This window comes from Phragmites australis, chromosome 21, assembly GCF_958298935.1.
Source record: "Phragmites australis chromosome 21, lpPhrAust1.1, whole genome shotgun sequence".
Taxonomy (NCBI): domain Eukaryota; kingdom Viridiplantae; phylum Streptophyta; class Magnoliopsida; order Poales; family Poaceae; genus Phragmites; species Phragmites australis.
Window position 1 is genome coordinate 5,296,508 of NC_084941.1, and position 67,032 is coordinate 5,363,539.

The following is a 67,032-nucleotide window of genomic DNA, read 5'->3' on the forward strand; positions in this document are numbered from 1 at the left end:
AAAAACCTGATCAAGAGATCAGAAAAAGACTCTCTAGGGCGGTTGATCAACACAATCGGTGGCGCTACCCCCGATGGAGATCATAGAGATCGATCTTTCCGGGGGCGCGTGGTGCGAAAGCTGGTGGCGGTTAGGGTTTATGGTCTAGAATTAGAACCTAAATTCGTGATACCATGAAAGAGTATGAGGATTGGTTAGTGTGATCATCGTTTTGCATTGATTCTCGATGACTAAATATATAAAGTATAGATAGTATGAATATCAAGAACACTAGAGATAAAATAAAATCCAATCATATTCTGTCATAATAACCAGATCATTATATATCCTATACCAGATACTCTAACCAGATCCTACCTGCTTTGGAACACAATCTAACGGCATCAAAATTTCCGGACCTGTAATATTTGGCATTTGCACAGGATACGCTGGTCTCGAGGAAATACGTCGGTCGGAGCAGGGAGGGCATACCGCCACATGCGTCAACGATCGACCGGCCGAACTGCCGAAGCACACCACCCGACCACCGTCGCTGAGTTGACCCGGCAAGGCCAGCACATGAAGCGCATGCAACTCCAAGCCTCTCGCCCGAAACAAGTGGGCTATTCATTCCGGTGCCACCTTTGTTCAATCGAGTCCATGGCGTCGCTACTGTGCACGCATCGCCGGCGCCAGGGATCAACGCCTGTGCCTGCGAAGCCGTGACGTCACGCTGCCGGAGCTAGCTTCTCCTCTAGGGCGGACACGTTCCACGCATCTTGTCCCCGTCGCGCGCATCCTTGGCTCCTGGCCAGCCACCGCCGCGCACGCGGATCAGACCCGCTGGACTTGCTCGCGCCGCGGCACTCTGGGGCTGCGCACTCGAGCATCATGTGCAGAAGGCGCCGCGACCAGACCAGGACATGGAGGGCGTCCGGGGCTGCGTTTTGATGGCACTGAGCCGGCGAGACCCTGCAGCTGCGTCGAGTATTGCCGCTTTGTCGGTGCTGGCAAGCGCGTCGTCTCCCTGCGGTATCTGGCCTGTCGTCTGCTGCAATGGCGGCGCTCTCCCGCGACGCGCCGTCGCTCCCGTCGGCTGCAAGAACAAAGCGATCGAAACTCTAAAGACTCGAGTCATTATCCATGAAATGGTAGAACCAGAAAGAATTAGGCCAGCGTGCACCGACCTCTGCATGATCCACAGAGGTGGCCACGGACCCGCGGCGTCGGCGGCAACAGCGTTGACGATCGCGTCGCGGAGACGATGCCGGAGTTACGTCGTGGTGATGTAGTGATATTCAGAAGTGGTATTATATACTACTATTTGTCGCGGCTGTGAGAGCTTGACCTGTGGTTGTTTGACCTTCACCTCCTTAACTCAGCCAACATTATGCTTCTCCCAAAAAAAGGTGGGGGCTGAGACCAACATTATGCCAATTAGCCTGATTCATTCTGTCACCAAATTAGTCTCCAAAATTTTTGGCTCTCCCAGACTTGCGTCCTTCCTCATTCTTGGTCTCTGATTGTTAGGGGTGCAGCCAGACTCCATCATAGTCGCACTCCATCCCTCCTCTTCAAATTGGACATTACAAAAGCCATTGATTCGATACGGTGGGATTAATTACCTCTTTGACCTTCTCTCCAACCTAGGTTTCCCGCAGAGGTGGAGAGACCTGCTTTCAAACCTTCTCGCCACCTCCACTTCGAGATTCATCTTGAATGGGATCTCGAGAGCTCTCATATCACATGGGAGGGGGCTGAGACAGGGGACCTTCTATCCCCCATCTTGCTCATACTAGCCATTGACCCTTTATAACGCTTGCTCTCCTTGACTTCCCGGGAGGGCCTTCTTGGTGGGGCTCAGAGGGCGCTTCCACTATGACAAGATGTGTGTTTCTATGTATGCCGACGTCACGTGGTATTCGTTGCCCTGCCATCCCATGACGTGACCATGCTCACACGCATCTTACACCATTTTGGGAAGGCTTCTGGTCTAGAGACCAACTTTGCCAAGACATCGGTCTCGCCAATCGATTGTGATGACATTGACCTGCCTTCGGTCCTCTCTGGACTACCAGTCTATTATTTCCAACCTCCCGATTATCTACCTTGGGTTGACTCTTACTCTCGGTCACCTGAAGGCTACAACCTTTCAGCCGATGGCGGATAAGGTGGTGGGAAAGATGACTTCTTGGAATGGGTGGAACATGTCGCCTTCAGAGCATCTTGTGCTCGTTAAAGCTGTGATGACATCCCAGCCTATTCATTTCCTAGCTGCAATCAAAGCTCCAACCCAATTTTGCACCAAATCGATAAAGAAGGAGGCAATTTATGTGGACGGGCTGCATGCCTATCATGAGCGGTAAATGTAAGGTCAGATGGAAGCGGGTTTACAGACCTAAAGTGCTTGAAAGACTCGGGGTTCTTGATCTTGAGTCCTTTGGTAAGGCGTTGAGGCAGCATTGGCTCTGGCACAAATGGATTTCACTGCAAAAGGCTTGGATTGGAACAGATGTGTCATGTGATACTTCTGATCGACTCCTCTTCATGGCTGCAACATCCATCTCAATTGGCAATGTGAAAAGATGTACTTTTGGCACTCTCTTTGGGCAAGGGGTCTCAGGCTCAAAGACTGCACCCCTCTCCTCTTTGCAGTTTCTGCTGCTAGGAGGTGTTCTCTAAAGGAGATGTTAGCACAAAGACAGTGGATTTTTGACATGGCCTCAATCCATCAAATTTTACAGGAACATATTTCCTAATTTATTTAGCTTTGGAAGGCCACCAAGGAGATCAGCCTACACCCTGATGTCCACAACTCCATAACTTGGAGGTTGTTAGGTCAGGGTGTCTATACTGCTCGACCTGCTTACTCCTTGATGTTTAAAGGATCATTTCGCACGAGCTTCTCAAAGCTCATTTGGAAGACATGGGTGTCACCGAAATATAAGTTCTTCGCCTGGCTCGCAGTCTAGGACAGACTATAGACCGCGTATCGCATCGCCCGCAGAGAGTGGCCTTGCAATCCTGGCTGCACTTTATGGAAGCACTCCCACGGAGACTTACCTTCATTTACTAGCAGAGTGCCCCTTTTTCAGAAAAGCTTGGCGAAGGCTGGCAAGGAAGCTGAGATAGCCAAGCATCCTACCCAAGACTTGGTTAAATAGTACCTCAGTCCTTGCCTGGTGGTCCACTATGTCAAATTGCATCCCCTCATTAAGGAACACGTTGAGGACGCTCACAATGCTTGTCTCGTGGCAGATCTGGAAGGAGAGAAACAGACGCACCTTCGAGGGCACGAAGAAATCGGTTGCTAAGACCTTGACCATTATCCTCGAAGAGGTTGACATCTGCGTTTTTCTTGGAGCGCACCACTTAGGGTGTTTCATGTCATGGGAATAGTCCCTTGTTCATTGGCTTTTTTCCTTTTGGGTTTTTCTAGGTATGGGGCTGCCATGTGTTAGTCCCGTCTGGTTGTTTCTGTAATTGAGCTTGTCAAACTTTCTCTTTTTAATATAATTGGACAGCTCTTCAACCGGTTACATTTTTAAAAAAAAATCTATTACAGATGACGACATCATAGGAGAGTAAAGCGAGTGTGCGTGTTCCAAACAATGTTGCATGCGTGCGTGCGTGCGTACGTTACGCGTCCGACCACGTGACGGACCAGATTCCCGTCGACAGGCTCGGGCCGGCCAGACATATATAGCATTTCACTAAACTGCCTTGAACAACGAACCATCAAGAATGTATGCAGCATAACCACTGCATTCGGCGCATGCAGCTACAGCAATGTTAACTGCCTTGAACAACACACCATCAGGAGTGAGATCAATCCACCACTGATCCAGCCATCAACGGAAAGCATGGAATCCACGCCAAAAAAAATAGGAAAGTTTATGAAGAAACCATAGGTTCAGCACAAAAACAAAAACAAAGCAGCCATCAGGTAACGCCTCAAACAAAAACTGAACACCTCAGCATTCAGATTCAGCATCAGGCAACGCCTCAAACAAAAATGAACACCACTAATCAGTAATCACACAGGAACAGCCAACTTTCCTCAGATTACCAGAGAAAAACAACACATTCAGAGTTACAGTATAGGTCGTTTGTATGCGAACGACCGACTCACTAGCAAGACACGGACGCGACCTTACCGATCCAAGATTAGACCCTCAGATGTGCACCTACATTTAAAACCTCCAATATAGATCAAAAAGAAGACCCGGTTATAAAAAAAAAACAATCCACATCGTTTAACCCGTACCAAGTTCATCTTCGGGACCGAAAACCAGCATGATCATTTGATCACCACCAAGTCAACCAACAACGATAAACTCAGCAAAATGACAGCTAGAATCAGATTCGCAAGAACCCCGCCAAAACTATGTCTGCTACCGATTTCAGTTTACCGCCGGAGACACATTTGCTGACAAAGGTAACACCAAAACCATGAACAGTACATTCTTCAGTACTTACTCTCTGGTCTCTGCAGTCTGCACACTCATGTCCAAATCATTTGGACGACCACCTCTTGGCTCTTCAGTGGATCCGCCGCCCGAGGCCGCAAACCGGACACGCGCCATTCGCGGCGAGGCACTCCTTACAGAGGCAGCTGTGATGCCTCGGCTGAGCCACCATGGTCCCCGTCCTGACACCGCAAAACGGGCACAGCTCGGGCTGGGGCAGGGAATGAACCTCTGTCGGGGGAGGGCCGAGTTGCGAGTCGCTGGAGGTAACCACGGTGTGACTAGCCGAGGCCGGGACCAAGGGCTGCGCCGCCGCAGCCGCTGGGAGGGGAGCGTCGAGCTTGTCCGGCAGCTGGGCAGGCTGAGGCTGTAGATGGGGATGAGAAGTCGAGGATTCTTGGGATTGGATCTTTGGCGAACTGACTGCAAGAATGAAACGAAAACTTGAAGCCACCAATCAAGCGATCCAAGAACTACAGAAACAGGTCGAATTTTGTTGAGCCCCGACCTGGATTGTTCGAAGAGGCAGACGCGGACGACCCGGCGGCTACTACTGCCGCTGCTATCGCCAGATTCTCTTGCTGACGCGCTGCAACCGGGGCTAGGTTGATCTGAAGCTGGGGCACGTACCCAGGAGCGAGTAGCGCCTGGTTGTCGGAGTGGACGAGCGCGTCTCCCATCAACCCATGTGAATATGTGATTGATTCTGCTGCGACGGTTGAACCTTCTCCTCCTCTGCTGCCACAGGCTGTGGCTGCGGCGGCGTACCTCTCTGCCTCTCCCATGCTGAAGCAGCTGCAAAGCAAGCCAAGAACTGGATCAATAACACATGTACCAAACAACCGTATCTAGAACCCGCGCCACGGATGACCGTATCAAGAAACAGCGCAACCCAGGACCGTATCAGGAACAACACGCGCATCAGGAACACCTCAAGAACCGTAAGGAGAGGAATCAAGGACAAGGTGCGCACACTTTACTCACCTCCGGTGAGCAGAGTCAGGGAAGTGTCCACGGAGGAGACGACGCCGACGCCATCAGTTGTCCCTGCGACGTCGTCCATGTCGCTCTGGCTGGCTGCAAGAGACCAAGAAATTATAATCCAATACCACAAGAACCGTAAGGAGAGGAAATCAAGAACAACGCGCGCTCGATTTTCTCGGGCGCCCACCTGGCCACCTCCGCTGACGCTGAGCATGACGGCGTCCCTGGAGGGGAGGTCGGCGTCAGAATCCCGGGACTTCTTCGTCCTGGCACCCTGCTGTGACGTCTCTCCGGCCTTCCGATTGCCTTTGTCGCCGTCGCCCATCTCGCCCCGGTGACCGCCTCTCACCGAACGATCGAGCCTACGGGACGGGGCTGAACAATCGATCGAACACCTTCTCTGCTTCTCGGAAGACCCTCTCTTCTTACTTCCCAAGAATCGAGGCGAACGGCACCCTGAGGAGGCGGTGCTCAAGGAAGGAAGGGAACGTGTGGAAGAAAGCTACTAGAACGAGAAGGACTGGGACTGGGGAGGAGTGGGACGGCGCGACGAGGAAGACGAGGCTATATATGAGGGCGAGGACGGCACTGGGCTTGCCGCTTGCGCTGACCCATGGGCCAGGAGGAGACATGGGTGGCAATGCTTAGCCGACGTCTGATCCATGGGCCAGGAGCCCAGGTGGTAGCCCGTTTATACATGAAAGTTCCCGCCCAAGACAATTCGTGGGTTGCGCTTAGGCACGACAGTTCTCGAATTGTCGAAAGACTGTATTGGGCTATGGCACCTGAGATTTGGTCTTAATCAACATGGAGATGGCCGTGTAGCCATGAAGGCCTCAATACCTTTTGGGATCACTAGTGTGATAGTTATTGTGACAATTCATCATATATGTGAGCGAAAAAAAAATCAAATTAAGGCTCTGATACATATAATGTGGTCTGTGTTCTTACATATGTTGCATGCCATTTCGTGTTTGGCCGCCCCTGAAGATTGATTGCTGCTTATACTATAAAAAAACCTGACTATCGATAATGACATGTTACCATCGTAATATAACGATATTTTTATCATAAAATAATAATAGCGATGTATTTTTAATATCACATGCTTCGTCATAGAATCTGCATCATAGAATGTACTTAATGACGAAGTCCATAAAATCGTCATAGAACGTCTTATATTTTATGATGATTATACTATCAGTATGGAAGACAGACTATTCAGTGATATTTTTATTTGTCATGCAATGTGAGATTAAATATCATTATTGGCCCATATTTTGTCACTAAAATTCCTACAGCCATTGCTTGTTCGTGACGAAAAAGAAAATCGTCATACATCTCATTAGAAAATTAACAATATAGAAATATATTACAAAACAATCTGAACACTTTGACCATCTCATTACATCAAGTCACAAATTTTTTCACAAAAGTATAGACAACACAAGTCAAATTATCTCCAGCACAGGTGCAAAATATAATCATGTCTACATCTTGCCATACATGCAGTTATCACAGATTTCAAAAGGTAGCTTGTACAATGTTCTTCTGAAAATATGATTACATGAACCATGTATTCATCAAAAACCTTAAAAGCTAACTCGTATCATATACTATTAGAAAGAAGATTAACACGAACCTATGTTTGACGACTAACCCATGAGCGCAAAAGAATCTCATCAATTTTCTATTGCTTGCCTATGAGAAGTGTCATCTGATCTTCATACTTTTTGTATGACTCTTTGCTTCCTCAACTTGCTTCTTCAATCCTTCTAGAACTTTGCAGATTTAAGTACTGACTTTTAGATATATTTTTATCGTCTCTTACTTCCATCCTTTCTGCATTTGAGTGACATCAAAATATAGTGAGCAGAGCACACACTTTATCTGTTCTACAATTGCTTAATACATATTAACACAGAATATATTATTAATGGCAAATGAAGGAAGAGTCTAAAGCTATACATGGAAAGTGTAATTGATATTATCATTATAGTCAACTATTTACTTTGAATGTTTGCCTGTATGAACAAGAAAAGGGACAATTCATAACATTATATTAATATAATCTGACCAAAGAACAATTGAAATTCAAAAATTGCAGCATAGGAGCCTGAACAATAATGCATGTGCACCACTAGTAATTTCAATATAGGTTCAGACTCTGCTGAATATTTCTACGATTCACACAACTTATAGAAACAAATATTCTTTATTCACAAGAAGGATATAAGCTACCTACAAAACTATTCAGTTTTATTATCAGTCGTTCTATTTTGACATGACATGCCTAGTCTATGAACATAAGCAACTCACGAGAATATACACATGCAAACAACCTCTTCGCACAACTTCTTTGCAGAACTTTGCAGATTTACAAATCCAAAGTTAACACTTCTAGGACTGGACCTGCAATTATACATTATACTTATAGTGGTCCAATGTATTTCCCTTACATCTGAAAGAGATGACAAGCCTTGCAAATTTATGTAGATGTGCTTAATTAAACTAGAAATTCCTCCTTCTACTTGTAAAAAACAATTAAAGCACAAACATGAATTGAGAATATACCAGGGCAATCGAAGACAAGATAGTCATCATCCAAATAGTTCTCTAGCTGTTCATTCAACCAATCTTCCAAATTGTCTTCAAGGTGCTTGAGCCTTTGTTAAGGAAACAACACTCGACAATATAAGATCCTAACAAAATAAATCATATGCCCAGAAGAAATATTAATATCCTTCGTGAATTACATTGCCATGACTTAGGTAGTTTAATTCTTGGACAATGCAGCCTATAACATTTATTGTCATATCAAGGAATATCTAATGATCGCATTTCCACAATTTACACTTCTTCTGTTCTAACTTCCTAGAAAAGGAACGCCTTTAAAACCTATATGCACTAAACCTTGAGCCTCAAGATTGTCATAGAACAATTTACATTTGTAAAATATACTATGAGACCAGTTTCTGCCCCCAGCAGACAGATGTTGCATGCCCAACCTAACGACCCACTAATCAGTAGTAATAAGGAACAAGATTGAACTGCCAGCGACAAATTGCACATAATGTGTAGCAGGGGGTTAGTTCAGAACTACATAGCTTGGGAGACATCAATAAACAAATACAGTTTAAAACAACTAGATACTCCATGCAATAGATAAGGCCACCGTTTGGTCCCATCCCAAGCTCCTCCATAACATCATCCAATGATATGAGCTCCCTAATATATACAAATATACCAAAAAGCCAATTAAGAACCATGTCTAAATTTGCACACACAAAGCATAAAAAACATCTTTACCCATATCTATAGGATAGTTGAAGTGCTCTGCAGCTGGATCGAGATTGACTACATGAATCGTACAAACTAGAGCAGTAAGTCGATTGTAGCATCAATAACGGATTAGACCAAACCATTCTCAGCATCTCCGCAATGAAACCTTAACCAATGTGCAACAGGTATGCACACTTATAGTAAACTTTTGCTAGTTCTCTTACATGTATATGTGTACCCATCCCACGAATCATGAAAAAAATTGAAAGTGAACTAAACCACAACAATAGAGCAAATGAAATCACGTCATGTAGGAAATGACCCCCACTGGAGCAGCACTAAACTACATCCAATCATAACATACATAAATTAAAACACAGTAGCACAAGCAGCACCATCATAGCCCAAATTGATCAGATGAACAAACTAATTCACACAGAACCCTAATTAGCGTTGGCCGCCAGTGATCAAACCAAGCATCTCGTGACCATGACAACCCCTTCGAGAAGTAGACGCAAAAGGAAGTGAGTGAGGAGTCGGGGACCCTCACCTTACCGCTCCCCGCAGGGTCAATGACGAACTATGTGTAGCCCATGGCGGGGGAGCGAGCGACTTGGAGAGGGGTTTGGAGTAGGGTTTAGAGAGGGGGAGCAAGTGACTCGGGGAGGGGTTTGGAGTAGGGTTTAGAGAGGGGGAGGCAGGTATGTGGATCAGAGGAGGAGGGGTTGGGGGTGGTGGGGTTGGTTAGAAGGTAGAGGAGATGGCGGCGATGAGGTAGGCGGTGCACCAGACGATAGTTAGTGTCTGACGATGTTGGAGGTCGTGGTTGCCTAGCCTGCTTGTTTTTTAGAGAATTGCCTAGTCTGTTTGGGTGACAGCAGGAGGTAGAGGGACACCAAAGGTGTGTCGACGTCGCCAGCAACGACGATGGAGGTCGCTAGAGATGATAGATCTGAGCGGCGAAGTTTGGGAGTCATGACTAGTGGGGATGCGTGGGGATAACAAAGGAAAATTGGAGATTCACAAGAGTGAGTGAGTGAGTGAGAGAGAGAGAGAGAGAGAGAGAGAGAGAGAGAGAGAGAGAGAGAGAAGTAAAAATGTGAGGAGAAACACCATGGATGTCTCAGGATATTCATTTTAGTTTTGGGCTCCCTCGCGCCCACGCGCCCATATTTTGCTTTCCGGCTAGAATTTTTTTAGGCCCAATATTTTGTGATAAAACAAATTTCGTCGTTGAGGTGTACTAGGCATCTCCTAATTTTTTTTTATGATGACATATAGTAACGTCAAAAAATAGTAGACATTCATGACAACGGATATTTAGTTTTAGGTCTTTGAGTTTTAGAAGGGCATCATTCAGAACTTCTACTGGAAAACTGACGACTGCTACTCATTGTCTGGGTAATATATCCTCTTTTGCCCGCATTGAACAAAGCTACACACCACCTCCATGTCACCAGTAGAAGAAACCAGGGTTCTAAATAGCTAGCCTCTCGGCCACGCTGTCACTTGGGTGTCAATGAAATCGAGAGGGAGAGCTCACCTTGGATATCGAGGACGCGACGAACATACTTGGTCAACCTTAGAGTGGACGTTGTGGGTGGTCAAACTTGCGCCTGCTTCTCCCTCGCCGTTCCTTGAGCCACACCTCCTGCCATTCCTTGAGCCCGAGGTTGTGACATCCAATCGTCATGGTCGCCGAACCAATCAGACGGGACTTTAGGAGAAGACGTGGACGATGAGCACGATGACGACGACGAGCGTGTAGTGGCGACTGGATCTCAGCGTGAGAGGTGGACGTGTGCGTGATTTGGGTGGTTGTGGCAACATAGAGGAGAGGGATCATTTGACATAACTGCACATGTGACGTCGCCGCTAACTCGTAGGCCAACTCTCATTAGGCCTTACATGTCAGCGGCAACGTCGCGCCATGTAGTTACGTCAAATGAACTGGCTCCGATGTGTGGAGGGTTGGGGAGGGTAATGGCGCGAGGGACGAGGCGGGAGTGCATAACGATCAAATATAGTAAAAAATACATTGTAGTATAGGACCTAGTTTTTAAGACGCTACCAAGAGCATGTTTTTGTTTTTAAGAACGTGTAATGCACATATTCCATTAAGATGGAGACTTTTTCAAGTACAAGGAAAAAAACGACCACAGAAGCTAATGGTACGCTCACGGAAGGCTAGACGACCTACGACCTAGGAAACTACACATGGCCTATTCATTGAAGAAAAAAGTCTGACCAAACAACAAGCCCTGCCTTATCCCACACGAGGGCTTCCTCCGTTCCTCGGCGATGAATTGCACCAGACCTGACGGCGGGGTTGTCAAGCTGCAGAACACCCGGCCATTCCGCTCATTCCAGATATGCACAGGATTACCATTGTATCGAAGCTACAGTGCCGCGGCTTGGGGACCTCCTTTCCTGATCCCTAGCCACCAATCCACGAAGACGCTCGAGCGTGGCTGGAGTGAATCGTTGCAGCCGAGCACGTCAGAGAAGCCAAAGCCAAGTCTCATGACTAAAGACGCTCGAGCGTGGCTTTGGCATATAGGACGCAATTCTGTGGCTCCACCGACACCAACTATACCGTTATCTTCTAGAAGACCTAGGCGTCGTCCAAATGCATGCTTTTTGTTTGGCTGGCCAATCAAAACAGGATATGGATCGTAGATCGGCTCTCTAAGTGGGGATGGCCTTCAAACACCATCTATGGTCTTTGTCGGTGAATCCCGAAGACTTGCCATCATCTTCTGGCGGATTGCAGATACACCTGACGAGTATATATAGCCAAATCGCCGCATGGCTTGCTCAAGCCGCCATCAACCCGGCCCAATGGCCGCATTCGGACTCGGTCCATGAATAGTGGACTACCATGATTAATATCCATCAGACTCCGCGGAAAGTAATAAGATCGCTTATATGCTCATTTCCTGAGAGATATAGAAGAAACGGAATTGACACATCTTTGACCATCAAGAGCAGGCCACCGGAAAAAATCATTCAAATTATTAAGGATGAAGCCGCTCTTTGAGTTTTTTTGGGCGCGCGTCACCTTAGGCGCCTTATAGCGTAAGAATAGGCCTTCATCATCGGGTTGCGGATTTGCCGGGCTCCCCGACCTTGTTTTTGCTATTTTTTGGCTTTTGTAACTCTATTCGTCCGTCGGGCTTTGTTCTAATTAATACAACGGACAAACCTTTTGCTGGTATCATTAAAAAAAAACTAGGAGATGGTCGAGGAGTTCCGGTTGGTGGGAGCATAAGGCACAGGGACCATGGCTCGGTAACCCGTGACGTTGAAGGCGTTCCGAGGTCCAACAACGACCGTGAATCACCATGTGAAGAGGCGGCAGTTATTCAGTGCTCGTACCTTCCACGCCTGCCTTGCCTTGCGATGGCGATTTGTCCAATGAAGAAAGCCCGGTATGCGGAGCTAGCCGAATACGGACCCTGTTGGCGCATGGATGATCCTGAATTCCTGATTGCAAGGGTTTGGAATATGGTACAAGGAAAAAATGCAAATACGTGTCGATTCCTAGGCCTCAATTCTCTGAGAATTTTTATGGCAAGAGGTTCTTAGGCTGCCCATATGAGCACGTGAGTATTGCAATTTGGTTGATATCCTTTGTAGTATCTACTAGTTATTGGGTCCGTTTATGTATGGATATCAGTTAGGAGCTGCGGGAGGTGGCCGATATACATGGCGCGTAACATGCTAAGTAAGTGGATGTGCGAGTCAGAGGCGAGTGGAATACGTACGAGTGGAGTAGTAGAGATTGAGTAGCATGAGGTGAGTAATTTTTACAAAATAATTTATAAAATTAGAGGTAGAACGTCCTTCTTGATACGAAAATTACTATATATTTTAAAATAGTAGAGATGTGAAAGCCGGATAGGTGCAGTTTTATCTCACTGCATTGTGGCGTCTTGTTTTCATCCATTTGAGCACGTCAGCTTGAGGCCCATTTGTACCGAGCGGCCCAGCCCATCTGCGACAGCCATTGGACCTTGTGAGTATTCAGTTACGGGCCACCTGTCAGCTGGCCGCCAAAGCCCTCGACGACGCACAAGATTCTGCCGTCCGCCCGTGTTGCGCCCAATTCAGAATCTTGCCGAAAACCCTCGATCGCTGGCATGCCGACGTTGGATTCCGCCTCGGCCATCGTCGGGGGCAACGTGACCGGGCGCCGCCTGCTCCACGTCGATCGCTACTCGCAGAGAAAGGAGCTCCCCAATGGCCAGTGCGTCAAGTCTCCTACTTTCAGGGTCGGGGATTGCTCCTGGTGCATCTGCTACTTCCCCAATGGCGCCCGTTCCTCTTGCGCCGACTACATATCAATCTTCATTGCTCTCGAAGCCAGAGTCGCCGAGCCTGTCAAGGCACGAGCAAGGTTTAGTTTGCTCGATCCGGCGGCGAAACCGGTGCCAGGTCACTCCGTATACACGGACGAAAGAGAGTACTCTGAAGTGTGTGCGGCCGGGACGGTTGCGACGTTTTCATCAAGGAGGAGTTTCTGGAGGCGTCGGAGCATCTAGTGGCCGGCCGCTTCACAATCAGTTGTGATGTCTCCGTTTGCAACACATTCCGCACGGAGAACAGAGCAACTCCGCCGTCTGACCTGCAACGTCATTTCGGTGACCTCCTCGTGGACAAAGAGGGCGCCGATGTCACGTTCCAAGTCGCCGGTGAGACGTTCAGCGCCCACAGATGTGTTCTTGCAGCTCGGTCGCCGGTCTTCAAGGCCGAGCTCTTTGACGCGACAAGAGAGGGCACTGCCACAGGGCTTCGCATGCGGATTGATAATATGGAGGCTCAGGTGTTCAAGATCCTGCTACATTTCATATACACCGATTCCGGCCGGGTTTCCTGGCCCTGCAGCCGCTGCCCGCCGTCCCCGGTGAACCGGAATAGTAAGTAGCGCTCCACCAGGCCGAAAGCTCCAGCGTACTGCAAGAAACCAAGAAACGGAGAGAGGGTTGACCACCCTCCTGTCCGTGGAATCTATGTCATTTTACAGCTTCGTTTTCTGTCTTAGATAACGTCCACATCAAGCGGAGAGAAAATTGTCTCGTCGTAGCCTGTAGCCCTGCACGGCTGCACCCACGACTGAGGTGGGACTCTATTGCTCTGTCCTGACTGTGAACAGTAGCATGCATTACCAAATTCCTACTCCTACGTCAACAGCCTTGCATCTCCATGATTTCATTTGACCATGTTGAAGATACAAAACCTTTTTTCATCGAGGGAAGAAGATTATGTTCATCTAAGCCTACCTATAGGCAAATTGACAGGCGATACATGATCAAGGTGGCCTAGGACACGAAGATGGAAGAGAAGTTGGGCCTAGCATCGCCTGCTACAGTTCGGCCTCCGGTTTCATTTTGGGATTGCTCAGCTCAACACTTGCATGTAAACGTTGCTCGGTTCAGGGACAAGAACTGTCCTGCAGGGGCGGAATTTTTTATTTCCTTTGGAGAATTGGTCGCCAGGCAGGTCAGGCTCGTTCCTGTAAGGGCAGCTCGTACGTAGGGCAGATGATCTTTACAGAGTAGTAGTTGTCACGGACAAGAATTTCCTTCCCATTTTTACCAAGTGAACAGCACCACGGCTTGTGGTTCAGAAATCAGAATTCTAAAGATTCCCCGCAGCGAAGCAGGTGGACAGGGCAAGAAGAAGAAATTACTCCGTACTTGTTACTACTGTAAAAGAGGCAACCACCGCTTGTCGCTGTCAAAGAGAAGGCAGATCGATGACGCCCTCCGCCCCATCTTGGCTTCCTCCCGCATCCAATCGCTCCACTGGTCGCTTGCACCCATCCCTCTCCAGGCTCCAGCCCTGATCAAGGTTCGCCTTACCGATCGGAGCTCGGTTACTGAGCTCCGGCGGTAACCGAAAATTCGCGGTTACCGTGGTAACCGGTCGAAAATTCAGATAAAATTTATTTAACAAAATTTGAAATTTGAAAAAAAAAATCACGATGACCGGTTACCGAGCGGTTTTTGCGATTTATCGAGCGGTTTTCTCGAATTTTTCACATTGTCGGTAACCGCTCGGTTTTCCCGATTTATCGAGTGGTTTTCTCGATTTTTAGTGAAGTTCAACAAAAAATCCAAAAATTATTTCAATCTTGTAAAATCAATAACTAATTCATCTGAGCTTCAAATCAAGTGAAACAAATTTTATTGGTTTCCTTGTAACATGATCTACATGATAAAAGTATTTATACTTATAAAAAAGTTCAAAATTTTCTGTGAGAAATTGTATTTGTTAAACCAAGTTAAATGCATGGTTTACTCTTTGCTAATCCAAAAAACATGAAACTAATTTTGTTAGTCTTCTTACATGATCCTATGTCTTTTAAAAATACATGAACTCATGAATTAGTTATTGTAACATGCATGATTATGTAAATATGTTGCGACTAGATTAATTCATAACTAACCCATCACACCTCAAAAAATAGTAAAGCCACTTTCATTAGCTTATTTATACTATGATTTATGTAGAAAAAATAATAGTAGACATGAACAAGTTAATTACAGTATTGTTTCTTAATATATTCACTTTATGCTTATGAACTTTGTAAAAACCATAGAGAAATTAATAAACTCTAAATAAAGTGAAACCAATTTTAAAGATTCTTTTAAAATATGTTTTAAAAAAAATATGTATTTACATGTTAAATTTTTCCTTAACATGAGTTAATAACTGAGCCGTACGCTTCAATTTTTTTATTTTTTTCAAACTTCCTCCCTATAGAATATAGTACAAACGATATTATTTTTGAAAAAAAATTCACAAAAAATCTTAGAATTGTGTCTAGATTTTCTTAAGATTTTTTTTGAATTTATTTATATTTTTTTCGAATTTTTTAAATTCAAATTCAGTTACCGTTCGGTTTCTGAAACCGAACCAGACAAGAAGGTCGGTTATCACGATTTTTGAGCGGTTACCGTCGGTTATCACGATTTTTGAGCCGGTTATCACGATTTTTGAGTGGTTACCGTCGGTTTTTTAACCGTGGCCCTGACCCTCCCTCCCACTACCACGGGAGACTTTCTAGTTTTTACAGTGCTCTTATAAAGCAATGACCATGCCACCATTCGGTAAAATTTCATACGGCCAAATGGCCAATGACACCGCCAAATATTGCAACATCAACAGTTCATACAAAGAATGGAGATAATCCGCATGACCGTCTAGTATGAAAAAAAACAACTAAGTGTCACCAATGATGGGCTAAGAACTACACTGTCAAAAGATTGGGAAAAAACCTATCTACTTTGGTCAACATGTAGTTTGTCTATGCTCCTTTCATCAATTGGACACGAGAGGCCATTAAATTGCTGACCTAACCAAGTCCCGCTAAAATCAGGGGGGATCTCTGCCAGGTTAAGAACCAAGGATTCTCACAGGAATTATAGACGAATTGCTTTGTTTCCTACAAAATCGCTACATTCCAAACCGCACTGCATTTTGATCTTATCTGCCACCATGAAGTCCCACTGCAGCCAGAGCGCTCAAAAATTGCAATAACCAGCGAGGTTCATGACGCACAACAATAGATTTGTGTCTATTTAGAGAAAAGGTTACTCTGTTGAAGTTTCACCATATTATCGCATCACGGATTCTTTAACATAACATTGATCACCAGTACTGCAAAAAAAACATGTGTAGAGCTCAGAGTTATATATCAGGCTTGCAAGTGGCGAAGACATGAGAAAACTGAAACGCACCAGAGCTAGAAGACTCACAAATATTTAAGGCATATGTTAAGGAAGCGAGCATGTTGCTGGCTCTGAGATATGGTAACAGAACCTTCAATAATCTGGTCTTTGTTTAGTTCTATAGGTTCGAATAAGTACAGTAGGGTCTGGAAAAAGAGAGAGAGAAGAAATCCCAATCAATATTGTGGATTTTAACAATGCGAACCTGCAGAAATGTCAAACTAACCATACACCAGACAAAAAAGAAAATCAATATGGTACAGTGGAAAACAATCACCTGCTGCCAGTGAGTAGGGGCATCCTCTGGTGCAGTTGAAAGAACAATAGAGACATCTGGTTTTTTCTTTTTACTGCTTGGGCTGGCATTTTGGGTGTTCCCATCCAATGATTGGCTTGCTTGCTTCTTGGATTTCTGGCGAACTGGTCCGTTAAACTCAACATCGAACCAAAACGCGAAACCATGCAACGGAGCTAAACAAAATAACACAAGACACAAAGAAAAAGCTTTTATTTTCCCATCTACACATACGATATAAAACACAATCTTGACAAAGATCAAGCACAATTCAACATAACTTTCAGTGACCATTCACTAGGCAAAAGTTAAAGGCAATGTGAGTAACCAAAAGATATTGATATAGGGAAACAGCTGAGCAAGACATGACTGCAGAAGAAGAACCAACAATAAAACTGTATATAAATAGTGGTTTAGATAATGACAGTGGCAGCAAAAGTGCAGTTGTTCCCATTAGGTGGTATCAATGAACTTAACTGTCCTTATATCAGAGCAAACTAACTAGCAAGAATGTGAGTATTGTATTCTGCAACAGTAGGTAAAATATAACTCCCATCCGGCCAGTCATTGTATTCGGACACAAAAGTATGAGATAAGCCAGGTCAAATATATCTCCATGATAGGCTGAAAAGACTAGGTGGATTCAGTGTCATCTAATTATAAGGCACGTTTACGGATTCCATGTTAGTTTCTCTCTATTGCCCTTGTTTGTTGCATTCTATCTCAAGCATTAAACCATTATTTCCTATCTTTCCATATAACTTGATGGAAGGGCAGCTTATTCATTCTCTGCTACGTGCTGGAATTACTGTTCGCGCGCACTGTAGAACCGGGGGGTTACTGTAGCGCCGTGCTGCTTCGCCTTCGTGTGCTGTACCAGTACGTTACTGTAGCATCACGTTAGAGGTAAGATTAGATATCAGATAAGATCAGTTGAGATAAAATTTGTTAGTTTAGATTATTAAGACTGGCTCCTATATAAAGGAGGGTACAACATCCATTGTAATGAATTAATCTAGTCTCCCCTAATATTCTATCTCCCTAATCTATGATCTAATCCCTTCTCTAGTAGACGACGCCGCCTGACTATCTTCCCGATGGGTTTACCCTAACATTCTCTTTTTTTGGTTTCTTCAATCTTAGAACTTTTTAAATCTTTCTGCTTGGTCAAAATGCCTCTTATAAAAGGGATAAGAGAGTATAAGCAATCCCCTCAGAAGCAAGGGGGAAAAAACTGATTTTACGAAAAATGACTAGAATTGGCCAAAATTTGAACAGTCCACTAAAGTAGGCTCGTACAACCAGCTGGCTACCTTGAGGCTGCTAAAACTTATCGCCTAGCGTACACAATGTTGCAAGCAAGAAATAAGCCCCTAACTGTGGCAAGAATCCAAGTAACGCTTCACCCGTACGCCTTATGAACTGGGTTAGGAAAGCTGGAGTAGTTTCGATAGAAACATCATGCGGTCTTATCTAAGAAGTATGTTCAATAGGACAGACGAAGCCCCAGATTAAAAAAATAGGCAAAAGGTATGATTATGAGTTTATGACAGGTCATCTCAATATACAGGCTTTATTGGTCAAATTATCAGCCAAGAAAACCAGCTGTGCAAATCTAGTAGATGGAATCATGATCTACTTCCACCATATGTACCTGTTTCACATGTAAAAAGAACAAACTAGTACAACTTACCATGCAACATTGATGTAAATTTAAATGCAGCAGTGATGGTTTCAAGCTCCGGAGCTTGTATGGTATAACAATCCACCTGTGCCACCTGCTCCAGGAACCCAAGTAAGTTGTGCTTCAGACAAAAAGACACGCTCACTTTACACTTGGGAGCTATACAACATAGGACTGAAGAAACTAGAACTATATGAGGCCTGAGAGCGATCTGTGCATAAAATGCATGTCAAGTAGACAAGAATATGCGCTTCTGTCAGAACAATTGGGACTCACCACAGTTGGCCATGTCAAGACATTCTCGCCGCTAATTGTCTCCACGGATGGCTCCATGAACGCACATTGTTTTGCAAGAGGCATCATAGAGGACACTGTTCAATCAAAACAACAATAACAGGTTACTCTGAGAATGAGAAATACTGCACCTGGAGCTATTATGCATATGGCAAGCAAATAACTAAGTCTCTTCGTATTTTTGGAAGCTACACTGGTTAAAGATAGGGAGGGACAGAGGGGGGCATGGGACAATTCAACTCACTTTTTATGCCATATACATCTCGCCAGAAGTAAATACTATCATGATATCTCTGAGAATTTGTAATAGGTGCCATGTAAAGCTGCAAAAAAAAATGCCTTGTATGTCAGCCGGAAAATTGTTCAGACCTACCTCAACTAGTTAATCATTAGAAAATATTTTTCTCGAACTCGTACCGATGCATGAGATGGAAGAATAAGACCTCCTGGCTTAAGCCATTTATCTCTAGCAAAAATTACGCTCCCCAGCATACTCTGCATGAATAGGACTAGATTTCAAAAGATGAATAGCACTGATGTAAAGTGAGCATGGAATTAGCCCAAGTGTCCTAATAATAGAGATGTTAATAGATACCTCATATAGAAGCATGTAGCCCATCCATTCAGATATGATGACATCAACTTTTTCTTCAATATTGACATCCTGCGTTTGAATATTCAAATATAGTCATGTTACATATCACAGCTAACACCTTAAAGAAGAACTTCAAGGATCGTGATAAAACCACAATAATATATAATTTCAAGGATGATGATTAATGGCGATGATATCAGCAGAATGAGAAAATAATTTAAAACATCACATGAAAGTACAATAAAGATTTGGGTATATGCAAATGGTGCACAATAGCAGAAACTAGATAAGAACATGTACCTCAATGCGGCCATGCAAAACCACAACTTTGTCAGACAGCTCATTCTCTCTGACAATCTCCGCAGCCTGAAAATGTGTAGTTGAAAAGAATATTCAGAATCAACATTATAACTTACAGACGCTAATAATAAATACAGAAAAGTAAAACTACATACAATATATTAGCAAAACTGGAAAAGAGATTTCAAGAACAAACATATTATTTAGCAGATGTAGTAGTAACAGAAGACAGTATTTATCTGATCACAAGGGCAAATTCTCCGTATTGCAGTACACTAACAACGTCAGAAGGGTGCGGCACCCTTTCTACTGGGATGACCAAGCAACGCAAAAAAGCTGCCGCCCTAACAAAACTGGAAAAGAGATTTCAAGAACAAACATATTATTTAGCAGATGTAGTAGTAACAGAAGACAGTATTTATCTGATCACAAGGGCAAATTCTCCATATTGTAGTACACTAATAACGTCAGAAGGGTGCGGCACCCTTCCTACTGGGATGACCAAGCAACGCGAAAAAGCTGCCACCCTAACCCCTAAGTGCAACCATTTTTAGTTGTTACGAGTTGATAAGTAGGCACAAAGGAGGGCTGGGAGGATGGACCTTTTCAATGCAAGGTTTATTCTCCAATTTGACAATGTAAGTTAATATATCAGTGAAGCAAAAAATTACTGCCGCTCAGCAAAAATATGATTGTAAAATTGGCACAACTGGAAGGGAACAGAGGGAGTGCGAAGGATCTACCTGTAATGCAATGTCACTTGCATCGACTGCATAAACCTGAGAACATAATAAACTCATTCAAGGAGATGAATTATAAATGAATGAAAAAAAGAGAGAAAATCTTTCATCTGTATCAAGAAATAAATTACCACATATAGATAACCTAAGAACAATTTACGGCACTCATGAAAAGGAGAACTCTGTAGTATTACACAACATACTACATGTGTTCTAACAAAAGATAAAGTCCAATTTCTCTGCAACAAATAGAAATACGCTTCAAAACACAAAAAAGATTAAAAATGGGTGCTGCTGGTATTTGGTAAACTAGAAGTACATGAGATGTTCTGGTACAGATCAAAGGATCAATGCATTCATGCATCTTTATGTAAGATCTGAAACGAGAAAAGGCTCAATTTCTCAAGCCAAGCAACCAACTATTACTACCACAGGTCACTTCCAGCATGCAATATAATTATATCAAAGTTCATCACATTTAATTGGCATACAACTTAAAAGTGACAGAACTTGACAGAACACTGAGTATACAGAGGATGTCTAGGGCTTGTTTGGCAGAGCTCCAGCTCCAAGAATTCTTGGAGCAGGATATTTCTAGCTCTAGAAATTGATTAAGGGTATACTGGAGATATTTAAGTGAGTCATCTTGTTTACATTCTAGACTGAAAATAGATACTTAAACCACTTTATATTAACTTATAAACACCAGAACTGAGGTAAAGCTGGGAGCTAGAGCCCTGCCAAACAAGGTCTTAGTTTCCTTAACAGTGGCACTGGAAACATCGTAGTCCACCCCCTTGAGTCATAATGTAATTTAGGGAAAATACTGTTTTTACCACTGGGTTCTCTCACTGAGATGCGGCCCCTCCCACCTATCAGTCTCCATGTGTGTGATAGAGAGTGCAACTATAATTTACGTGTCAAGAACCTATATAATCTCAAATTCTTGGTTAGGCATATGTTTTTCAAATTAACAGGAAAGAACTAAAGATGCAAATAACTGAATCTGAATTCATTATCATACAAATGATCAATGTCTGCCTGCTAAGTATCAATTTACCAAGATATTGTTTCTTTGGGGGGGGGACAAAGTTTTATGTGGAAGTATGGTGCAGGCGCAAAGGCGACAAATATTAAGAATGCAATAAACATCTATAGAATAAGCGGGGGATACAATGAAAATCCATCAGCTTTAACTCATAATATCAACAGCAATACATAAGTGCACAGTTAATAAGTAACAAATTACCCGAGTGGCACCAGCAAAAGCACAAAATATGGAAAGAACACCAGTGCCACAGCCCACATCCAAAACAACCTGAAAGTTGTCATTGACAAATCGCAAGAGTGAAGTGAGCAGAACAGAAAACTGTATCTTGCCAAGAATATCATTTAGTCCAGAAAACATATGAATTGATAGATGACCCTTACCTTGCCTGAAATTAGATCTTGGTGATGCATGATAGCATTTCTGTAGGTACTAGTCCGCACATGATCCTGAAATCAGCAACCTAAAAATCAGTACCATGTGATGTTCCATTATCTCGATACCTGTTTCTTTCTCTATTTTTCTTAAAAATATTTCAAAACAGAACAATCCGTAGACACTTGAAGCCACCAATACAACATAAATCACAAATAGGAATACAAAAGAGCACCAGTGCATAAGGAGAGGCATCATTTCACATTAGGCTTTGTATGAAAGATAAGCATAGCACACAATGTGTGCACTCGGTGTGAGACATGCTAGCTACGGTCCATGCTCTACCAATCAAGCTCACATTTGAACAGATTGTCAGATACCACTGCAGCAGAATTTTCCAGGTGTGAACTGCACAATGGTAGTGTGGTTCCCATGACCATATTTCATATGCCACAACTATGCAGATTAATATGCTAGTTCAACCAACGCAAACAACGGGTCCCACACACCAACATTAGTTCAACAACAACGATCCCCCCAATCCGATCCACAAATTGCGGCACTTGCTAAACAAAATAAAACCCTAACCCCAACGACCAGACAGCCAACACAGCCGCCCAATTCTCCTCCAGGAGGAAGCTAGAAACATAGGTAGATAGCGTGGTGCGACCTTGAGCATCTCCTCGTGGACGCCGATGTGGGAGTATGCCTTGAAGTAGGCCACGTCGTAGTCGGTCCACGGCGGGGCCGCTGGGTGCGGCTGCGCCCCAGAAGCCGCCTGTCCTGGCGGAGACCCCCTGCCGCCGCCGCCGCGCCGCGGCCTGCGAGGCCGCGGCAGGAGGCCATTACCGTCCGCTCCGCCGGCGAGCATGAGGGGGAAAGGTTTTTTTTTTTCGCGAACGGAATGAAAATATATTAGAAGGAAAACACATTGCATCCCCATATTACACCAAAGACCCTATGAGAAAATAAATTACAACGAAGTCCTTCGGGGTCTTTTTCTCCGGTTGCCGTCGCCGAGCAAGATCGCCGGAAACGGAACCAACTCCACTGCTGTGTTGACAATGAGCTCCAAACATTGGTAAAAGCCGCATGAGCCAACGCCTTGGACACTCCACGACGCATCTGGACCACTGAACGTGCCACGGCCGTCGCCTCGCCAAGCACAGCCTGGAAGAGAGAAACGCCGGCGCCGACGACCAACTCGCCGGGCCGGAAACAGAACGCGAACATGAGGGAAACGCTGAGCTTCATCCCAATCGCAAGATACAGCAAGACAAAACTCAGTCGAACTTCACCGGAGATGGAATCGGCACCGCCAAAATCACCAAAGAAACCGAGGAGACTCAGGGAGCAAAACACATATACACAAACACACAAGCAACCAGCCCTTCTGCCGCTCTCGCCAAGGACATCGTCGGAGAAGGCAACGTCATGAGGCTAGTATCGGCGCCGAGGAGCATGAGGGGGAAATGTATTTGTGTTGCGTCGCGAGTGACGAGGCGAGTGAGTGGAGGAGGCGACTAGCGTAGAATTTGGGCGGTTTGGTTTTGGCCCACCCCTGCTACAATCCAAATAGACTCTTAGACTCCTTGTTGGGCTTGGGCAGACCCAGTTCCGGTGCTCCGATGATCCACTGAACAAAACTGGCCCGGCCTATCTCTGCACTTGGGTAAACCAGTGCCAAGTGGGCGAAGGCGGTGGGCGGCGGTCGGTTGCGGGCGGAGTCAACCGGCGGTGGGCGGTGGTCGGTTGCGGGTGGAGTCAACCGGTGGTGGGACGAAGATAGCTAGGACCAAAACTGTATATGGAAAAAGTCAAGCAGGTCTCGAGACATGAAGGACGGGGGTGGGGATGCGGAGTATCACCTTAGTGATAGTGGTAAGTAATTATCCGTAACTCTATGAAGACATATGAATATGGGGTTCGTGGAGTACCTCTTTAGCTTCTCCATCAAAATGAACTATGAAAAGAGTTACTCCATTAAATTGGCTAATTCATGAATTAGTAGAGCTGAGGTGTTTGGAAGGGCTCCGTCAAAATCCACGATGGAGTTTGGAGCTAAAGCCCTCCTAAACCCCCCCCCCCCCTTAAATCATTGTTGTGCGCCGATGCCTATGAAATCCTTTTGTCTCAGACTTTCAAACAAAGCACAGGAGGTACTTCGAAGAGTTAAATATGGAATACGAATATGATAACATATTTTGCATTACTAGACCGCACCCTTTCTACTTCAGAACTGTGACGCTGCGACAGGAATGAATAAATACAAGGTGCACTATTATATGTTCAGAAATTCATTACCCTCCTTTTTAAATAATGGAATAGAGTTGATTATGTTTCAGCCTCTACATCCGATGATGTATGCAACCAATACTTGTTACAAATTTGTAGTCATTTGATATAAAAAAATGCTAACAAAAGATCAAGTTCTTCCTTTAACAAACAAAGAAGATAACGCCATCCACCAATTCGGCTGCTAAACCTCCATCAGTCCATCTATGTTTTGCAAAGATATCCATTGTGGTGGCCTCAATGATAGCGGAATAATCACACGATGTATTGATCTGTACAGCAATGGGTTACATATATAGGCCGGAGGCCCAGACATGAAAGAGTCTGGGCATGATAAGCTAACAATCCTAACCGAGTACAATAAGAAGTCTACACTCCCTCGCAGTCAGAGCGTTGTGATTAGCCACTGGCATGGATGTTCAGACTGGAACGGAACTCGGTGAAGACAAAGATGGTAAACCCTTGGTGAAGATATCCGCGTACTATAACGTTGTCGGCACATGAAGAACATGCACGGCACCAGCGAAAACCTTGTCACGGATGAAGTGTAGATCAGTCTCAATGTGTTTGGTGCACTAATGTTGCACCGGGTTTGTTGAGAGATAAACAGCACTGACGTTGTCACAGTAGACAAGAGTAGCACGCTACACCGGATAGTGAAGCTCTCCAAGCAACTGGTGCAACCAACAAGTCTTAGCAATAGCATTAGTAACAGCCCGATACTCAGCCTCAGCACTAGAGTGCGAGACAATGTGCTAACGTTTGGATGACCATGAGATGAGGTTATCACCCAGGAACACACCATAACCAGAAGTAGAGTGACGAGTATCCAAACATCTAGCCCAATCAGCATCGGAGTATGTAATGAGATCAACCGTGGAGGTGCGATGTAGTTGAAGGCCATAATCAAGAGTGCCTCGGATATAGCGGAGAACCCTCTTGACAAGAGCAAGATGAGGCTCTCGGGGATCATGCATATGTAGACAAACCTGCTGCACTACATAAGCAATATCCGGGTGAGTGAATGTGAGTAGCAAGGCATCGACGAGGTCACGATAATGGGTGGCATCAGAAATAGGTGCACCATCTAAAGGAAGCTTGGCACGAGTGTCCATGAGTGTTGCAAGGTATCAAGCATATACTGCCGCTGAGAAAGGAACAAGCCACCATCACGTCGAGTCACGGAAACCCCCAAGAAGTGATGTAAACTGCCAAGATCCTTCATGGAGAATTCTGTAGTGAGGGTTGAAATTACCTGACGAAGGAGAGCATTAGAGGAGGTTGTGAACACAATGTCATCGATGTAGAGCAGCAAGTATATTGTGCCAGTGCCACGCCGGTAGACGAACAAGGAGGTGTCTGACTTGGCACCAACAAAGCCAAGAGAGAGAATGTGAGAAGCAAAGCAATTGAACCATGCACGAGGAGCTTGCTTCAAACCATACAATGACTTGTTAAGGCGACATACATGATTAAGCTATGACGGATCAACAAAGCCAGATAGCTGCTTATAGTAAACTATCTCAGATAACATGCCATGAAGGAAGACATTTTTCACGTTCAATTGATGAATAGGCCAATCCTGTGAGAGAGCCATTGTTAGAACTGTTCGAATGGTGTCAAGCTTCACGATAGGACTAAATGTCTCATCAAAATCCACACTAGGTCCCTATATAAAGTTGTGGAGGACCCAACAGGCCTTGTAAATATCAAGAGCACTATCTCGAAGAAACTTATGGCGGAAGATCCACTTTCCGATCACAATATTAGCGCCAGACGGACATGGCACAAGATCCCATGTGTGATTAACCTAAAGGGCAGTGAACTCCTCAGTCATGGCCTCACACTAGTTGGGGTTCATCAAAGCACCCCTGTATGTCTTCGGCAGCGAACTGAGGGAGACGACATGAAGATTCATGTGCGTAACTGACTGGCGAAAGCCCGTTTTACCTCACGTGACCATGGTGTGAGCATTGGTCACGGGGATAATAGGGACGGCGGAGGCCGAAAGAGGCACCGCGGAGGGTGCGCATGGCGGTGTGGAGGTCATCACGGATGACGCGGATGGGGACACCTGCACTGTGGGCATGTAAGACATTGTAGAGGGCGCTGATGTACACACATTTTGTGGAGACCCTAGCGGTGAGAAGCTCAATGGAGAGGCACGCAGGGGAAACCCGAGTGGCAAAAGGCCGGGCAGGGAACCACATGCACGCGAAGAACCACGGGCACGCACGGAGAGGCCCGGTGTTGGTGGCAACAATTCGTGGCAAGCCGATGGGGGGCAATAGCACCAGATGTGGTAGTGATGTCATGGACCACGCCAGCTCCGTTGGCAACTACCTATGGCAAGGCGCCAGCAGGGGCAGCGGGGTTAGCACGGTGAGGACCAACAACAGTACATGTAGAAAAACAAGTGCCAATCGGGAGAGGTGCACAATCTAACTCCAAGAGAAAATCAAAGTTGGATGAAGGAGGTGGCGAAGCAAGTTCAACGAAGGGAAAGGAAGCTTCATCGAACGTGACATGATAGGAGATGATTATGCGGTTTATGGACAAGTCAAGACACCGGTAACCCTTGTGGTCGGATGGATAGCCGGTGGCGGATAGGTTAGGGTAACATTTGCACCCAAAGACACGGAGATGGGAGTAAGGGGGCTGAACACCAAATAAGGCAAAGAAAGGCGAGGAAAGCCCTAGTGTTTTGTGGGGTGAAGGTTAAGAAGATACATGGAGAGGGTAGAGCTGCCTGGAGCTATTGCACCTGACGATCACATTCTTGGTTTGAAGGTCCTTCACAGAAAGGCCATAGCAGTCAAATTTGATAGAACAATTATTATCAATAGTGAACTGACAAACATAAATTAAATTCTTAACAATGTGAGGAGAGAAAAGAACATGTCGTAGGTGGAGGGGACCGCGGGCAGCAGGCAAAGACACATATCCGGTGGATGTAATAGGTAGCAAAGACTCATTACCGACAATGATATTAGAAGGACAGGAAGGCGAGGGAGGGTGGGAAACATTTAGATTACCGAAGTTCGATGTCATATGCAAAGTAGCACCCTAATCCATGTATCAATCCATGCTTGGCGGTGGCGTCAGCGATATAGTGTTGAAAGCATTCACCAGGGCCTACTGATCCTACTACAGGGCAGGCTGCACCATGTACTGGAGAGGCATGTTAGGGACGCCAGCATGACCCTGTGGCATCCCGCCAGCGTACGCAGCCAACGCATTAGGGGCATGACGAGGGTCGACTGGACCAGGCCAAACATGGAAGGTCACGGTCGACAGGTTGTACATTGGTGGCCAAGCAGGAGTGTCGCTGCCTGAACCGCCATCGGTGCCACCACTGTTGTCGGAACCACCTGAGGTGCCATCGTTGCGGCAATGGTGATAGTTGTTGTTAGTGCCACCGGTACTGCGAGAAGAGGACGCATCGCCACCACCTCCTATGGGGGCCGGCGCGCCAGAAGATTTGCTGCCACTATTATCATTACCGGCAGGAGGGCGAGGGGCAGGGGGTAGTGGCAACAAGGATAGTCGACGAGGCAGTTGGCTCGGACGTCATGGTGAGCTCCTCCAACATGAGGTCAAAACAAACCTCAACAAAGGATGGGAATGGCTTTTGACGCTTGAGGAGGGTGCCCATGTAGGAAAACTTATCGTTGAGGCTGCAGAGAACAAAGAGAACAAAAGTGCGGTCTTGAACCGGCTCGCCTAGGTCACCAAGTGCATCAGCCAAACCCTTGAGCTTGCGACTGTAGTCGAAGATCAACAGGTCACCTTGCACAAACATGCGGAACTCAGTGTCGAGGTAGAGGTCACAAGTTTCCTTATTCCCAAGGAACTGTTGCTCAAGGCCCAACCACACGGTGCGTGCAGTGGGGGTGGCGGTCAGGACAACCTAGAGCAACTCGGGGGTGATCATGCTGTAGAGCCAAGAGAGCATAGTGCAGTCCATTTACTTCCAAGCAACGTCATCGGAGTCGTCAGAGTTAGAGAGAATGTGATCGGCAAGATCGTACTTGCTGAGCGCGTTGAGGAAGAGACCTTGCCACTTGCTATAGTGTGGGGAGACTATGGCGGGCCTCCTCATCTTCGGTAGAGGGGGCCATAAGGGAGAGGGGGCAGTTGTCACGCACAAAGGAGAGGCATCACGGAGGATACGACGACGGTTAGGGTTTCACACTACGGAAGAAGGCCGATGGTGGGGTGACATCGCACGCGTGAGAGCTCATCAATGGGAAGGAGGAGAGGCACCATGGAAGGGAGCTGACGGTGGAGGGATGGTCGTGCCATGGAGGAGATGGTAGCTGCAGCTAGGGTTTGTGGAGGCAGAAGCTAGGTCGAAGGAGCGAACCACAATGATACCATGATAGCAGAATAATCACGCAATGTATTGATTAGCACACCAATGGGTTACATATATAGGTCGGAGGCCCAGACAGGAAAGAGTGTGGCCATGATAAGCTAACAATCCTAACTGAGTACAATAAGAAGTCTAACACTCAATAAGGCGACATGCGGTGTGTGAGGACCTACATCTTGCACCATCTACAAGGTCTGCATTCTCAACGAGCTGCGTATTGGGAACCTGTTGCTAGAAAACTGCCCTGGTACAATTCCACAAGGAATTGGCAGCAAGAAGTTGTGTTCTGTAATGGCAATCTGCACTTTCTCCAAATTGACGGGGACATCATCGTAAAAGCAAATTTAGAATCCGAAGAAGACCACTACACATCATGCACCGGCCAGTTCTTTTTTGTGAATTCATGATAGGGTCAGCAACCAGAAATTAAAGAAATAGTCTTGTCAAAATCTAAGAACTTACTAAGAGGAACAATTTCTTCAAAGGCCATGTCAGTTGTCAAGTAGTTCAACTTGGTTTCACCATAGTAACTCTGGTTGCTTTTATCCACATCAGTTTGAGCAAGAACAATAAGCCCTGTAGACCCCTCATTCCAGAGTAATTGAACAGTGGAGCAGTGAAAAAAGCTCCTACGAGCAATAGCTTGATTTTGTGCATCCTTGTTGCAAGAGAAAATATAAACACAAGCGAGAACACCCTACTTGAAATCCAAAATAAAAAAAAGGTAAGATCGCTAAGTGATGAGGACATCACTCCTTCGGATACACACAAGGTGAACTCGTTCCTCACTATTTATACTTTCTTGGTAAAGAATAGGTTGTTACTAAGTTTTTATGATGTTTTATTGTTCAGGAGTATGGAAGAAGCACCAATCTATTCAGATTCAAAGTCGAGCTCTAGTCGGACTCCAAATTCAGTTCGGAGTTTCATGACATCACATTAATAAAACAGGCATAGCTTTCACATACGAAATTCAATTGAGGCATTCTTGGACTTGCTGGAAAGCTTATGACAAGAGATTTCCAATGGATCTGATCTCATCCTTAGATTCCTTATAGATTAAGTAGAGTTGATAAAATAATATGTTGCATCATCGTTGCGGGCCTTGTCGGGTCTTATAAGCGTGTTAGGGTCGAAGTCCAGGTTGTGTATGCCTCTCTCCATGACCGTACAATCCTAGGTTGACCTCCTCACATCCCTTCTATATATATACAGTAGTCATCATAGTTTAGGCTCGGTTTTTTCTTAGATTATTCTATTTTAGACAGTTTCACCGTATATCGGTTTGTGGAACCCCAACTCGTGTTCTTCATTGGTAATTAGCAATATTTAGATTACATCTACCATATTCTTTCTTGTGTTCTTGATTCGCTTGTAGGAAAAATCTTCTTGGTGAGGTCAACTGCATTTTAGCATGGTTGATAACCACAGAGTAGTTGTGTAGTGGTTACAAGGATTCTCGATCTGTTTTGATCAGAATCTTTACGAGGGTTGTACGGCTGTGGGGAGAGACATACACAACTTGGACTTCGACCCCGACACACTTATAAGACCTAACAAGGCCCATAACGGTGGTGCAACACCTTATTTCATCGACACTTAATCTATAAGAAATCTAAGGGTGAGACTAGATCCATTGGAAAGGGCTCATCATTATCTTTCTATCAAGTCAAAGAACGTCGCAATTGGACTCGTATGCGAAAGTTATGCCTGTTTTATTGATATGCTGTCTTGAAACTCTGAACTGAATTTGGAGTCTGACTAGAGCTCGACTTTGAGTCCGAGTAGACTTGGCCTTCGAGGGTGAGGTTCAGGTGAACTTGTGGTGCTTCTTCCATATTCCTAAACAACAAAATATTGTAAAAACTTAGTAGCATCCTATTCTTTACCAAGAAAGTATGAATAACGAGGAACGAGTTCACCTTGTGTGTATTTGAAGGAGTGATGTCATCATCACTAAGGTTCTGAAGTTAGTTTGTGGAAACACAATCAAACTAAGTTAAAATATGGACCTTTGCCTCTGGTACAAATCCAGCAACATGAGATCCTGACGCAGTTGCTAGCTCCATTGCAGCTATGCCAAGCATTCTTATCCCAGACAAAATCCCTTTTGTGAAATCTTTTGGATCAAGGAATTGTATCTCATTAGGCATCATCCGGCAAGCAACTGACTCATCTACAGAAAACTGAACCATTGTCCTACAAGTTCAATCAACATGTCATGTACCATAAGAACTGAAATGCAACTCATGGTACCCCCATCTCAAATTGAGGTTAAATCCAATTTATAGATAAAAGTTCTCCCAGACTGCTTCCATTTAAAAAACAAAAAAATAAACTCATGTGTGCAGATATTGAAGATTCCATATAGAACGACAGCAGAAAAGTAATACTACTAGAACAGTGATAAAAAAGCTTATTTAGTAGCCAATGAAATTACTAAGATTTAGGTGCTAGAAAATATCTCTTCAGTTGAGTGACAACATTATTTTTTTACTGATGTTCCTATGATCAGATTGCCAGTTCGCCACTAGTAAAGGATTTCAAGAGAAAATGTGATGGGTGTTGTTAACAAGAAAATGCCTATCACTCCTTCCGACAAAGTGTTTACCTGCTAAATGAGTGATATGACACTACATGCAATTATACATCTAGGTATACATTAACAGATACACAAGCATAATTTAATTTAATTATGTATTTATTTGGCATGGTTCTACATGCATAATTAAGCATCAAAGTTCAAGCAGCATAACTTTATCAGTGTCACCAGAGCTCAAGTAACATGAACCACATGGCCTTGGACATGCTCTTCTGGTAGTGTTGGTAGAGGACGGTGGCCATGTTGACGTGCTAGACCGTGACATTCTTCTCATGCGGTGAGGACAACTTCTGGAAGGCCTGCAGGTAGGCCACGTGGGTGACAGCACGGCGGCGAGGAGGCTCGGGAGCTCGAAGCACCGTGGCCATGAAGCAGGTGCTGTCGGCGAAGAAGGAGGTGGCACTGCATGCTTTCTTGGGGAGCCTCTGCGGCGGGCTAGAGCTCGGTGGGTAGGGCGGGCCGAACCACACCGTGAAACCGTTAGGCTCGCGCATTGTGGTTGGCGCATTGTGGATGGGGCAATGGACAACGCGAGAGATTACAAGGAACACGCATCGAGAAGAGAGAAAGGGTAGGGGAGGATATCTAGGTTCTCGGGGGAGGGGACGACGAAGCAATGGCCGAGCACGTGATGAGTCCTCCGCGAGCGGTGGCAAGATCGTGAGCATGGTGACGACGGTGTGGGTGGAGGGGTTGGGGATGGCGCCTAGTGGATGCAGGTGTTGTATATGGCAGTGCTTTTGTCACAGTAGCTGACAAGCTGCAACGATCACCACCGCAACACCACGCCCACGCCCCTGCAGCCATAGCCCCATGCCAGCCGCGCAGGGGCGGGTGGATGGCTTCGCCGATGTCCAGGGGTGTTGCGAGAAGACAGGGCCGAGGGCGGCTGGATCTAGGGACACTACAGCCTTCGAGGTAATGGCTGCCGCAGAGGATGGTGGGGGCGCCATCGGGGTGGTCGTCGGAGGGGTCAGGGCTGTGATGGTGGCCGACATCGCGGAGGTGAGGGTTAGGGTTTGGAGTGTTGGGTTCAAATTTGGGGACGAGTTTGGAGAATTCACAAAAAAAAAGAGGCAATGTGGGTGGGCCTAATATTTTGTGACAAAACAGATTTCGTCATTGAGGTATACTAAGCATTGCCTAACTTTTTTTTTTGTGACGATGACATATAGTAATATCACAAAACAGTGAACATTTGATGACGATGATAATAGTTTATTATAGACACACCTGACGAAACTATCTCACTGCGGACTCATGATGAAATTTCTTAAATCATCACAAATAACCCCCATTTTGTGATATTTTCATATTTTATCACAACTATTTTTGTCGTATATGCTCGAATTTCTTGTAGTGACCATACTAGCCTTGGATGTCATTGTACAACAGAATTCACTTCAATATTCATGGTTGGTTTCACCGCTCCGCGTTTTTTTTTATTTGGGCAAGGTTAGATTAATCACGAGGCCCTCCATTCTCTCTGGTTCAACATGAGGAGATTCTACTATTTACTACTGAATAACCCATATATTATTGACACATTAATGATATATCGTAGAACAGATATTTATTCAGTGATAAATAATAGATTGTTCCTTCGACATGGCCCTAGCCAAGGTGACTTGCGTAACTGATTCAGCGATATGACCTAAATCAGAGGCGACCATGGGTCATGCTGTTAGCGCAAAAGTTAATAAAGTTTCCCTTTTTCGAAAAAAATAGGTCATGCTGTCCGTGTGGCACTGTGACATGGCTGAGGTAGGCTCTCTCGCCATCAAAGGCACCTCCAACAGTTATAGCTAACTGCTAGCTATAACGTGGCACCAAAGTTCTTTAGGTGTTCTTGTCCCACCAAAATTAGTGATGCACGAGGAAAAGCCGTGACATGTTCGTGTCTTCGTGATGCCCAGCCATGCAAGGGACCTTTGGCCACACATCTTGGGAGCAAAACGACAATTGGCGCAGACTGATTTACTGCAACTAGCGAACGAGAAAAGCAGCACTAATATAGCAGTCAATGATCCGGATTAAAGATTTAATTGGTATAGCAGTCAATGATCCGGATTAAAGATTTGGTTAGATACATTCTCGAGAAAAAATATCTTCTTAACTGAAACAAAATAGATGCGTTGTGATCATGAATTGACTCGCAAGCCGTCTACTCCAGTCTACTAGGAGCACGGCAGTTTTGCTGCAATCTTCGCTTCGTCCATTCTGAATCGTGCGCGCTTGTTGCAACACACCGGGCGCAAGTAACCGTAGGCCTGTGGGCTGTCTGCCTGCATTCGCTCGCAGGCCCGAGACAAGGTTCGCAGCACGCGCACTCCTCCTCCCCGCAACGTCGCTCCGTGCGTGCACGTTTCGCTGTGGGCACTGCCAGGCGAGGACTCACCCGCCGAGCGCGCTGGCGACGGCCGGCCGGCTCACAAGGTCCCCGCGCCCCTCCGCGACGTAGGACGTGCTGCTCGATCCCGGAGCCGGAAGCCCGCGCACGTTCAGTTCGCCTCTGGCGCTGGAGGGCTGGAGGCCTCGCGCCCTCATGTCGGAGGAAGGAAAGGAAAGAACGCAGGAGACAGCCGGAATGTGGCGGCGCTCCGGCGAGGCACGGCGAGCCATTAGACTATCTTCAACTATATTTCTTTTATTTTGTTCCCTTCTCGATTCTCCTTTCCGTTCTCATTCACTTTATATTTTCTCATCTTCAATAGTTTTTTTTCGAAGGAATTCGTGAAGGGAAAGTAAAGATAATCCCAGAGGCGGACCGACCTATAGGGCATGATAGGGCCACCGCCCTACCTCTTCGGTTCTTCGGTTGGCTGTCACGTAGGCTGCCGGAGGAAGAAGATGAAGGTTGAAGGGGATCGAATCAATTTGGGCCGGCTAGTTCCAACTCCATAATCCATTCGGCACTTCGGCCCACAGGACACAAGTCCAAATCGAATTAAACGCTCCTCTCACCTCGCAGGCTCGCCTGGCCTGTTCCTGCGGGCTGCAGCCATTCCCCACGCCCACGCGGACACGGAGAGAGGGCAGAGCGAGCAGCCGAGCACCCTACCTGGCGTCCTGGCCGCTGGCAGTGCTGTGCGCGGTGCGCCACCGCTCAGGGAGAGGGAGCCCACCAAACTGCCGATTGCCGAAGCCGTGCCGTGCGCCCGTGCGCCTCCTCGACTCCTCATCGGCGGATCTGGGGGCTGGGGCGGTCTGGGGCTACCGGCGTCTGGGCGGTTCGGCTGCGCGCCTGCGCCGCTGCGGGTGGTTCCGCCTTCGCGGCTTGCCGGCTTTGCCGTCGCCGCCAGCCCGCCATTGCCGATTCCTATTGAGGGATTTCATCCAAACATTAGAGATGATGTTAAGAGGGCTTATTTGTTGAAGGGCCCGACACAACCTTTTGGCCATGATTTTCCTCGCAAGTTATGTGATAGTAGGGTATTTTTAGAAAGTTGGTTAAGGCAAAATGATTGGCTAGAGTACAGTGTGGCAAAGGATGCAACATATTGTTTCTATTGCTTTCTTTTTAAGCAGGGGCCCTTAGAGCAACAATTTGGTCATGATGTTTTCACCAAAGCAGGGTATAGGAATTGGAAGAATACTTATCATGGACTTCCTCTTCCTATTGGTGGGCCAACTAGTTGTCATAATAGAGCAAGGACAGCATGTGAAGATTTTAAGAATCGAAGGGCAAGTATCACACATAGGGTTGAGACTAATAGTGTTGATGCTGAAATGAAATATGAAGTTCGTCTGACAGCTTCTTTAGATGTTGCAAGCTTTCTCATTGCGCAAGGTCATCCATTTCGTGGACATGATGAATCTCCCTCCTCCTTAAATAGAGGGAATTTCTTAGAGATGCTTGAGTGGTACAAAAAGAGGAATGAGAGTGTAAAGGTTGCATTTGAGGAGTTGTGTCCATTAAATGCCCAAATGACTTCTCACAAGATTCAAAAGGATCTTACTGAAAGTTTTGCGATAGAGATTAGGGAAGTGATAAAGGAAGAGATTGGTGATAAATATTTCTCAGTTCTAATTGATGAATCTCGTGATATCTCAATAGCAGAGCAGATGGTTGTGATTGTGAGGTTAGTTATTATTTATTTATGTATTCTATAAATTATCTGGGTCTTGCAACAAGTTAGTCACCTAATTGCATCATGTGTCTTGTAGGTTCGTGAACAATAAAGGAATGGTTGTGGAAAGGTTTTTGGGTCTCAAATATGTGGAGGATACAACATCAAATGCATTAAAGAAAGCTTTGCTTGAGATGCTTGCTGACTATGGTTTATCTGTTGCTAAACTTCGAGGGCAATGTAGGATTCTGTGGTCAGAGTGTTGTCCATGATTCATGAGGATGAGCGTAATCCTGGTCGAGCAGCTGGTTTGGTACGCAAAATGGAGAGCTTTTCCTTTGTTTTAAATATGAAATTGATGTTGCAAGTTCTTCGCATTACAAATGAGTTGTCTCTCTTACTACAAAGAAAGGATCAAAATATTGTTCAGTCTATGTCATTACTAGTTGATGTCAAGACACGTTTGGTCACCTTGCGAAATGAAGGTTGGGAGCCATTATTTAAAGAAGTCAAATCTTTTTGTGTTGCCAAAAAGATTCCGCTACCAAATATGAACAAGCCCATACCAAGATGGGGTCGCTCAAGGCTTGATGGAGACTTGATAACTCAAGAGCATCATTATCGTGTTGATACTTTCTTTGCTGCTCTTGATGCTATTATCACGGAGATGGATCATCGCTTTAATGAGGTATCATCAGAGTTACTTGTTTTCTTATCCTGTCTTCATCCAAGAGACTCATTCTCTAAGTTTGATGTTGATAAGATTGTTCGTCTGACGGAGATCTATGATCATGATTTCTCAATTGTTGAGCGTTCGCTTATAAGGGATCAACTTGAGACCTTCATTCTTCACGTGCGAAGAGTTGATGATTTCAAAGCTTGTCATGATCTTGGAAGCTTAGCCATGAAATTGATAGAAACTGAAAAACATCTTGCTTTTCCTCTAGTCTATCGCATCATAGAGTTAGCATTGCTCCTTCCAGTGGCAACGGCATCGGTTGAAAGATCTTTCTCGGCTATGAATATAATCAAGACAGATTTACGTAATAGGATATCCGATGAGTGGCTCAATGATTTGATTTTGTGCTACATTGAGAAGAATATTTTTAGAGGACTTGATTCGGATAAAATTAAGAAGACATTTCAAGTTATGAAAGATCAAAAAATGAGCTTACCTAAACCTCCTAAAAGACCTAGACATTCTTAGTGTTTTATGAGTGGTATGTCTTCTCGTAATATTATCTACATTTTTGCAATATATGATCACTTAATTATCACTCACTAATTGAATAATTTTTGAATTTGACAGGTTTGTACTATATCTTTTGATGTATGTTGATTTATATGGTTTAAGAATCGTTGTTTACTCGACTACTTGTATACAAGAGGTACCATCTTGATTCTTCTTCTATACCATTTATACTCTATTTTGATGTTGCTTCGATTTAAATATGATATGTGTATACGATTTAATTTTTATTGGTTAAATTTTCCGTATGATTCTGCCCTACCTATAATTTTTAGCTAGGTCCGCCACTGGATAATCCCGTCTTGAAGGGAATCACCTTGAAAATCACTTCGTGACGGAAACTGTGAAAAAAATTATTGAAACGCTGAAGAAAACGAAAATCCTTTCGTGAAGAGATTCTAGGCACTGATAGAAAATCGTTAGAGATGGTTTTACAAGTTAGAAACAACGTTCGGAATAACGACCACCCCTGGGCCACTCGATAAGAATCGTACGGTACCGGCTGACACGGCTGCATGTTATCAGGGCGGTTGAATGTTCTGAACCAAATTACAGCGTCCTCACATCGCACTTCAGCCAAAAAGAATGAAACCGAGGAACTATGTCTCGGCAATTACAGAAACTGAGGATTAAGGAGTTTGCCTGGTGACCATATTATATACGTGACCGATTCTGATCAAGATAGGAAAGATGCCCTCTAGTCGGTGAACAAACTGAAGGATGAAACAATGTTACATGCAAGTGCACTTCACTGCAGACTCAACCAATTATGATGCTTGGATCTGGAATCAGGACAGTACTGCAAACACTGGCTCATATTCTACTTTTTGAGATGTCTGATGTCACTTGTTCTTTACTAGAGGTTGCTCTTTCTCCTAAACATCACTGGATGCTCGCGTTCATTTGACCCATGGATGAATGGAATGCAGAAGAATGAAAAGTTTGACGGCACACCTAAACATCGCTTCTTTTTGACAAGAGGTTGCTCTTTTTTCCTTTTAGAAATGCCTGGTGGGTCTTGGCAAATATTCATCGACAATGGGTTTGCCACACGTCAGACCAAAAGCGGCAAAGTGCAGGCCTGTATCATAACCTCATTTTTTTAAAGCATCGAAACAACTCGTAGACGCAAGCACACATTCACACCACCGTATACACGTACTCACACAACGACTACTGAACACTAAAGATGCGAAGCTTAAAGATAGATGAAGTCACCACAGGTATCTCACTATCGACGAGTATGTTACGTACCACTGGAAAAAGATTCTGAACAAATCTATGATCTGATCCCTCGTGGGTAGGGAATATAATCACCCCCACTAACCCAAGGGATTGACTCAACCATCAATATTAAAACTAAACTTGAAAAATCACAGGACAGCTAATACCAAATGGCTTTGTTGACCAAGATCACCTTTCTGACGGGGTTCTGCATAAGTTCCACGTATGTCAGGTCAACATCTGGCATGAAAAATGGGGACAAAGGATGGTTATGATATATCCTTAAATTAAGTTCAGATTAGCAGAAAGCGAGCAGTTTTACACATCAGATTAGTCTCATTCAACAACATACACAAGTCCGAGCCCATCACCTGGGCCACCATGTTCTTGAACCATGAATCTGGCTGAACAAATGTTTTTCAGTGTATTTTTAAGATTCTGAATGATGCTAAGCACAACGTTGGGGCCCAGGTACAAGTGAAAAGCACACTACCAACATGGACTTGTGGAGCCACAACTAAAAAGATCTTAAGCCGAAAGGTTCAGCAGAATAGTATTCTTTTGTTTTTGCTCTGATCAACAATGTAGCGTTAAGGTATAGTAAACTACTCCAAACAATTTCAAGCTCTAATTGAAAGAAACTCTAGAGCTAACAAGACAAGCATGGCGTTATTGCCGTTATGAAGCAGCCAAAATGCCGGATAGTCAACTTCTCACATCAAGGATGAACAAGGCCTTCCCCATGAAAACAAAAAAGAAGGGATGAACAAGGCCATATAAAATTGAAAAAGTATAATTAACGCATTATGAGAACTGAAGATTAAAACATTTGTACATTTCCTTCCCCCTGTGTCAGTAAGTATTGTTTGATTCTGAACCTAATTACGCGAACACGTGACGGTGGGTACACAGCGCAAAGCATCATTTTTTTTCTGTTACTATTCTGTTCCATAGTTAGCATCAGATTCATCAAATCCACATCTTCACCAGACCATTGATCTTGCTATGTAGACTTGCCATGTGCACAATTTTCTAGATTGGTCGAGATTCCTAACAACATTCTTCACAAAAACGTGACTCAAACATTCGTGAAAGGGAGACATGTACCGGAACCAAATGTATACCGGTAGTTTGCTTTGAACCAACCACGTGTTTATTTTACTTTCCTCTCCATTCTCCACGAATCCAATTCCTGAAATGGGAAAAGGAATCAGTTATGCACTACGTGCCACAAACTATTTAGAGTTCATTATAAGTAGCGAAACCTACATGCTCATCATCAGCACTTTCTAAAGCTAACTATAAGCATGTCATCAACTGCCTCATCAACACTTTATGGTAAGCAATAGAAAGTGCAATAGGAAAGGAAAGCATCGGTACCTCATTAGCTGGGTTGAAAGCTCCAGAAAGTATGCCTTGCTTTTGATCCTGATGAGGCGACGGTGAGTGTGCAGCATAAAGTGCTGATTCAGTTACACCACATTGTTCCTTGGAATAAAGTTGCCTTTCAGGTAGCTTCACCTTATAAAAACCCACATATGGCTCAGACTTGGAGCAGGCACCAACTTCTCATAGGCAAAGAGACTCCCACTACACAAGCAGAATAGCAAACAGAGCTTCTCCAAACAATGGAGAGTTTCGCCCAGAAGCATGTTGTTGGAATTCCTTTGGCTTCGTTTGCATATGCCGATGAGAAAACACAAGGAAAACCTTCCTGTTCGTCCTTGATTTCTAAGAAGAGTAATAATCTCACACCCTTCTTTCTCATTTCTCTCTTTAGAACAACTATACTTTGTATGTCAATACTGATTTGGTATCCTTTGCATGGTACAGATAAGAAGAGTTCCTTCATTCAACGGATGAACAAGCTGAGCCAGAAAACAGATTGCTATGTGCAAGGGTTCAAAGAACACTGTGAGAATTCAACCTTTGTCCTTTTTTGCAGATGAAATTTGTGCTATGTTAATCAGTTCAAAATTCTCATCACCAATACATTTTTTTTTCCTTGCAGTAACTCTGGGACCAAAAATTTCAGAAACTATCAAGGGGAAATTAAGCTTTGGTGCGAAGGTTCTCCAAGCTGGTAGCATTGATAAAGTCTTCAAGGAATACTTTGTTGTCGAGAAAGATGAGAAGCTATTGAAGGCTTTCCAGTGTTATCTTTCAACCACAGCTGGTCCAGTAGCTGGAATGCTTTTCATCTCAACTGAGAAGATTGCTTTCCATAGTGATAGGCCCTTGAATTTAGCATCTCCCAAAGGAGGCAGCCGAAGGGTGCCCTACAAGGTAATTGAAGCAAAATCTCCTTCTCAATATAATGTAGCTGAAATTTATCAGATAGAAAATATGGTCCAACGATTTTTGGCCATACACTTGAGGTTAAAGCTAATGAAATTTGTACTTTCTGCAGGTGTTGATCCCCTCAAAGAGGATAAAGAGTGCTGCTGTGCGAGAAAATTTATACAATCCTGATGAGAAATATATTGATGTAGTCACTGTTGATGGCTTTGATTTTTGGTTTATGGGTTTTATCAGCTACGAGAAGTCATTCAAATATCTTCAGCATGTAATTTCGGAGTTGAGATGATACGCGTAGTTCTGTAATCTGAAACATACTGCATACCATGTTGATATGGTATAGTACATTGAACAGATAGAATTGATCAATCACAATGAAAGAAAAGCAAAGTTTTTCAATGAGGTACTTGAATGATGTGATATGCTCAAATACCTTTTTTTACCCAAGAGGTTATAATCTTAGAGTGGTTCAGTTCTCAAAAGAAACGTTCATCTGAACCAAGTTAAACCGGACAGGGAGTATGTTGAACTTAAGGTCTTGCCTACAGTTTTGTGATGAAAGGAATATATATGTTACAGTTTTTCTAATTCAAGGAAATGACAGATCCAGGTGAGACTACCTATGCGATATTCCAATGTGAACTTCCTTAAAAAAAAAAATTGGACACAAAATCAGTCTATGAACCATGTGCATGTCAAAGTGGATTACCATGTCATATGCACATCTTGATTTTATTTTTATTTCCTCTGTGTTTTTCTTATTTCTGATGCCATTTTAGGTAGAGAGAAATCCTTTTATGCCATTGAAAACAATGATCTTCCCTTATGAGCCATCCAAAATATAAGTTTCCCTTCTCTGCCACTAAATCACATTCGCTATCCCTTCTATGTCACTCCCGTTACTCCCGTCAGAAAGCCTCAACGTTTTAGCATGGAATCTTGTCATATATTCGTTTTAATGCCCATTTTGCCCCTCCATTCAAACCCCACCGGCTGACCACCCGCACATCTCCTCACCCAGTCACCCGACCGATCCCAAATCAAATCCCTAGATCAGACCATCCCCAACCATATTCCCTTCATTTCGTCCCCTTTCCGATTTCCTTCCCCGTTCTCATTCCCTTTATTTTCTCTCATCTCCAACAGCTTCCCTTCAAGCGGAATCGCGAAGGGAAAGGAAAGAGAATCCCGTCCTGAAGGGAATGATTCTGGAAATCCCGTCGTGAAGGGAAACCGTTGGAGCACTGAAAGGAACAAAAATCCCTTCACGACGGGATTTTGGTCTCCGAAGGGAAACGGTTAGGCATGGCCTAAGGGGGGGGGGGCGGAGCGTGATTGGGTGACAGCATCAGGAGCGGTGTGAGATGCATCCTCAGGCCAGCAAAGCGTGCGATTGGGACTGAGTCATCGAGAGAGGAGCACAGGCTAGAGCAAAGAGGGAGTGCATTTGGCGGCATGAGCAGCGGCAGACCAGGAAGGATGGATTGAGGCGGACACCAACCGGATTAAAGGCAAGCCCTAGCCGTTCTTGGCTTCTTGCGGGGTAAGTAGTCTCTTTCTATGTTGAATTTTTTGGTTCTCGAGGTCTCATGTAGGATGGCTAGTAGGTTTTGATTGCGTGTTCATTAACAGGATGGACCCTAAAACAAGTTGCTTGCTTAAAATCAGGCTCATTGGCAACCCTAAAAAATGTAGGAAGAAATTTACTTACTTTAGCTTCACCAAGGTAGTAGATTTTGATATCTGCAATTTCAAGGAATTTGTCGATGATATTGTGAATCAGTACCCTCCTGTAAGGTAAAGGAATTTGTAACACAACCAAGGATGCACAAATAACTTGGGTTATGGACATTCTGTCAGGTAAATGTTCAATGCATCAAATAACATTTTGCACATGTTCAATATTTTCTCAAGTATATAATGCATGTGCATGTCAGGAAGTGGCTCAACCCAACGGATCCGGATCCCCTGACGTTGACGTCACGTGACTTACCAGGGGATCCTCATCCCAACCCAACATGAGGAACTTTCCATTGAGAACCCTTTGCCAGCTTCATGTGAAACTACGACACCATCTGCCTCCTCCAATCTTATAGAGAAGAAAAAGGCTAAAGGGAAGGCAAAGGCAAAGAAGAAGCATGTTTCGGTGACACCTCAAAGCCCTACAATGGGTACTATAAGCAAAAGAAGACTTCTAGACTGAATGTCTAGCTAGGCATTTCATTTAAGTTATTTTGTACAGTCTGTAATATGTATGAAGTGCACCTGTTGTTATTTTGCTTGGTCTGTGTGAACCAATGGTGGGAACATGTGGTCATTTTGCTTGGACCCTATAAAGAAGTTGAGAATTCCATGTACAAATGATGCTACCCTAAACCTTGTCATTTTGCTTTTGCTTGGTCTGTTTGAACCAATGACATCAACATGTATGTGTGTATTCATCCATATTCATGTATGTGTGTGGTGATTCAAAGTTCAATTTGTTATTATTTTATCTCACACATATATGTCCTAGAGTACTTATTCATCCATATTCATGTATGCATTTCCCCGAGAGCAATGGCACGAAAGGGAACTATCCAAAATTTGGTTCTTCCCATCAAGAGGGGCATAAACGTCTTTTCAGCCATGACTTCACAGCAGGAAAACAGCCAACTGACAGAAGTGGTATAGAAGGGATGGCAAATTTAATCCAGTGGCAGAGAAGGGAAACTTAGATTTTGGATGGCTCATAAGGGAAAAGTATAGGTTCCAATGACATACAGGGAATTGACTCTTTTAGGTAACACTGATGTGTGAGGGGTGGTAATGTTTTTTGTTTCAGAAGACTAAAGGGTATTGAGCATTAAAAATGATAGACAGTTGCAATCCGAGGCATAAGCTAATTAAAACTGAAGAGCCATAAATGTTGACAATAGGGGAAGGAAATCGGGAGTATTAGTAGTATCATGTAAGGAGTCAGGACTTAGGAGATAATCAACAGAACGTGCTTTCCACATTGTAGTTAATTGTTGCTGCCACAAGGTTGCATAGGAACTGTATATTAAACTAGTGCATATAGGAACTAAATAACTGGTAGCCTTTAGTTCTCATAGGTTAAAAACCTCCTGCAAATGCCTAATAGGCTAATACGGTATTGTCTGCATGAAAAGTGATCAAATGACACACAAGCTGGCTTCCTAGAGTTGGTGGCACATGGTCATAAATTTAGATCTACATGGATGACACTTGACACATAACGTGGAAAGAAGAGGTAACCACGTGTTGATCAAATCCCGGTTAGAAAATAATCAAGCTACTTTACACATCAGATAGGTCTTATATGACTTGGAAGTTCCCAATAGTTCCTTTTTCTATTTAACTAAGTTATATAGAAATTTTAGTGATATGGACAAAGTCCAAGGTGCAGTAGTATTGCATTTGAAGACCATGTTTCTGTCACGTAGCAGAGTTACGTATCATTGCATTAAAGGAGAAAAAAAGGTTCAAGTACACCCAAACAAACAAACCCGCTTAAGTAAGGTTACAAAACTTGCCACGAACTGAAACAAATGATCATGATGACAACTGCACCAAGATCAACTCACGGTGAGTTGCAACAACACTTTAGCCCCCGCGTCACACCAAAGCCAGGCTTCGTCTCCAGCTTGGCAAAAGATTTTTTGGACACTCTGTCGAACCATTGAAGACACAATCATTATGATGCTTCCATAACCAAGCCCCTAGAATCACTTCTCTGAAGTTATAAATCATAGCAATGTTGCCTATTTATGATCCTGATGATCAGATGATGACTCTGCACCATAGCGCTGACTCATTAGATAATGACTCTGCGGGAGAAACTGCTGACTTAGCTATACTACCTTATTCTATCAAAGAAAGCCACTTCTTAATCCTTGGGTTCCCTCTCCTTATTTTAAGGGGCGGGAGAAGGAATCATTTCTTAAGAGGAAAGGAAGCTTGCATAAAACTATAGCTAGTTCTCGCAGATGATGAAGGGCATCGGCCAGGGCAATAGTGGATGCAGTAAGAAGCTGTGGCCCTGCAGGGATAACCTTTTTTGCAAAACATGCTTGTTGCTATTTAAGCTAAACCATGTATAATTTTCACTAATTGAACCCAGTAAATATTTTGACAGGTCAAAATTGACCCTACAAATAAACTTAGCAAGGATAGTGTTGATGAAAGCCAGAGGCAAAATCTGAGAGAGCAGTGTTACTTGAACACGGATATAGGTGTCGGAATCCGATTTGGATTCAGGTGTATGATTCGGCAAAGAAAATTTGGACACACAACATACAACTCGGAATCCGACACGGGTGTCAGAATCCGACTCGGATTCGGGATGTGCGATTCAGCAAAAAAATTTGGACACAGGTATTATTCAGCTCGAAGCAATTTAAGTCAGCTGTGTTGTAAAATAGTCAGCTGGAAGCAATTTAAGATTGCCATCTGTATCTTTTCTAATGCCAAAAATCAGAAAGGAAACCAAAAAGGGACAATTGCAAAGAAACCACTACTCTTGTGTTACTGTAAGCTTGCCACTAGAAAATTACAAAAATACCATTAAAACTGTCATTCGAGTGGCATCTTTGCAAAAAATAAAAAATCAGAGAAGTATTTGCAAATGCCCCAAACAAAAAAGGAGAGTCAGAGTTAATCACCACTTCACCAGTAATCTCCACAGGAACACCTCCCTTTCACAAAATCAGGTGGTCATTCGAGTGGTATCCTTGCAAAAAATAAAAAATCAGGGAAGTATTTGCAAATGCCCCAAACAAAAAAGGAGAGTCAGTTAATCACCACTTCACCAGTAATCTCCACAGGAACACCTCCCTTTCACAAAATGGTGGAACCTGGAATTATCTCTAACAATGATATCCCTGCTTTCTACCTTAGAAATGAACTTCAATGCAGAGTGGCAGTCTACACAGATCCTCAAATTCTTCTTAACAATTATCGGTTTTGTAGCTGGCATGCTTATCAAAGCAAAAGCTACAGCAATCCTCTCGCTGTGATAGCGCAGAAGCCTCTCCTTTGCACTATCTTCTAGGTTAAGTGACAAGGAGCTTGTATCTGGGACATAACCTTCCTCCTTTATCCTCTCAGAAAGTTGCTCGAGTTTTTCATATATCTGCTCCTGCTGTGGGTGTGACCAATCCTCGGATCCAAACACATGCGTTTTCTTGTTAGCATCGACCCAGCTAAAACCAGGCAGCTTCTTAATCCTGCTATCCCTCATCAATTTCCTGACTGCCTTCACATCCTCCCATTGGCCCAAGGATGCGTATATCCCAGAAAGGGATACATGAATACCGGTGTTATCTGGCTCAAGCTTCATAAGATTTTGCGCAGCAATCTCACCCAGCTCCTTGTTTCCTCGCATCCGGCAAGCTCCAAGCAAGGAGCACCAACCATACGCATTGGGCTTGACAGGCATCTCGCTTATGAATTGCTCTGCTTCGTTTAGTCTTCCAGCTCGACCATACATATCAATGATACAGGAATAGTGCTCTTCTTTAGGCTCTATACCATGGACATCCTTCATGGAGTAAAAATATTTTAGTCCTTCCTTCACTAATCCAGCATGACTGCATGCTGTCAGCAGGCTGACAAATGTAATGTGATTTGGCCTGATACCACTTGAGTTCATCCTATCAAAAGCTTGGATTGCTTCCCTACCATGACCGTGTTGTGCATATACATTGATTACCGCATTCCAGGCAATCTCAGTGTGGTGTCCAATCTCATTAAATAACTGAATGGACAAATTTATCAGGCCGCATTTTCCATACATATCCACAAGGGTGGAACCAACAAACGAGTCACCAATCAAACTTGTCTTGATCACTTGAGCATGCAGCTGAGCACCTTGTTCGAGCAGAGCTTGCATGGCACAACCCTTGATCATGCTCGAGAATGTGAACTCGTTGGGCTCAACACCTTGCCTTCGCAGCTCAATATACATTCCAAGAGCCTCCTCAACACGTTCGGCCTCAATGTAACCGTCGATCAGCGAGGTGCCTGACACAACATTCCAACCTCCAGGGTCAATCTTCACTACACGAGAGGCATTCTCCACATCCTCAGACTTAGCATACATGTCGGATAGTGTATTCCTCACAACAGTTTCCAGTTCAAATCCCGCCTTCATCACACAACAATGGATGCTTCGGCCAAGCCTTCCATCCTTGAGCCCTCCTGATGCGCTCAATGCACTGCAGAACACATGCTGGTCAGCTCCAACCAGTCCCTCGCGTTTCATATCCCGGAAAGCCAGAACAGCTGTATAGAGGCTCCCGTTCTTCGCATAACCATCGATCATGGCAGTCCAGGTGACAGCATCCTTGTGCGGCATTTGGTCAAACACCCTGCAAGCTTCACCCAGGTGCCCGCACTTGGAGTACATGTCCGCGAGGTTGCTCGCGACGAAGAGCTCGGTGTCGAATCCGAGCCTTACGCCGACGCAGTGGAGCTGCGCGCCGGGGCACAGGGCGGCCAGGGCGGCCGCGGCGCGCGCGGCGCTGGAGAGCGCGAACTGCGTGGGCGCGAGTCCCGCGCGGCGCATGGCGGAGAAGGCGGAGAGCGCGTCGCGGTGCATGGAGTTCTGTGTGAGGCCCGAGACGAGCGTCGTCCAGGAGACAAGGTTGGGGCGGGGCACGGCGCCGAACACGCGTACCGCGGAGCCGGCGTCGGCGCAGTGGGAGTACATGGTGATGAGGTGGTTGGCGAGGAAGGTGGACGCGGCGGCCGCGCCGGAGAGCACGAGGCGCGCGTGGAGGGCGCGGCCGCGGCGGAGGCTCCCGGCGCGGCCGCACGACTGGAGGAGCGCGGCGAGGCGGAGGGTGGCGGCGGCGTCCGGCGGGCGCGAGTGCTGGCCCCGGAGCTTTCCCATGATTGGTGGGGTCGGAGCTTTCCCGACGACTGGATTTTAGCAGTTAACTCCCGCGTGCAAGATTTTTACGAATTTTCGCGTCAACATGCTGGTTAAAACAAAAACATAAATATTAAATATAATAATATTAAGTATAAATTTAATGTGTAGTTATAAGAGTACTGTCGAATATCAGGAGCGTTAGTGTAGTTTGATTTTATATAAGATTTAAAAAATAGAAGATTATCTATTAATTTTTTTAATTAATTTATTTATTTTTATTAATAAAATATATTTTATATCTGCAATCGATAATGAGATACAGAGGTTAAAGGACGAGTAGATAAAAAATAGATAAATTATTTAATATTTAATATTTTTATTATTTATGAGGAAAGTAGTGAGAATATGTGACGCCGGAAACCAACACTTATTTTATATAAGTAGACGCTGGGACACCCGATTTTTTTTCGAAATTTCTACTTGTTGTACGGTCTCTGAGTTTCTGACAGGCGGCCCCGTGTGTCTATTTTTTGTTAGATACGCACGGCTTCTCGACCAGACCTGTGGCCTGGCCCGCTCGACGGTTTCCGGAGCCCAGCTCCAGCGCGGATCGAGCCAGGCCGAAAAGCGCACCCGGACCCCAATAATCCGACCCACGCACGGTGAACGGCTGCACGGTCCGGGACAGGAGCACGACAAGAATTTGTTCCGCAACGGTTGACACGATCGACGTTCGCAGACGAAATCTTGATCGACTCCCGTGTATCGACGTAAACACGTACAGGCATCACGATACGAGACTCACCACCCGATGTACGTGGTTTTTTTTCTTGATGTTTTTAGTCTTCCTCCAATCTATTAAAGTTAGCAATCCTAATGTATATTACTTACTAGATAACTAACTTAAAATGCTAAATTAAACTACTAAACTCAAACTCTTCATTTCAGTACGGTAAAAAAATCATACCTATACAAATGATGTTATTAATATCATTATCCCTTATCTTAACAATACGCTCTTATATCTTCGTGTTACTCTCGCATGACCTTAATGTTCATCCCTTTAATGTGTTTATAACATCAAATTTATCACATAGCATCCGATCTGTATACTAGCAAATAATATTAGTTATATTAACTATATTAACATTAATCTTTAAAATTACATTGATCTAATGCTACCTTTTCAAAGATATTCACCCTTGTTTTAGAATGGGCAATTTGTTTTTAAGATGGGATAGGATAACTTGTTTTGTGGGAGGAGGCGATTTGTTGCCCATGGTGAGGGAGGGTCCAAAACGATCACCACCATGTCCCTTTCGTTTTATTCTAAGGGATTTTGCGGTCAGTTTTCAATCGAAAGCATGCAGCTGGTGAGACAAGGGTGGACCCAGCTCTATAGGAGCGGGGGCACGGCTCCCACTCATTTTTATTGGTTTAAAGGACTGTGGACGTTTTTTTTACTGTAGCTCCAATATTACTATAGTTACCGGACCCCCGCTCAATTTCTGATCCGCTCCTGCGGTGAGATGAGGTCTGCGTTACTTCGCTTTGGTTGGCTTTGGTTAATTTCTTCCACGCTGCAACAACACTGGGCGCCTGCATGCACACACACAGGGATCGAGAAGAGATTAACGAGGCAGACCAAGGCCGAGGCGCGTGAGGTAGCTTGCAGGTCAGGTCTCGCCGGCGTGCCCTGCAGATTAAGGTGTAATGCAGCTTAACACGTACACCGCGCGCCCTACAGATTAAGGTGTAATCTCCTCCTGACCCTCATTCTCTGTTGCAGCATCATATCGATCGCAGCCATTCCCATCTGCAGCCATCCTTCGTACGGTTTGGTTCTTCCCCACCACGCACCCTCCCCATGCCCATCTGTATCACCTTTGCCTATTGGATAGGTATGTAAGCAAGGCGGGCTTGCGGGTTTTGAGACCCGCTTAACTACACTTGTAGTTGTATTTTTGCATTCACTTTTTTATTAGTGGGTGAAAAATGAAGTAACATATGAGCTCTTATACGGGCTGGTAAGCTGTTCGCTTGCATCTCTAATATTGGATAATTGAAAAGTTGGTGGGTATGGCCATATGTGGTTAAGCTAAGGTTCGTTTGGATACCAAAAATGTTTTGAATTCTGATCAGAATAAGTGGAATTCATGTTAAACGATGCTTTTGGCAAGTGATTTGAATTCGAAACGGGAGAATTATTTCTCTTTTTTACGCTGCGGGGGAAAGGGACACAATGTGGTTTCTCCTATTTCTGAATCACTTCTTTTTCATTTACAGTTATCATCCTCTTTCGGGAATTATAATTTATCCAACTAGCCAAACGATTGCACAAAATGATTATGATTTATCAGAAAAACGTTTCTAGGAAGAAAGGGGAACCGAAACATTTGCAAGATAATCTGGAACCACTATCAAACATGCATATACCATTGTTTATGCAATTTACACCCGACCAAAACAAGACTGTAGCTCCCAAAAAGTAGAAATTCAGAACTGATGTCCATCCTCCTTTACTTACAACCCACATCACTAGTACATCAGTAAAAGTGATCATGTCTTACAACCCAGATTCGAGAGCATGGTCAAAACCCATCATTCGCACCATCATTGGTACTACACTACTACTTAAAGCATTGCTAGTAACATCAGTATTTCTCGTATCTCTAAATATCCATGGTAAAGCTTTTCTCATCAATGCGTACATCACCCTTTCACAACTTGAACTAAATTTGCTTTCATGAAGAGAAGAGTATAGCATAAAGCATTATATAGCAAGTAGCTATCTCCTCGGTGGGAATGTCAATAGATTGGATCAGCCAATGCAGTCAAAACAACAGAAAAAAGGCTCTATGCAACAAGTAACGAGTTCAAGAAGATAGCCACTGCGATAAAACAATATGCCAGATAGGTTACACTATGCCAGATAGAAATCTATTAATCTACTAGAATAGCAGAGCAGTGAGCCATCTCACAATCTTCCCCTTCAACAACTATTTTAGCAAGTAATTACATCACAACTCAGTGGTCCTTGACCTCTGAAAGAAGCCCTCGTGGAAGAAATATACAAGTCACCCTCCACAGATCACAAATCAGTCCAACACACTGGACTTCACAACACACGTAGAATAAAACTCTAGGTCGCTAACCATGTGCCGGCATGTAAAATACTGGCGCGTCTACATGACATCAATACATAAATTCACGAAAACTTGGACGTGTTCAGCCTGCCCCACCATTTCCGCTTCACAGAGTTGGGTGACGACTCGTTGCTGTTTCCGAGCTTGTTCAGGATCACCTTCGTCTCCCTTATGCGGACACCAAAGTCCTTCTTCCAAGAGTCGAAGTTTTGCTTCAGCCTCCGGAGTTCCATGTCTGGGTTCAGGCTGGTGTCCGCCTGCCCAGACTTGACCTCAACCAAGAACTTTGCGTCATCAGCAAAGACCTGGCTCCGCTGCTCGAATTCTTCTGCTAGGCGGCCGATGACACTCAGACCAGCGTTCATTTCCCGCCCAATGGTACCTGGAACCAGCTGAGACCCACTGCCAACATGATTCCCATTGCTCTCCCAGCTCTGATCCACTGATGAGTCAGACATCCTAGGTGTCTCATCCAAAGCAAGGCTCTTCTTCGCTACAGAAAGGCTAGATTGCAATGACCGCATTTGTTTCTGCCACATTTCCTCCATAGCTTTCATTTTCTGCTCGTACTCTAACCACCGGTTTTCGTATTGCTGAAGCCGCTGATGAAGCATCTCATTATCTTCATCCTTTTCTCGAACTGTGGCCTCAGCTTTTAGTATCCGTCTTTGTAACTCAGCCAGGACTGATGCCTTAATCAAAATTTGGTCACCCTCTGCCTCCTGAAAGAATTTTAACAATGTAAAATTTCATACCATTTTGAATTATATGAAACGAATCAAGAGCAACAGTACCGGGTATTTCAGGTTTCCTAGGAAGACACTATTCATGAATATAACGTGTCAACGACACAGTATAAGGCAAACATTTATCATACCTGCTTCGATTCAAACTCTCTAAACACGTTTATTAGATCAATATTGCCGTCACATCTTCGAACAAGGTTCCCACGAATACCTACATATTAAGAATATAAGAAGAAACAGCAACAGTGTCTCAGAATACCACGTCCCTTCAATGAACTTTTATAAAAGGAGAGGATCGAAAATCTTTGTACCAGCTTGTATTATCACAGAGGCCTTCCGGACCTTTGTGAAATACCTTCTTGCAAGCCAGCATCTTACATTTCTCTGCAAAATAGTTGCTGCCCTATGTTTCCTCGACAGAGACGAATAAATTTTTCTTGCGTTCTCACCACGAATGACTGCAAGTTAAGGAGTCCAGTCCATACAAGAAACCTAAGAGGAAAATATGCAACAAGAAAAAAAAACTTAAAATACATAGATGCAGTAGTTTGGAAGAAGTACATGATTGAAGAGCCAAAACTCCTCTTATTCGCTCTCTCGCATGGTGACGGGCTTGATGCCCTCTGAAACAGCTTTGGACCCTTAAAATACCATGCAGAGTATGATTCCGAGTATCTTCAAGTTTGCCAATCTTCAGTTTTCAAAATTGAAAAACACAGTAACACAGGATTATTTTCACTAAATGCTTAACAAAAAGAGTAATGCATACATATATAGATAAGAAATCCAGGGCAATACATAGTTTGTAAAGATGTAATGAAGCTAACAGCTTTACTTTTTAATGTAGTCATTACCAGGAAAACAAATAGATAAAACCACTGACCTGTCCAGTTCGGAAGAACAACTTTGTGTAGCCAACTTGATACATCTCAGGTAAAATGTTGAACTGATGAAGAATTGCAACTGAAACACTAAGCGGGTCTTGAGATGCAGCATCCTCAAGAAGAAAGCCATACCTGATAAAATTAAGTATTAACTTTAAAAAAAAAAGAAGTTGGCAGAAGTTTAATGCAGCTGTTAAGGGATCCAATTTACCGCCGAGCAAACTTCTGATGAGTCATTCTAGTTGGATATCCAGATCTTGAAATCCGGACAACCTCAAGAACCCCACAGCATTTGAGTTGCTGAAGAACAAGTCCTTGCTCGTAAATTGCGGGAAGTTGTAGATTATTTGGTTTAATGCAGCGTATAAAATGTGGTGTTGTACTTTCCAGTCTTTGCATAAGCTGGAACAATTGTGCCTACAAAAATTGCACACACACGGTCAATAAAAACGTTCTGATTCATTCAAGATCTAGCAAAGTGGTTATTTGGGGGCATAAAAATCTGTACCTTAAACTTCATAGCAACACTTAACTTTTGTGAATCGGCAGCACTAGATCTATATGGAACAGATATAGAACTATCTGATTGAGCTAGCATCTTAGATGCAAACATTTGTGGAAGAGAAGATTTGCATTTGGCAAGGAGCTGAATCGAGTCCATGTGCAATAAATCTCTATTCTTCTCCAGAAAACCCGAAGTATCATAAGCCACCTGATTATCAAGAATCAGAACTAAAGTTGACGCATGGTAAAACATAAATGGAATAAAGTACATATTATATATAATATATTTTCCGTAGGATCTCCTACTGTTTACTGTCAAAAAGAACAGGGAATATATAGCAACTTCGAACCTCTCCTGCGTAATGACGGACGGCGAACACCTTGCCTCTTTCTCCTCTGAAGCAAGAATTTGTGTTTAGATGTTGCTTAAGCTTGTTTGCAAACGTAAGATCTGTGGCATTGGGGAAAGTAGATTCCTCATCCAGCAGAGACAATAATCCCAGTGGTTTCTGTATTAAGTAAGAATGTTAGATAGCAAGAACATATGTATGACTACATGGTTTCAGGTCAAATTTTGTGAGATATACGAAGCATAGAGAACATTAAGACTTCATTTACCAAGTTTTCAGATGATAACAGAAAAGTGTGTAAATGAAATTATATAAAAGTGCCACAAACAGTATGCATTGTCTAAGTGTTATCAAAGTAACCAGAACCCACTGAATGTTAACCCAGTCTCCTCTGTGTATGAGAAACCCAGGATCCAGTGGCTTTAAGCCAGTTACAGCCTTGCTTTCCTAATGCTAGTTATCATCATGATTTGATAAACCAGTAACTCCATTTACTTGTAATATTGTTCAGGCCTATGAAGGGCTCAACCCAACAAAGTTTTGACAAAGCTCTGTAGAACCAATTTATCTCTAACAATGAAAATATCTGCATAATGGTATACTCTGAAATTCGTAGACTTAATTTTGAGCCCTTCGGACACATTCTTACCAGAAATTTTCATTTTGACTAGTATTATTTTAAACAAAAAAATCTTTACTTTGTAAACAATATGGGAAGATTGTAGGTGCAATAATGTTGTCTTCTGACACTACCATACTTTCCAGAAAAAAAACAAAAGCAGACATGGTCAAGGAAATAGACCTGTTTTCTCCTCACCAATAATGTATAGGCATCCTAGAAGGTAGTAGCACTCAGCTTTCTTATTGTGAAGTAGAACGTTTTACTTTTCTTAAGGCAGTATTGCTGCATATTTTTTCGAGAACAAGAATTGCTACATAATAAATTTACAGCATTTCCGTAGATTAATATAATTGTTAGCAAGTGACAAGCAGTGAAAATAATGTAGTAGCTCATACTTTCTCAAAGAGATTCAAACAATCTTGATTGTCCTCAAACTCAACCTTTGCCCAGTCAATGCCATCCTCAACATATTCCTGTTCACAGAAAACAAAACTTTTTCAGAGAAATGTTCGACAGGAAAAAAAATCATGGCATGATAGAATAACAATTTCAAGTTCACCACTTTCCAGTTAGATAACAAAAATAACTAGAGAATAGCAGATTCTAGAAGTACATTTGATACTTTTATTTCAAAGACAAAAAGGGGGGAAAATAAAAAAGGGAAGAATAATGAGTTTGCGATATCAGTACTGTTCATCATTATAATTGTCACAAGAATTCTAGAACCATGAATCAGTAAGCAACGCTAATGGGATGGAAGTAAAAACAAAGAAACAAAGATATTTTAAGAATCATAAAGTCCATAACAGAATAATAGAATCATTATTCTAAAAAGTATTAGCTGCTCATATTAACTAATTGAGTAAAACAATTGCAACTTGGCAACATAGATCCTGCAAATTAAACATTAGTAACTCACCTCTTGCTCAAGCTTAAACAGATGACGATTGAAATGTTGCTGTAACCTCTCATTAGCAAAATTAATGCAGAACTGTTCAAAACTGTTCTTCTGCAAATTTAATAGTGTCATAAATAACCATATGCAAATTAATATGTGATGACCTTAGGTCAAAAGGAAGTACATTACATCAAATGATTCAAAGCCGTAGATATCAAGAATACTGATTGATCTCCCAGTTCGACGTTTGCCAACTGAGAGAGACTTATTAATTTGTTCTACAAGCCACTCAAACAAACTGGCATAGACTGATTTGGCCAGTGCATCTCTTGTGTCAGTTGCCTGAAATATTAATAAGATATGCAAATTCATTAGTACTTTCATAACTATGGTTGTTACCTTGCCTTTAGTTGAGAAACAACTAACCTGTGAAAGGGTAAGTTTCTGGACAATGTTTTCGTTATTAACTTTCATATGGCGCTTTGACAAAGCCAAATCGAGATCTTCAGTACTGCAACCAAGAAGTTCTGCAACCGTTTTTGAAGCTGCAATAGCAGGACACCTTTCTGTCAATATCTATTCCTAAATAGAAGAGAACCGAGCGATACCTCGGTTGGTAGAGCCTCCAGTTGAGGGGCCGCCCACCCAGGCTCGAACCCGGGTGCTCGCAGGTCGCGTGGGTACCTCCCTGAGAACTGGTTTCAGCGAGTTTCCTAGCTAACCAGAGTTCGGCACTCCCCTACATTTAGAACAATGCCAAGGGGACATCTCTCTCACTGTGGTCAAGTTTTTTTTTAATTTCTAAATAGGAAAAGTAGTACCTACCAGTTATACGAATTCCTAATTTGTATTCAATTTTTCAAAATTGCATGAGGCAGGCTCCTTGAAAACAAGAGTTGAGTTTGATGCACTCTGTCACAGCAAATCTAATGATGTCGAAGGAAGAAAGACAATTTCTATCATATGTCAACAGTGTTAGATATATATTGCTATGTGTAATATCCCCAGACTATAAGGGGTTCTTTGCATAGTGTTGTCTGTACATGTGTATCAGAGCTAGGTTGCTATTGGTGTTGATGCTTCTTACACACGGACACAGGTACGGGATGAGGTGATTGCTATTTAGTATATTCCTTCCGAGCCTCAGTTGGTTGATTCCTTACGAAGGCACAGAGTATAGTTCAGCATAGGTTCTATCTCTCCAAACTCAGTGTGGTTGACCCCCTCATGAGTTTAAGGGGGTGTTAGACATATATTGCTCTGTGTAATATCCCCAGACTATAAGGGATTCTTTGCATATTGTCGTTTGTACATCTGTATATATACTAGCCCAGGGTCTCCAGGGAAAACAAGTTGCTACTCCTAACAAACAATTCCATGTTGAGGCTCAACCTGGCCAAACACACACATGGACTCTAATCCTTGCAAATAATCTAGGTAGGTCTTCTTCATAACATACTAGTTTGCCAACAAATAATCAGGATACCTTTTAAACATAATCAGGACCTCATAGCTCTAGACTGAAGTACGAAGCTAAGTTACATGCACTAGCCATTTCCCCAAATTCTTAACTTTCTAGGGGACTGCAGGCATTTCTACTCACACTTCTAGGGACACAAGTAAAATAACGTTATTTCACATGGTAAAGCATATGATTAAGGTTTGTGGAAAGGAGCACCTTCAAACTTCAGGATTCCAAAACCGCAAACAAAACAAGGTAGACCAGAAATCAATCAACATTAAAAGGTACTAATGATGTACTATACAAAATCTTGTTGCCATTGTAATGTGATAAACACAGCAACTAAATCAAATTTGCTGAAATGAAGATGAGAAAATGGTAGCCAACAAAATTTAAAAAAAAAAAAACTCGACCCAAGGGGAGAGACACCCCGAAGGCATTGCATTAAGGTCAAGAAAAGGCCCAGAAAGCCAGCTACAATCAGTACAATGAGGAGCAGAACAAACATTCAGGCTGTTAAAAGAACAGTCAATAGCAGAGACCAATAAATTATTAAGATCGAATGTTTTATTTTACCTTCATCTACAATGATTTCAACATGATTTTCATTATCGATTACTGTGAATGAGACATCTCCCAGCCATAGAACAGCAGAGACCATTGCAAAAACATTCTCTTGGTCCTCTTTGCTGATATGGACGATGTCCATAGCTTCCTAAAAAAGGATAAGTCAGCAAAGGTGATAGTAGTAAAGAACAGACACAGGTATGGAAAAGCTTCTGTGGAATTAGCTTAACCAGTTAATGTAAGAAAGGGCATGTTTCATAGAATGAGGTATAAAAAATCATTATACCGTCACAGTTCGAAACATTTGGGCATCATCCACACCAGCAATTGAATAGCAACAGCTCTGCTTAAGATATTTGTACTCATCCACCTTTTTCAAATTCAACTTCTCTGTATCAAAAACATTACAAAGAAAATTATATGATTAAATCAAGAACTAGGCAGAGGAAATGAGAGGAGCAACATCACAAGGAACACGGAATTGTCATTAGGAATTATTAAGGTGTCAAATATCTGCTGGAAACTGAGCCAAACAAATAATAGCCCACTCTAATATAGAACAAGTTGGAACTTCTGAAAGGATATAATCAGATGTCATCATCTTAATTGGGTCATAATAAATGAATAGATCATGTACCTCTAAGAGATGTGGGTGCACCAGCACATAGCTGATAAAATATATGGTAGGATCGCTCACCTACCGCACATTGTACAACTCTGGACTGCCATAGTGAAAAAAGGCATATTAGACTATTTATTATGAAATAGTATAATTGTCGTTTTTGTAAGGATAACCATAAGATCGGAAGTTACCTTCTCAAGTAGAACTGTCCGAGAAGCAAGATAATCAAAAAATTTCATCAACCATAGTTAGAAATTTAACATGAAACCAGAAAATGCTAACAATATAGAAAAGAGGACTCAGTAGATTCTGCATACATGTTTGAATCATGGCACCACATATTCTTCCAGTGGTACTGAAATGAATTTCGATAAGCTTTCCCTGCAATCGAGAATCAGGATTAGTGGAACTTCGTTCTGAACTGCAGTATAGAGATACACATAAGAATAAAACTTACAAAACGACTTGAATTATCGTTTCTTAATGTCTTTGCATTGCCAAAAGCCTCGAGTATTGGGTTAGTCTGTAGAATTTCATATTCAATGCCACTTCCACCTCCAAGAGCAGCCAGATACTGCATAGCAATTTTAGCGGTTTCTGTTTTTCCTGCTCCACTTTCACCACTATTTCAAAAAAGAAAAAGAAAAATGGCATCATTTATTCGAATAATCAATCGTGGTGCTATTAGAGTATAAATGGAATCAATTCTCAAATGGCCTCAGCAAAACTAACATAAGAACAAACTTGACTTGTTCACTGAAGTAAAATGTTTCAACCACATAAAAAATGTATATTTGGTGTTACATGAGATTTCAGCACTCCCGTGCCTATTCTATCTGACAGAAGACCACTCAAATCATGATTCTAGTAAGCCAAATAACAGCACATGTTTTGATCATCTCAATAGGATCCTTACGGTATGACCTTAATAGATGAACAACACAAGATTTTCTCCATCAATGAGGCAACTGGCATAGGTAAAAGGAAGAAGTTCATTTTAATCCCCCAAAGAATCGGCGTAGTCCGGATAACCCCCTAAAGTATAAAACCATTCAGTTTACTCCCCCAAAGTTCCAATACCGGATCACTTTACCCTCTTAGCCGGTTTCAACAACGGTTTTCTGATTTTTAATTAGGTAATTTTGCATTTAGGTCCCTAAACTTTTCTATTTTCACAAAAAAAAACCCTTGTTTTTACATATAAGTCCCTAAAATTTTATTTACATATAAGTCCCTAAAATTTTATTAATAAGCCCCTAGACCTTTTCTATTTTTACTAAATAGCCCCTGCCTTTTTACAAAAGACCCCGGTAACTTCAAACCTTTATAGATTTTTCATACGAGCTCCATTTTAGGCGATTCTTGCGCTCACACGATCGTAGCAACGAGTACTTTCTGTTAGTAAGCCTTTTATAGCGCTTTGCTACTATTTGGTGTACTGTTCTTAGTTATTTGTGTTTTCTCTTTTGTCAGTTGGTCCTGTTTGTCGGTGTACTATCCAAACGTATTTTACTTAGGAAAGAAGTTCATTTTACTCCCCCAAAGAATTGGCGTAGTAGCAAAACGCTATAAAAAGTAGCAAAGCACTATAGAAGGATTACGTTTGGATGGATGGGTCACTATTTATCCTGTTCAGCTGATGGGAAAACTAATATAAATGAAACTGTGACATTCTTGAAAAATGAATATTTTCTAAGGCTTGACTCTGTTTTACCATCATTTATCTCAAGTCCAGGGCTTTATTACACTAAGAACGTCACACTGGAAAAAAAATCACCCACCTTATAATAATAGACTGGTTAACTTCATCTGAAAATGTACAAAACACTTAGTTAGGTATAAATGTAGTTGTACAAACAAGATTGATGTATCAACGTTAGGGGACTGACCTCTTTTCATTTCAAGAAGTGCTGAATCTGCTATTGCATAAACGTGTGGACTGTCCATTGTTTTATTCCTATATGCATCTATGTACTCATTGCCATATAGTGAAACTTTCTTGAAAGGGTTGACAGCCACCAAAACTGGACCTGCTTTAGTCTACAATACAATAATAAATATCAATAAGAAAGCCATTAAACTCCAGAAGAAAAAAAGACAAGGTCAAGATCAATCCTCACATAAATCATGTCTTGGGAGTATCTGCACTGCAAATTGTACAGTACCGATGGTTCACTTAGATAACTTAGCTGCATAAGATCATCCACTCCATCAAGAATTTCAGGATTTGCAGGTTGAAGGCTCTCTGTTTTTAATCTCAGTACCTTAAAATTGGAAGATTGGGTCAAATGATCATACTTTCAAAGTGATAATGGTATCTCTTAAGAAATCAGGTACTTACTTTCCCTTCGGAAATCTTTAGTACGGACTCGTCACCACAGGTTGTAAGTACAGTACATAACGCCCAATCACCATTTGGAAGCAGACAAAAAACTTTATGCTTCTGCAACACAGAAAGGGTAGAATTTGAATTGACATTGTACTATTGTAGTCCCGGTTGTTAAAAAAACACAAGCATTCAGACTCATAATTCCAAAAGCCAGTCGATGTAAAAGTATGATAACTAGGTGCAATGTTTCATGTAGAATATCAACATGTGAATCTTTAATATCAACACATGAATCAAAAGTATGATGTAAAAGTCAGTTGGAAAATCATAAATATATAGAGCAGCAATCGGCTGCCTGAAATCTGAATAACCAACTGTGTGCTTCTCTTATAGTTACCAAAGTGTTCTTACTAAAATCTTTTTTTGACAACATGCGTTTCTTATTAAATCCTAGTACGAGACACTAAAGTTTCTAACTCGGAGAGATAGAAAGAAAAAAGTTGTTTTGCAGTAAAAACCAAACAGAAGGTACCCCTACTCACAACATAGAAGACAGATCATTTCTTCGTGTCACATTCTACTTGAGGTTGTTAGGGACAAGGTGTATGACGGATCGCATTGCAATAACTACCTAGAAGGCTATAACTACAGAAGTCACATTCTGATCTCAAAAAACAAAATCAAATTACCAAAACACTCCCGACACCCTTAGTATCTTTCTTAGCAAATGCCATGCAAAAACAACCTAAAGTGCATAAAACACACCTTCATACTCATCCTAGCGCTTGTTTTCACATATTACTGGAAAACTACCCCTACAGCAGATCAGCATCGCATTCTCATGGGTTCCACCAAAATATTTTCCCAACGTTTGAGTTCGTAACCTCAACAATCCTCAAGTTTCAAAAGCATAAGAAATAAAAGGGGAAAAACCCACCTTTTTAGCGCCGTACGAGCTGGTGTCACCCCACCTGGAGTCGCCTTGCGAGGGGCTCGCAGCTGCCGTCGGCGACAACCGCCTCGGCGTCGCCGCAGCCGCCGAGTCCACCTCGTCGCCACCTCCACCTCTCTCCGCTGACTCGTCCTCCTCCGCCGTCGCCGCCTTGGAGCTGTACGGCGAGTCCACGTCCCCCTCAATCCCCACCACCTCCCCTTCCCCCTCCTCCGCCTTCGCAGGACGGAGCCCGACGCCGTTCGCCGCCGGCCCGGTGGCGGTCCCGTTCGCCGCGGACGAGTACCTGTAGTCGAGCGGCATCGACCGCGCGGGCTGCAGCTTGCTCGGCCCGCGCGCCCGCAGCGCCGTCGACTTCCGCACGGACCGCACCTCCACCGACGCCATTGCCGGCCGGCGCGCCCGGAGTCACCTCACAACCAAAATCCGGGCTCCCCGCGGGACCTCCGCCCCGACGGCCTCAAATCCACCCTCAAACCCCTCCGCCCAACGCCAATCCACGCTCCCACCCAGCAAACACCTCCCAAAAACCGCCAAAAAATCACACACACACACAAAAAGCCGATCTCGCTGACCGCCCACCAGCCCACGCCAACATACAAATGGCGACCGAGGCGGAGCAAGCCCGACCCCCTCCCGGATGCGAATCGCGTGCCGTGGCTCCCGCCTCCACAGCCCTTGCGTACGCCTCTCTCCCTCCCTGTCTCTGTCGCCTGCCCGGAAGAGAGAAGGAGAGAAGGACGCAGTGGCTGGCTCGGGAGTAATAATTTAATAATGGAATTAAGGCCTTGTTTGGGGAGCTGGAGTTTATGAACTTTTTCTGAAAAGCTGTTTTTCTGAAAAGTTGTTTATAATTTCTGAGATAAGCAGTTTGATTTATGGACTTAATTTTTAGCTTCTCGGCATACCAGTTTTTCAAAAAAACTATCCTCAGCCAACTTTTCAGTTTTTAGTTCATTTCACCAGAAACCAGCTTTTGCTTCTCAGAAAAGCTCCTCAGCAATCAGCCTGTTTAAGAGAGCTTCTCAGCTTTTCTGAAAAGCAAAAGCTGCCAGAAGCTCCCGAACAGGGCCTAAGGTGGCCTGCGAATTTCGTGGGGCGTGGATCTTTTAAAAATGTTTAAATCAAATTTAAATGGGGCAGCGGTGGCCGGTGGGTGGAGCCTGCTTCGCTCTCGGGAAGGCTTTGAATCGGTCTCTAATGCTGAACGTGATTGTCACATGCAACTGAGTGGATATGTAGCATATTAAAAAAATCTTTTTAATATGATTGAATTTTATAAATTTCCTTTAGAGCAAGACGACCGCCTCGTCAGATTAAAAAAAAAACAGAGTGGGAGCAGCAGGAGTGAGGAACAACTGGTGGCTAACGGTGCTAATGGCTACGCCAGAGCGCGTGCTGCCGTAACGGGCACTGCAAATGGCAGGATGGCCCTCGGAGTTTACAAAATTGCAAAGAGTATATTTTTTGCGAAACCAACAAAATTGAGAAGAGTTTTTTTTTTTTGAACCAACAAAAATGCAAATGCAGTGATTAGGTTGGCTTTGGCAAATTTTTAGTTTTTCGTTCCACAAAATGCATTGAAAGTTATTCACGAGCTGAGCTCGTGCTAACACTAACAATTTGAAATCAAGGAGTTCTGACTTAATAATTTCTATGGTTTCGGATGAGTACTCCCATCGACATTTAAAGACAGTGTAAGTCGTAATTAGCTCTGCTCCTTTAAACATCAAACCTTTTTGGTAGGACTTAGGACGTATATAGCTCTCACATGCAAGGGTCATAGGTTGGTCCTTATTAGGAAAGGGAGGTACCAAGTATAATGCTCATTAGATTGATATGGTTTCTAGTAATTAGACTTGTTGAGAGGACGGGGCGACGGGCTGGTAATAACCACCATAATTTAATAACAGAACAATGAAGGGGCTGATCCGTCATTACGCACGGCGTTTTCACAGGCCACACAACGGACGTACTGTTTCCCACTGACACGTGGGGCCTGCCAACACGAATTTCTGTGAGTGACAACAAAGCGAGTGTACTAACCAGTAGCCACCCTCTGCCACGTGAGGACAGTTAACGGCTCCAGCGAAATGACGCGCCAGCCCCTGCTTTCTCAGCAGCTGCCACTAGCACCAGGGGCACGAACGGAAACTCACGCGCACCGAAACTCACGCGAATATTGCTCTGAGTATACTACCGTCCTCTGGCTGGGTTGTTGTTTGAATCGGAGGGACGGGAATCGCAGCCGCTGGATGGCGATCGGAGGGACGGGAAGGCTGGTTGTTTGGCACGGGGGAACGGCTCCATCCGTGCCGCATGACAGCAGCACAATGGCTGGGTTCCTTGCGAGCCATTTTAAATTGGGGGTTTGTATCCACAGCCTGCTTGCATCGTCCAAAATGGTCGGTTTTGTTCTGGTTTAAGGGTTTTTTTTTTCTTTTTAGAATAGTTCAAGGGGGTTTGGTGTTTGATGTGGATAACTAGAATTAATAAAGAATCTTGTCTTTTGTTAAACCAGTGATGATTTTTTTTTTTTCAAATTGAACACACAAGCTAGGTGTGTGTAGTATTTTCTTTTTTCTGTGAGCAATAACGCTGTTAAATTTCTCGGTTGTCTTGTAAATTCGAGATGATCCCTATTTTATTTCTTATCACGTTGGTATGAAAAAGGTCAATATACCTTCAATTCCCTCAGCAAATTAGTTATTTTTATAGATCAATAAGAGATCAGTCCGAATTTGATACTGAATTAGTTAGTGTTAGTGTTGAATTAGATCACTGAAAATATATATGTAACCACAGTAGATCTCATACCTTTTAATGTCTAAATGCAGAAAGTAATTATGTTTTTCCCAAAAGCATATAGCCAGCTCGTCATAGAGAGGATCAATAATTGAAGTTATGTTTTGCATTTTCATGTTGCGGCATACTTCGATTCAGATCTGGTTGGCTTGTGCAGTTAGGATTGAGGTATGGAAATGGTCCACTATGATAATTGAAAGATAGCTTCGTACTTGCGCTTGCTTCTCTTGTCTCCATCATGGTCAGAAATTTAACAGTGAGAGAAGTCAAAAAGCCAACACAAATTCAGGATAAACTTAACTTGGTCTACTGCTCCACAGTCCTCATTACTTGAAATATTCCTCGTTAACTTGACAAGCTTGTGGGTAGCAGCACGCAAATTCTCGCTGTTAATATTTTCCAGCTCAGCAAATTTTTACAGATGATTTTTTTCTGGCAAAAATGTCGCCCACAAGGTCACAGCTTCATCAAACTCCACAACTAAAAAAAAAGGAAAAATATATTGAAAAAAGGTGGCGAAAACGCCATACGAAAGTGAATCAAGTGATTCCCAAATGTGACTATGCAAAAACCATTGTATAGAAAAACACGGGCAATACAAAAAGGACGTGCCATTTTTAGTTGCACGCTTTTATTTATATTTTCTTTTCTTTTTGGGTGCGTCCGTCCCAAAGCTCCTAACCGTACAAGATAACATTCACAATTCTGACAACAAGGATGTTCTATGCAAATAATACCCCATATATGAAAATTAAGAATAATATACATAGTACTCAGTCACGAGGTGGTGTGCTTTATTCAGATCGACCACGATATCATAATCCGAAAAGAAATGTGATCGCTCAAAAGCACCTCGGCTCATAGTTTAATTTACCTGCACCTGCAAATGGCGAATATTTGTCATGTTGACCCCAACCTTTTTTTCAGTACCGTGCGTGCAGAGTGTAATACTACTGCACAGCGTGCGCTTTTTTCTAGCGACCACAGCACAAGTCATAAGAAATCAAGCAGCCTTGTCTGCGCCCGATCTATTACTTGGTGGTACGTCGTTGGGCATGTGCCTAGCTATGTATGTGCGCTTTTCTCACGAGCTCCCTATGAAGGGCTTTTGTTTTAGAGAAGAGATATCTTTTTTTATCCGTCGATTTGATTCAGATAAAGTTTCAGACCTCCTACATATATTCCTGTTGATAGCATGCGTGTTGATCACAAATTCACAATTAAAACCATATTTTTAGAAAAAGGATAATGTTCTGGCCTTTTTATCGTAGGATACATCCAAACTTTGTTGTTTTATTACATCATCATAGTCTATTGTCGATATTGAAACGAAAAGAGATGGATAAATTAGATAGATTACATGATATTATCTGGTATATAACCTATGACTGAACCGCTAGATATTCTTGGCAAAAAGTTTTATAGCCGCCACCTCCAAATTCTGGCAAGCCAATCTGATCTCTTCCTTTTGATCCTCTTTTTGTAACAGTCTTTAAAAATCTGAATTAATATGTACCCTTGAAGAATGTCTGTAAAAAAGAGTTTGTTGATAATTTATTAAAGATCATATCATTGCGACAGGTATAGCCAAATCATCCAAAATAGAGCAGCTACCCTAACCAGAATCAATTTCTTTTTAATAGGAACCATGTCACGTAACCAACCACCATATAATATAATTCATGTTCCTTGGTGTTGTAATACCAAGAACAATATGAATAATTCGCCAAATCGGCTTAGCAAAGTGGCACTTAAAAAATAAGTGTTGAATACTCTCATCTAGTTACAAAAGTAGCATTTAAGGTTTCCATTCTATTTTCTTTTAGCCAGATTATCTTTGATCAAAATGACTCCTTTTGATAAATACCATAAGAAAATCTTAATTTTGAGTGGTAGCTTAAGCATCTAAAGCCAATGTGACGGAGAGGAGAAGGGTCTATGGATCATCCATGTTATACATGGATTGTACTGAAAAATGGCCATTGGCATGCAGGCCCCATCGAAGCATACCATCTTCGTTTGTTAAGTTAACATGTATTATTTTAGACACTAATCTATTCCAGACGATTAATCAGTCGCCAACAATAAGTCTTGAAAGAAAATATTTAAAGGTATTGATCTCATTACATTTGCAACAGTGTCTTACTTCCTCCTTACTATATTATACATAAAAGGGAATTGCTCACTAAGTGGTTTTATACCTAACCATATGTCTTTCCAAAATCTTGCTTGTTTTCCATCTTGTATTTGGAAAGAACCCAAATTAAAAATTCAGCCTTAACTTTCATCAACTCAAACAAGAAATAAGAGTCTCCTGGCTTTCCTTCTATTTAGTTGAGAGTTTTGATACCGAGGTATTTATTCCTTAGTAAACATTATCAAACCTCATCCTCATTTAGTAATTTAAAAAATCACTTACTAAGAAGGGAAATATTTTTGATCTTTAGGTTAGTAATGCCTAATCCACCTTGATCACAGGGTTGGCAACAAGTTTGTACTTCTTTTTATAATTATCCCACTTGCCAGAAGAACCTCAACCTTATACAATCGAGTCTCTTTAGGATATCTTTGGGTAATTGAAAGAAAGACATCATAAAAACTAGAAGGCTGCTTAATACAAAATTAATGAACACTAATCTACTCCCATGCAAACATAAGCTTACCCATCCAGCTTATGGGTAGGGCTCCAGAATTAAAACCATATTTGGCGGAGCTCCAGATTCAAAAATTAATAGAGTTAGAGTTATGGGTAGGAATGTTTAAGTGAATCATCTTGTTTTCTTATTTTAGATTAAAAATAGACACGTAAATCATTTTATTTTAAGCATGTTTGATAGGGTTACAACTTCAATAATTCTTAGAGCAAAGTATTTTTAGCTCTAGAAATATTTAAAGCTATAGCTATAGATACACAAAAGTATTTAGATAAGCTATTTTATTTATATTTTAATAAAAAATAGAGATTTAAATCATTTAACTACAAATTTAAGATCTAACGTAAAACTAAAAACTAATATCTTACCAAACAGAGCCCTAATATACAAATCCCATATCTAAGCTGGAGCCTGCCGAGGGCTCCAGAAGTCCAAATCACTGGGACCTGACAAAAGTGGCCGATATTTTGTTCTAAAATAAGTGATAGCTAAATAATAATATAGCCGAGTCCGATCAATCTAAGCACATATTATTTGTGCGAGGGTTCCCACAAAATTCATCGGGCATCTACGACAGGACTTTTCACCAAGCTATTAGCTCATCCACACCAGCACAATCTTACTCGTGTAGAGACAAACTGAAGCGAGCTTGAAATATAATTTATATCCTCTACTTGAATCTAAGTGAACAAATTGCTGCGGTTGTGCTTAAACTGTAAAAAAAAAAAAGATTTCTTGCTGATTCATAAAAAGATGATGAATTCTGGGATATTAAGAATACGCCACCCCTAAATGTGCTAATGGCTGTTGTGAGTTCCTAGAAAAGAATATTCTAGTACAACCCCTCACGATAAGCTAACCTAGGTTCTTGCAATCTCGCCAATCCATGTCACCATAAAGCTATTGTGCCAGCCAAAATTCCTTGCTCAATTCCAAGAATGAATAATCGAAGCTGCCTTCTTTCTCAAGAAAAGAAAAGGACAAATTACCTTCTTATAGGGGAAAGGTCCGATCCAGTTTTGCTGTGATCAATCATTGCTTTCGTCTGAAACACTGTTGAGTCTGCTGGCTTGCTGTCTTGCTGATGCTGAAGTACAACAACCTTCTTCGTTCATGTTGGATCAAGATCATAGGCACCATCCGATAAAAAAAAAATATATATATCATAGGCAACATACTCACTCCAGTTTTTGCAACGCAAGAAAAAAAACGTTGGGGCTTGTTTGAAACTTCGGAAATTTCCAAACTTACTATTGACGGTCCAATACATGTGTGTCACTCCATCTCTTTAATTAAAGTAACAAACTCCTATTGATCACACATCAAAACACATACTGCTAAGAAACAAGCTTTCAATAAATACATGCTGCTACTTTCTTGAGGTCTCCTAAGGCCATTTAGGATGTTTTATTTCTTAGATGAGAGAGTAATAAATTAGTATTAAGAAATAAACTTCCAATATATGGTAAGAAATTGATATTAAGAAATAAACTTCAAATGTATGATATCTATATGTTGTTTTTTAAGATCTCTCAAGACAATTAATAGTTATATGTAGTATAATCAAAACAATTATTTTGTTCATGTGGTCAACTGTATTGCTTTACGGGGAGAGAAAGAGTGAGTATTGCTTGTGTCATGAAGGGCGCAGATAATCAAATATGCTGGGGGGGGGGGGGAGGAGGAGAGCGTAAGAAAGAAACTGCAACGCCCTAATGCA

At 43.1% G+C, this 67,032-nt stretch overlaps 6 protein-coding genes and 1 pseudogene across 10 annotated transcripts; 2 read left to right on the forward strand and 5 right to left on the reverse strand.

Annotated features, from left to right (window-relative positions):
• Positions 1 to 5,127: 5,127 nt before the first annotated feature.
• On the reverse strand, positions 5,128 to 5,952 carry LOC133904066 (uncharacterized). The gene is made up of 3 exons (XM_062345540.1): positions 5,628 to 5,952; positions 5,433 to 5,525; positions 5,128 to 5,243 (listed from the first exon to the last, which is right to left on the reverse strand). The coding sequence occupies exons 1-3, from the start codon at positions 5,755 to 5,757 to the stop codon at positions 5,128 to 5,130; spliced, it is 339 nt and encodes a 112-aa protein (XP_062201524.1). The 5' UTR covers positions 5,758 to 5,952.
• Positions 5,953 to 12,856: 6,904 nt separating this feature from the next.
• On the forward strand, positions 12,857 to 13,641 carry LOC133904067 (BTB/POZ and MATH domain-containing protein 4-like). The gene is made up of 2 exons (XM_062345541.1): positions 12,857 to 13,144; positions 13,228 to 13,641. The coding sequence occupies exons 1-2, from the start codon at positions 12,857 to 12,859 to the stop codon at positions 13,639 to 13,641; spliced, it is 702 nt and encodes a 233-aa protein (XP_062201525.1).
• A 2,189-nt stretch (positions 13,642 to 15,830) lies between these two features.
• Positions 15,831 to 23,297, reverse strand: LOC133903648 (probable protein arginine N-methyltransferase 6.2). 3 transcript variants are annotated; one of them, XM_062345083.1, is made up of 14 exons: positions 23,080 to 23,297; positions 22,759 to 22,951; positions 21,790 to 21,855; positions 21,608 to 21,676; positions 20,362 to 20,397; positions 19,619 to 19,684; positions 19,319 to 19,387; positions 19,141 to 19,218; positions 18,968 to 19,046; positions 18,706 to 18,800; positions 18,439 to 18,523; positions 16,728 to 16,921; positions 16,478 to 16,596; positions 15,831 to 16,379 (listed from the first exon to the last, which is right to left on the reverse strand). In XM_062345083.1, the coding sequence occupies exons 2-14, from the start codon at positions 22,873 to 22,875 to the stop codon at positions 16,337 to 16,339; spliced, it is 1,116 nt and encodes a 371-aa protein (XP_062201067.1). In that variant the 5' UTR covers positions 22,876 to 22,951; positions 23,080 to 23,297; the 3' UTR covers positions 15,831 to 16,336. The 3 variants fall into 3 exon arrangements, with proteins under 3 accessions (XP_062201067.1, XP_062201066.1, XP_062201065.1); XM_062345082.1 differs by lacking the exons at positions 22,759 to 22,951; positions 23,080 to 23,297 and adding an exon at positions 22,452 to 22,736 and having other exon boundaries at positions 16,460 to 16,596; XM_062345081.1 differs by lacking the exons at positions 22,759 to 22,951; positions 23,080 to 23,297 and adding an exon at positions 22,452 to 22,734.
• A 4,278-nt stretch (positions 23,298 to 27,575) lies between these two features.
• On the reverse strand, positions 27,576 to 31,547 carry LOC133904068 (eukaryotic translation initiation factor 2A-like; annotated as a pseudogene).
• A 7,645-nt stretch (positions 31,548 to 39,192) lies between these two features.
• On the forward strand, positions 39,193 to 40,293 carry LOC133903660 (putative GEM-like protein 8). Its single transcript, XM_062345094.1, has 4 exons — positions 39,193 to 39,336; positions 39,430 to 39,510; positions 39,608 to 39,882; positions 40,007 to 40,293. Exons 1-4 carry the CDS (start codon positions 39,225 to 39,227, stop codon positions 40,181 to 40,183), a joined length of 645 nt encoding a protein of 214 aa, XP_062201078.1. The 5' UTR covers positions 39,193 to 39,224; the 3' UTR covers positions 40,184 to 40,293.
• Positions 40,294 to 41,946: 1,653 nt separating this feature from the next.
• LOC133903659 (putative pentatricopeptide repeat-containing protein At5g52630) lies at positions 41,947 to 46,789 on the reverse strand. 2 transcript variants are annotated; one of them, XR_009907319.1, is made up of 2 exons: positions 44,559 to 46,789; positions 41,947 to 43,690 (listed from the first exon to the last, which is right to left on the reverse strand). XR_009907319.1 is itself a non-coding variant. In XM_062345093.1 (2 exons), the coding sequence occupies exon 1, from the start codon at positions 46,787 to 46,789 to the stop codon at positions 44,702 to 44,704; it is 2,088 nt and encodes a 695-aa protein (XP_062201077.1). In that variant the 3' UTR covers positions 44,286 to 44,626; positions 44,698 to 44,701. The 2 variants fall into 2 exon arrangements, 1 of the variants encoding a protein (XP_062201077.1); XM_062345093.1 differs by lacking the exon at positions 41,947 to 43,690 and having other exon boundaries at positions 44,286 to 44,626; positions 44,698 to 46,789.
• Positions 46,790 to 49,646: 2,857 nt separating this feature from the next.
• Positions 49,647 to 60,634, reverse strand: LOC133902924 (myosin-1-like). Of its 2 annotated transcripts, XM_062344249.1 has the most exons (23): positions 59,839 to 60,634; positions 58,914 to 59,015; positions 58,693 to 58,836; positions 58,462 to 58,612; positions 58,354 to 58,381; positions 57,030 to 57,195; positions 56,890 to 56,953; positions 56,764 to 56,777; positions 56,588 to 56,672; positions 56,237 to 56,340; positions 55,960 to 56,098; positions 54,348 to 54,466; positions 54,111 to 54,263; positions 53,943 to 54,032; positions 53,419 to 53,496; positions 52,402 to 52,560; positions 52,056 to 52,259; positions 51,759 to 51,964; positions 51,547 to 51,679; positions 51,225 to 51,354; positions 50,975 to 51,121; positions 50,795 to 50,874; positions 49,647 to 50,639 (listed from the first exon to the last, which is right to left on the reverse strand). In XM_062344249.1, exons 1-23 carry the CDS (start codon positions 60,238 to 60,240, stop codon positions 49,980 to 49,982), a joined length of 3,558 nt encoding a protein of 1,185 aa, XP_062200233.1. In that variant the 5' UTR covers positions 60,241 to 60,634; the 3' UTR covers positions 49,647 to 49,979. The 2 variants fall into 2 exon arrangements, with proteins under 2 accessions (XP_062200233.1, XP_062200234.1); XM_062344250.1 differs by lacking the exons at positions 49,647 to 50,639; positions 50,795 to 50,874; positions 51,225 to 51,354 and having other exon boundaries at positions 50,981 to 51,155.
• Between the last annotated feature and the right edge of the window lie 6,398 nt (positions 60,635 to 67,032).

What these genes read in the sequence shown, in the direction of transcription:
- LOC133904066 (XM_062345540.1), bottom strand. Translation starts at nt 5,757, where the DNA reads ATGGGCGACGGCGACAAAGGCAATCGGAAGGCCGGAGAGACGTCACAG. An exon ending in CATGCTCAGCGTCAGCGGAG is followed by an intron (nt 5,526 to 5,627) that starts GTGGCCAGGTGG and finishes GGTCTCTTGCAG; the next exon opens with CCAGCCAGAGCGACATGGAC. An exon ending in CCTGACTCTGCTCACCGGAG is followed by an intron (nt 5,244 to 5,432) that starts GTGAGTAAAGTG and finishes CTTGCTTTGCAG; the next exon opens with CTGCTTCAGCATGGGAGAGG.
- LOC133904067 (XM_062345541.1), top strand. Translation starts at nt 12,857, where the DNA reads ATGCCGACGTTGGATTCCGCCTCGGCCATCGTCGGGGGCAACGTGACC. An exon ending in TCGATCCGGCGGCGAAACCG is followed by an intron (nt 13,145 to 13,227) that starts GTGCCAGGTCAC and finishes GTTTTCATCAAG; the next exon opens with GAGGAGTTTCTGGAGGCGTC.
- LOC133903648 (XM_062345081.1), bottom strand. Translation starts at nt 22,724, where the DNA reads ATGGGGATGCAATGTGTTTTCCTTCTAATATATTTTCATTCCGTTCGC. An exon ending in TCCACGAGGAGATGCTCAAG is followed by an intron (nt 21,856 to 22,451) that starts GTCGCACCACGC and finishes TGCTGATTTCAG; the next exon opens with GATCATGTGCGGACTAGTAC. An exon ending in CCCCTACTCACTGGCAGCAG is followed by an intron (nt 16,597 to 16,727) that starts GTGATTGTTTTC and finishes CTCTTTTTCCAG; the next exon opens with ACCCTACTGTACTTATTCGA.
- LOC133903660 (XM_062345094.1), top strand. Translation starts at nt 39,225, where the DNA reads ATGGAGAGTTTCGCCCAGAAGCATGTTGTTGGAATTCCTTTGGCTTCG. An exon ending in GTCCTTGATTTCTAAGAAGA is followed by an intron (nt 39,337 to 39,429) that starts GTAATAATCTCA and finishes TGCATGGTACAG; the next exon opens with ATAAGAAGAGTTCCTTCATT. An exon ending in GCAAGGGTTCAAAGAACACT is followed by an intron (nt 39,511 to 39,607) that starts GTGAGAATTCAA and finishes TTTTCCTTGCAG; the next exon opens with TAACTCTGGGACCAAAAATT.
- LOC133903659 (XM_062345093.1), bottom strand. Translation starts at nt 46,789, where the DNA reads ATGGGAAAGCTCCGGGGCCAGCACTCGCGCCCGCCGGACGCCGCCGCC.
- LOC133902924 (XM_062344249.1), bottom strand. Translation starts at nt 60,240, where the DNA reads ATGGCGTCGGTGGAGGTGCGGTCCGTGCGGAAGTCGACGGCGCTGCGG. An exon ending in AAATGTTTCGAACTGTGACG is followed by an intron (nt 56,099 to 56,236) that starts GTATAATGATTT and finishes ATCCTTTTTTAG; the next exon opens with GAAGCTATGGACATCGTCCA. An exon ending in TGAAATCATTGTAGATGAAG is followed by an intron (nt 54,467 to 55,959) that starts GTAAAATAAAAC and finishes CTGCTATTGCAG; the next exon opens with CTTCAAAAACGGTTGCAGAA.